The 72,089-nt window shown below is 39.8% G+C and overlaps 3 protein-coding genes across 6 annotated transcripts; 2 read left to right on the plus strand and 1 right to left on the minus strand.

The window, feature by feature from the left end:
• Positions 1-12,067: 12,067 nt before the first annotated feature.
• LOC128115696 (zinc finger protein 878-like) lies at positions 12,068-27,965 on the minus strand. Of its 4 annotated transcripts, none has more exons than XM_052746677.1 (4): positions 27,816-27,965; positions 19,294-19,420; positions 19,054-19,108; positions 12,068-15,517 (listed from the first exon to the last, which is right to left on the minus strand). In XM_052746677.1, the coding sequence occupies exons 1-4, from the start codon at positions 27,834-27,836 to the stop codon at positions 13,870-13,872; spliced, it is 1,851 nt and encodes a 616-aa protein (XP_052602637.1). In that variant the 5' UTR covers positions 27,837-27,965; the 3' UTR covers positions 12,068-13,869. The 4 variants fall into 4 exon arrangements, with proteins under 4 accessions (XP_052602637.1, XP_052602636.1, XP_052602635.1 ...); XM_052746676.1 differs by having other exon boundaries at positions 27,569-27,954; XM_052746675.1 differs by having other exon boundaries at positions 27,524-27,954.
• Positions 27,966-35,518: 7,553 nt separating this feature from the next.
• Positions 35,519-54,398, plus strand: LOC128115698 (zinc finger protein 14-like). Its single transcript, XM_052746680.1, has 7 exons — positions 35,519-35,857; positions 38,261-38,365; positions 47,715-47,901; positions 48,591-48,697; positions 50,378-50,504; positions 50,707-50,764; positions 52,461-54,398. Exons 2-7 carry the CDS (start codon positions 38,363-38,365, stop codon positions 53,926-53,928), a joined length of 1,950 nt encoding a protein of 649 aa, XP_052602640.1. The 5' UTR covers positions 35,519-35,857; positions 38,261-38,362; the 3' UTR covers positions 53,929-54,398.
• A 3,230-nt stretch (positions 54,399-57,628) lies between these two features.
• LOC128116084 (gametocyte-specific factor 1-like) lies at positions 57,629-59,690 on the plus strand. The gene is made up of 2 exons (XM_052747350.1): positions 57,629-57,652; positions 58,361-59,690. The coding sequence occupies exons 1-2, from the start codon at positions 57,629-57,631 to the stop codon at positions 58,799-58,801; spliced, it is 465 nt and encodes a 154-aa protein (XP_052603310.1). The 3' UTR covers positions 58,802-59,690.
• Positions 59,691-72,089: the final 12,399 nt, after the last annotated feature.

Below are 72,089 nucleotides of genomic sequence, written 5' to 3' on the forward strand. Positions count from 1 at the left end.
ATGTGTCTATTTGCAATCTTCTACATGTTGACATCCAGTTATGCCAGCACCATTTGTTGAAGATACTATCTTTTTTCCATTGTACAGTTTTGGCTTCTTGTCAAAAATCTGGTGTTCATAGGTATGTGGATTAATATCAGGATCTTCAATTCAATTCCATTAGTCCACATGTCAGTTTTTGTGCCAATACCAAGCTGTTTTTATTACTATAGCTCTATAATAGAGCTTGAGGTCAGGGATGATGATGCCTCCAGAGGTTGCTTTATTGCTCAGGATTGTTTTAGCTATCTTGAGTTTTTGGTTTTTCCATATGAAGTTGAGTATTATTTTTTGCAGGCTTGTTAAGAATTGTGTTGGGATTTTGATGGGGATTGCACTGAACATGTAGATTGCTTTGGGTAAGATTGTCATTTTTACTGTGTTAATCCTTCCTATCGATGAGCAGCATGGGAGATCTTCTCATTTTCTGATATCTTCTTCAATTTCTTTCTTCAAGGACTTAAAAGTTCTTGTCATATAGCTTTTTCCCTTGTTTGGTTAGAGTTACCCCAAGGTATTTTATGTTATTTGTGGCTATTGTAAAGGGTGATGTTTCTTTGATTTCCTTATTAGCCCATTTATCATTTGTATATAGGAAAGCTACTGATTTTTTTGAGTTAATCTTGTACCATGTCACATTACTGGAGGTGTTGATCAGCTGTAGGAGTTCCCTGGTAGAATTTTTGGGGTCACTTATGTATACTATCATATTGTCTGCAAATAGCAAAAGTTTGACTCCTTCCTTTCCAATTTGTGTCCCCTTGATCTCCTTTTGTTGTCTTATTGCTCTAGCTAGGACTTCAAGTACTATATTGAATAGATGTGGGGAGAGTGGGCAGCCTTGTTTTGTTCCTGATTTTAATGGAATCATTTTAAGTTTCCATTTAATTTGATGATGGCTGTCAGCTTGCTGCAAATTGCCTTTATTATGTTTAGGTTTGTTCCTCGTGTTCCTGATCTCTTTAGGACCTTTATCATGAAGGGGTGTTGGATTTTGCCAAAGGCTTTTTCAGCATCTAATAAGATAATCATGTGATTCTTACATCCATTTGATTGGAAAGTTTTTCTCAGCCTTTTACTCTGAAGTTGTGTCTCTCTTTGAAGTTGAGGTGTGTTTCTTGTATGCAGCAGAAGAATGGATCCTGTTTTCACATCCATTCTGTTAGCCTGTGTCTTCTTATAGGCGATTTGAGTCCATCGATACGAAGGGATATTAATGACCAGTGATTGTTAATTTCTGTTATCTTTTGGTGGTAGTGTGTGTGTACTTCCAATCTTTGGGATTTGCTGCTGTGGGATTATCTATTGCCTGTGTTTTTGTAGGTGCATCTAACTTCCCTATGTTGAAGTTTTCTTTCTAGTGCTTTCTGTAGGGCTGGATTTGTGAATAGGTATTGTTTAAATCTGGTTTTGTCTTGGAATATCTTGTGTACTCTGTCTATGGTGATTGAAAGGTTTTCTGGGTATAATAGTCTGGCATGGCATCCATGGCCTCTTAGTGTCTGCATTATGTCTGTCCAGGACCTTCTTGGCTTTCAAAGTCTCCATTGAGAATTCGGGTGTTATTCTGATGCGTCTGCCTTTATAAGTCAATTGGTCTTTTTCTTTTGCTGCTCTTAATATTCTTTCTTCATTCTGTATGTTTAGTGGTTTAATTATTATGTGGCAAGGGGACCTTTTTGGGGGAGTGTGTCTAGTCTATTTGGTGTTTTATAAGCTTCTTGTATCTTCATAGGTATTTCCTTCTTTAAGTTGGGGAAGTTTTCTTCTATGATTTTGTTGAATATATTTTCTGTGACTTTGAGTTGGTGTTCTTCTCCTTCTTCTATCCTTATTATTTTTAGGTTTGGCCTTTTCATGGTGTCCCAGATTTCCTGGACATTTTGTTATGACTTTTTTGGCTTTGGTATTTTCTTTGACTGATGAATCTATTTCCTCTATTGTATCCTCCATGCCAGAGAGTTTCTCTTCCATCTCTTGTATTCTGTTCGTTATGCCTGCATATGTAGTTCCTGTTCATTTACTCAGGTTTTCTATTTCCAGCATTCCCTCGGTTTGTGTCTTCTTCATTGCTTCTATTTCAAATTTCAGGTCTTGAACTGTTTCCTTTACCTGTTTAATTGCTTTTTCTTTAAGGGATTTATTGATTTTTTCCACTTTTTTGTTTGTCTTTTCCTCAATTTCTTTTAGGGAATTTTTCATTTCCTCTTTAAAGGCCTCTATCATCTTTATAATTTTTTTTTTTTTTTTTTTTTTTTTTTGGTTTTTCGAGACAGGGTTTCTCTGTGTAGCTTTGTGCCTTTCCTGGAACTCACTTGGTAGCCCAGGCTGGCCTCGAACTCACAGAGATCCGCCTGGCTCTGCCTCCCGAGTGCTGGGATTAAAGGTGTGCGCCACCACCGCCCGGCTTTATAATGTTATTTTTACAGTCACTTTCTTCTGCTTCTTCTATGTTGTTATTTTCAGGTCTGGCTGTTGTAAAACTACTAGATTGTGATGGTGCCATATTGCTCTTTATGTTGTTGTATGTATTTTTGCACTGGCATCTTACCCATCTCTTCCTCCAATATGTGCAAGAGAAGTCAGTGTCTGAGCGAGCTGTTCTTGGTCCAATCTGTGCTTGCTGTTACTATGTCTCAGGGGGACCACTTTTGGTCCAATTGCAGTTCTTAGTCTAATTGGGGTGGGGCAATTCTGTGTTTCAGGGAGTTGCTCTTGGTCCAATCTGAGTTGGCAGATTCTGTGCCTCAGGGAGCCTTTGAGGTCACAGGGCAATTGGTGGGTTTGGGGTAGGGAGTGGGTCTTCTAGGTTTCACAGTCTGATGGGGGCTGTTGGTGGGGAAGGCTGCTCACAGAAGTCTTTCCTGCAGGCTGGCTACTGGGGCAGTGATGGGTGTGGGTTCCCAGGCATGGGTTGTGCCCCAGGGTCTAGGTCCTAGGGGCAGGAGTCTCTGGGTGGGAGAAGAGTGACTCATCTCTTGGCCCTATCAGAGCTGGCAGATTCTGTGTCTCAGGAAACTGCGGAGGTCACAGGGGGATGGGTGGGTTTGAGGTAGGGAATGGGTCTTGAAGATTGCAGGGTCTGATGGGGGATTTGGTGGGGAAGCCTACCCACAAGAGTCTTCTTTGCTGGCCGACAACTGGGGCAGCAATGGGTTGGGGTTCCCAGGCAAGGGTTATACCAAGACTGTTCTTTTCTAATGAGAGACAGAAAGGGAGTGCTTCAGGATGGACAGGGAGGTGTCAAGGAACTGGGAGGAATAGAGGAAGGGGAGACTGTAATCAGGATATATTGTATGAGAAAAGAATCAATTTTCAATAAAAGGGGAATAAAAAATACCACCTAAATAAATGTGTAATAGGAGAAATTTTAAAAAATAGGTTGAGACTGGAAAGATGGTTCATCAGTTAAAGGCACTATAGCCAAACCCAATGACCAAAGTGCCATGTCCAGGTGAAAGCACCAAGAAGACACTGTAACAGGCTGCTCAGTCTTCTCTCAGAGATCAAGCCTCAATTTCAGTTTCCTGAGACTTGAGCAAGCAGTTTCTGGGAGGGCCATGAACAAAAGACATAGTCCTTGCAACAGCTCCCTCTCTGCATGTACTCGTACTCTGACCTCTCAATTCATTACCAATTGATTACTGTCTGGGACCCATCACCAACTTAGAGCTACCTTCATGAGTCAAGGACAGAGCCTGGGTCACTGAGTCAGCCTCCACAGTCAGTACATGCTAGGCCAGCTGGCCTCCATGGCAGCTCGAGGACAAAGCATAGGACTTGTCCAGGCCTGCCCCAAAATGGATAACTATAACCCCTAACTAACCCTAGCCAATTAAAAATTACTAACATGTTTGCCACTCGCATAAACCAATCCTGAGTCTGTTCCTATGAAGTCTGTAGACCCCAGGCCCCCTTTGCTTTAAAAACCCTGCCTCATTGCTACTTGGGGTCTCTTCTGCTCTGTTGCTGCATCAGATGGTGAGTCCCAAGTTAACTCATAACAATACAAAGACTCTTTGCTTTTGCATCAGATTCAGTCTCTTGGTGGTCTTTGGGGGACTTATAACACAGGACCCAAATGATGAGAAGCAAATAAAAATATAGTAAGTTGGAGCTGGGTGTGGTGGTGCATGCCTTTAATGCTAGTGCTAGGGAAGCAGAGACAAATGGGTCTCTATGAATTTGAGGACAGCCTGGCCTATATAGTAAGTTCCAGGCTAGCCAGGGCTATGTAGTGAGACCTTTATAAAATAAAACCACAACAAATAAAATATAGATGAGTAAAATAAGAATTAATGTAACACAAGAAAATAATATCAGTTTGATATACATAATAACAATTAATTCTAATTTACAAAGCAATGTTTTACAACTTTAAACTACACTGTTATTGATGTAATATTTTAGGAAAACTGAGTAAATGTAAATACTTTAAAATATATTGGTATAAGTTCTTCATTAATCATTGCCTCAAAATATAAATATTCTTTCATAAACTTTGAGAAATCATCAAAGGAAAGCTGGGTCTAGTGGTGCACACACTTAATGCCAGCACTTGGGAGGCAGGGGGATCTCTTGAGTTCCAGGACAGCCAGGGCTGTTACATAGAGAAACACTGTCTCAGGCAGGGTTAAAAAAATCAGCAAAGGAGGTAAGGAATCCTCATGTAATTCTGCCTGACCACCATTTGGCATTAGATTTAGAGATCACAACAGTACTTCAGCTCTAGCTCCAGTTAGCGATTGAGAGAAAACCAGCCCTTACTTCAGCCCCAGCTACTTTTCACAAGTTGAGTTTAGGAAGAGCAAAAAGACCTCAGCTCTAACCTGAAGTTGACCTAGTAGTTAAAGAATTCAGCTGAATATTCAAGCTCAGAGCCAGTCTTCACTAGGCTATTTTACCTCTCCAAGGAACTTGCTTATTTTTATGGTGAATGCAGCAGTTTGTCCATATGTTTCCCTTTTATCCATGTCCCATTATTTTGATTTTTCTCAAATTTTGTGAGAGATGATACTGTTCTGTATGATTGAATGAATCCTTACACAATTCTTTCCACTCTAACCTAAATTCTCACATCTTTCCCTCAACCTTTTTTCTTTACTCTTACAATTCCTCTTTGTATGTATGTTCTTCTCTTTTACTTTGTACATACCAACAAATATTGATCACTAATCACATTGTGGTTTCTTTATTCTTTTTATTTTCTCCACAATAGCTAGATCACCAATACACACAATACTACTGGGTGGCCCTTCACTAGCCTCAAAATTTGATACTTAAGTAATGACTGTTTTGTGGTCATCTGACACCTCATTATCACAGTGAAATTACTGTTTGGTACAGACTGTAGTTGCAGCCAGGATTCAACTTAGAGTGAAAACTGGGGAATAGAGCTTGCTACCCTGGAGAACAGTCTAAGAGTAAATATCACTTCAGTCCTACAACAAAGTCTTCGCTGAACACTTGTAAGCACCCTCACTAAAAGTAGAAGTGACTGAATAAAAAAGATAACAACACAAAATAGGAATCAACAATTTAACCCAGGATGGGTAGATCCCAATCCCACAACACCAGGAACACAAATACCAAATAAAACTTGTCAACTCCAAAAATTACTAATCCCACAGTAATGGTCTACAACAAAATGACAGAGATGAAATTCAGACACACAAATACAAAGAATAATAAATATGTTCAGACAAGTTAAGGAGAACAGAAATATGTTTCAAGATAACACAACAGCTAGATTAAAAAAGAATTCAACCACCAGGCTGTGGTGGCACACACCTTTAATCCCAGTGCTCGGGAGGCAGAGGCAGGTGATCTTTGTGAGTTCCAGGCCAGCCTGGTCTACAGAGTGAGATCCAGGAAAGGCGCAAAGCTACACAGAGAAACCCTGTCTCGAAAAACCACAACAACAACAACAACAAAAAAGAATTCAACTAAGATATGAAAATAGGATTCAATAAAAAGACAAAAATACCAAAGGAAAAATAAAAATCAAAAGATGATGGAGAAAATACAATAGATCAACTAAGAAGTTCAGCGGACTCACAAATTGAACAGACCTTGTGGACAGTAGAATTTGAGGGCTTGAATACAAGGTAGAGGAACTGGATCATTCAGTTGAGGTGAGGAATTTAAAAGTGAATGTGAACAAAACATACAATATCTTCTTTGGGAGTCCATAAAAAAGCAAAATGTATATTACAGACATAAGATGAAAATAATTTTATTCCAAAGAAATAGGAAATAATTTGAGTAACATCAGAGAAGACAGTTTACAAATCAAGGAAAAGAGATTTCCATCCAGATACAACAACCTCACAGAACACCAAGCAGACAGGACAAGAAAAACCAACCAAACAAACAAAAACCCCATGACATAGCAAAGTTAAACACTAATATACAGAAAAAGAAGGCTATGGAAAGCTCCATGAAAGAAAGTCCAAATTCTATTACCTGCTGACTTCTCAAGGAAAACCTTAAAATCCAGAAGGAAGTATTTTAAAGAGATTAAAACAGAACCAACCCAAATATAACCAGGAAACACTATCATCATAATGAAATGGAAAAGGAAAGCTTTCCTGTAGAAAACCACACTAAAAAATATTGATGACTAAGAAGAAAGCCTAGCAGAACCTACAGCAATTTCACACTGATTTAAAAAAGGACAGCCAACAGGCTCCAAGGAAAAATCAAACGAGGATAAGACCTTTGCAAAGCAAAGAGGACAAAAACCAATAACAAAATGCCCCAAATCAACACACACACACACACACACACACACACACACACACACACACACACACACACACACACATTTGGATAATAAATCTGAATATTAACTATCACCATTTACTTAAGAAAAGAGACACAGACTAGCAAGCTGGATTAGAAAACAGGATTCCCCCTTTTACTGCCTCCTAAAAATACACCTAGCCATCAAGGATAGAGGTTATCTTAAGGTGGAAAAATGGAAAAAGGTCTTCAAAGAAATCAGAGTACAAAGCAAATAAGACTCACTATTATAAAATTTGACAAAATAGGAAGCAAAATATAGTCAGAAGAGATAAAGAAGGTCACTTCATTCTGTCCAAAGAAGAATTCATGAAAAAGTAATTAAAATTCTAAGCACAAATGCAAACAAAAGCTCACCTAAATTTGTAAAACAAATACTACTAGATATAGTCATTTATTAACCCCAATGCAATAGTCCATGAATTTAATATCACAGTTTCATCATTAGAAGAACTACACACACACACCAACAAGAAAAATCTATAATTAAATAACACCATAGATCAAATGGACCTAATAGACAAATACAAAACATCCCACTGAAACACAACAGAATATACTCATTTCTCAGTAGCTCACTGAAATTACTATAAAAGATCCTATATGAGGACACACAGCAAGTACCAACACATACAGAAAAAGCTGAAACAATTCCTTGTATTCTATCTCATCAACCATGGAAAGAGACTGACAATAGACAGTAGCAGACATTATCAGAAACATAAAAACTTTATGGAGATGAAAGCATACATTATTACACACTCTTGTTTGATGAATGCATCACTGAAGACATCAATAAATTACTTAACTGAAAGAAAATTAGTATATAACATGAAAAGCATTGCAGACTTAACAGGGAAATTTATAACCCTAAGTGACATCAAAAATCCAAACAGGGGCAGGAGAAGGCTCAGTGGTTAAGAACTGAAAGAATCTGAGTTTGTTACCTCGCACCCATGTGGAGTGGCTCAGAATTGCACAGAACTCCACCTCCAAGGGTCCAATGTCCTCTTCTGGCCTTCTTAGCCACTCACACACACATGCACTTACTTTCACAAAACACATGCATACATATACATAGGTAAACAATAAGTTTTTCAAAAGAAACAGACAGATATTAAATAAACAATGTAATGGTACAACTTGAGGCATAGGAAGATCTCAAACTAATCACTAAATGGGAAAAAATTATGAAGAACAAGGCAGAAAGAAACAAAACAAGAAATTTAAAAAAAATGAATCAGGGAAATACAGTTGTTTCTTTGAAAGATAAACAAGATGGACAAACCATTAGCCAAATTAATGAAGAAAGAAAACCTAAATTAACACAATTAGAGAAAATGAAGACATTGCAATAGACAGGAGGAAATTCAGAGAATCGTGACAATAGACTTCAAACGTTTATATTCTACTAAACAGGAAATAACAAGAAATAGACAAATTTGTTCACATATAGGTCATACCAGAGTTAAACAAATATAAAATAAACTAACTTCAGAATTTTCGCACACATACAAATAAGAACTAATAACAACGCTTCTTAAACTATTCTGGTACACAGAACAGGGAAGGATTCCAAACGCCTTTCCCCCCATGAAGCCAGTATTATTCTGATTCCAAAACCTAATAAAGACACAGTAAAAAAGAAAATTAAAGTATAATCTCTTTGATAAACATACATTCTAAAGTTTTTAAAACAAAACAAAGACCAAAACAAAATCCTTACTTCCAAACAGAATTCATGAACAAATTATAACAATCCTTCACCTTGTTCAATCTGGTTTCATTCCACACATGCAAAGATGGTGCTGCATACATCAATGAATAAGAGAAAGACCATAAATTGTGCCAGAGACAGAAATTACAAATCATGGCAATAACTATACACACACACACACACACAAAAAAAAAAAAGTGTAAAAACTTCTATTTCACTTCATGACCAAAAACTTAGAAAGACAAGGGATAGAGACAATTTGATAAAGACTATATGACAGGGGCTGAAGATTTAGTTCAGTGGTAGTGTGCTTCCCTAGCAAGTGCAAGGCCCAGGGTTTGGTCCTCAGCTCCAGAAAAGAAAAGAAGCTATGTGACAAAATTATAGCTGATTGATGCTAAACTCAGAGCATTCCCATTAAGATCAGAAACAAAGATAATGAATCTCCTCAGTACAATTTAAAATAGTACATGATGTCTTAGCTTGAGCAGTAAGTGACCATTTTTGGCTTATTTCTTTTTGAGAGACATGCTCTCACTCTAGCCTATAATAGACTCAAATTTGAGGCAGTCATCTTGCCGTGGCTTCTTACATACTGGGATTATAAGTGAATCACCAGGTTGAATGGCTTCATGAGGAGAAAAAGATCTTTGGAACACAACAAAAGGAACACAAAAACAACAATGGTCATAGACTACCAAAGGCCAAAATTGGTGCAGACCAAAAGTAAACTAGACGTTGGATAATAGCAAAAGGAGTAAAGATTCTGAAATCTGTGTGATGTGGAAGACTAATAACACTAAAAACTTTCATGAAAAAAAAATAGAGAATCAAAATGTAAGTCTACACCAATATGATTAAAAAATATATATGCATTGGAGAAAAGAGATCCTCTTCAATATATTGTTATAGAAAAATAGATTATCTTCTGGTAGAAGGAAATAAGCCCTTTATCTCCTACTCTGGGAAAAAAATTAATTCCAACAGAATCAACTCTCTAGGTTGTACTCAAAATTCTGCAACTATTAGATGATATTAGGGAATATGTCTAATGATATAAGCATAGGTAACATATTTCTCAAGGGGATTCTATATTTAATTAAATATAGAATTTTTATTTAAATAAAAAGTCTCACAGGATAAATGGTCAACAGTACACAAGTGTCACCTTATAAAATCAGATGGCTTCTATACTACAAAAGATGGTTAAGTGAATGGGCAACCTACAAAATGGTAGAAACTTTTCCAGCTAAATATATTAGGCAGGGTTCGTGTCTGCAATATACAAGAATTGTATGAACTGAACATCTAGGAATAAAACAATCTATTAAAAATATTCTACGAAACTGAATAGAGTGCTTAGAAATACAAAGATGAATGGCTAATAAAGTACTCAGAAATTGTTCAAAAATTCTAGTCAACAGAGAAATGCAAATTAAATATTCTATGTGATTTCATCTTACTCTAGTCACATGGCTATTTGTGGACAAAAATATTGACAATGTGAAAAAAGGAAAACCCATACAGTTTATACTTCCGCTTATGTTGGTGGTAGGATAGGCTGGAACAGGCACAATATGAGGAAGTTTATCAAAATATTAAATATAGAACCACTGTTCTTTTTTTCTTTGGTTTTTCGAGACAGGGTTTCTCTATGTAGCTTTGCGCCTTTCCTGGAACTCACTTGGTAGTCCAGGCTGGCCTCGAACTCACAGAGATCCGCCTGGCTCTGCCTCCCGAGTGCTGGGATTAAAGGTGTGCGCCACCACCGCCCGGCCCACTGTTCTTTTTATGCAGATCTGAGCAGGGCACTTCCAGGGTCCATCCATTATCATCACAGACATATGTGAAAGTGTCATGGGAACTCTGGATCAAGTGCTATGACATTTTAAACATGACAGAGAATAATGAAAATTTTATAAAATGTTAAATGAGCTCCCAGTTTCTTAAATGGACTATGCAGAACACAATTTAGTATTGATAGTTTTTTCAATGTCTCTGCTTGTAGGATTAATTATGAGACGCAGGGGTTGCATGATAATGTCTTCCAGGACATGGTCATGTGTGTCAGCTTTTCAGTCAAATAATGTAAATCTAATAAAAATTTGGGTAACATTTTTTAAAAAAAGAACTGCTATATGATCCAGCAATACCAATCAATACAGCAAAAGGACTATACACCACACAACAGATATAACCGCATGTTCAACGTGGTTGTATTCATAAAAGCAAAATGGAACTACCAAAGATACCCACCAACAGGTGAATAGATACTGAAAATGTAGCATTTGCACAATGTAATTTTCTTTCAGTGCAAAGAGGAATGAAATTGTAAAATATGTAGACAATGTGTTGAATTTGGAAAATATACTGATTGAGGAAACAGACATAGAAAGACAACATCCTTAATCTCCCTTATTGCAGTGTCTAGCTACAAAGTTTAAGTGTAGCATGCTTAAAAGTATGTGCTCACAAAGACCAGAAAGACAGAAAGGAGACATTAGAGGAGAAGTGGCTAGCAGAACACCTCAGACATATAGGGTGATGTAATACTGAGTAGAAAGGTGTAAGCAGATGCGGGGAAAGAAGGGATACAGAAGAGGAAGAACTGGAATAAATAATACAGGATATTCAGGGAGGAAAACATAGAGAAAGGTACTTTATAACCTTAGTGAAAAATATAGCCTAAACAAAAAAGTTTGAATGGATACATTCTCCATTGATGGACAACACATTTCTCCAAAGTCACAGGTAACTAACTATATGAGAACCCAGTACTAAGTTCAGGATACCTCCCTACCATTTGTTGCTCAAGAAGGACCCAGGGTCTCCCTTAAAATGTAGGTTACTGTCATTGCTCAGGATTTTCAAACAGAAATTGATGGTAAAACTCTATAGCTGAAGACAGTATCCACTTTGGTTATAGTACATTGAGAAATCAAGCCAGAAATGACCTGGAAGCTGTCTCCCTCCAGATAGCTTTCAATTTGTGAGAACTTGCTATTCAACTTGCTGGGAAAGGATTAGCTGTGTATTCAGTGAGATAAAATAATGCACCGGGCAAAGTATATTGTTGTTTGGATTTTTACCAGCTACACAAGCAAAAACTCAATCATATTTTATATGTGTCTGAGTGTATGCTATGTATTTGTGTTGTCTTCAGAGCCCAGAAGAGAGTCTTTAATTCCTGGAAGATATAGGCCATTGTAAGGTACCAAATGTGGGTGCTGGGAAGTGAATTAGAAGCCTTTGAAAGATTAGTTAAGTACTCTTAGATGTATAGTTATTTCTCCATTCTTGATTCTTCAAGTCTTGATTCTCCAGTCTTGATTCATCAAGAGCTTGTGGGTTTGGCAGGTCACCAGTGCTAAGCAGTTACATAATATTATTGTCTTGACAAATGCTCATGTTAAAATGCCTTGCAAATTCTCATGTTCATATTCATAAATTAAGGAGTGTGTCTGTTAAGAATTACTGAAGGAACAGAGGGAAGAGGACAAAGATGGGGACGGGGAATTTAAAAGACTAAAATTTATTATAGAAATATATGAAACTATCAAAAAAAGGAAAACGATCAGTTGAAACTGCCTTTAAAAATATAATCATTGAAGTACACAAGAAACTTTAATAAAACACACAGAATCTATGTAAATATAGAGGCTGGGTACATAGCACAAAGATTAAGGGTACTTGCTGTTTTCACAGAGGACTAGAGTTTGGTTCCTAGCACTCACCTTAGGGCACCAAAACTGAATCTTACTTTAGTTCCAGGAGGTCCTACACCCTCTCCAGATCGCAGACACTTAGATGCATGTGCATATATTCATACAAAAACACTGATATACTCACAAATGATATAATAAATTTAAAAATAATCTATATAAATGTCATTAGGGCTGGGCAGTGATGGCACACACCTTTAATCCCAGCACTTGGGAGGCAGAGGCAGGTGGTCCTCTGTGTATTCAAGGCCAACCTTGTCTATAGAGTGAGTTCCAGGACAACTAGGACTATATAGAGAAACTCTGTCTCGAAAAAAAAAGTCATTTAAGAAAATGATTTTTTATGTAAACGTAATTACCAATGAACTAACAGTTTTTTAATTTGCTATGTAAGAGACACAGAAAATATTACAATAGAACAATAACTTTTATACTTTAATCACAGACACTGAAAAACCTGAAAGAGAAGTCAGTGCTCTTAGCTACTGAGCTATCTCTCTGAAGCAACAATTTCTTTTCTTTTTCTTTTCAGATTTTTTATTTGTTTATGCACATGATTGTACAGGTAGCTGGAGAGGACCAGAAGGTGTTCAGAACTTCTGGAACTGAAGCTAAAGTTAGTTGAAAGCCACCCAATAAACATGCTGGAAACCAAACTAAGGCTCCTTGGACAAGTAACAAATGCTAATCACTGAGCCATTTCTCCAGGTTCCAAATAATTTCTTTAAATGCTAGCCATTGTTAAACACCATTTCTTAGGAGTCTGTCTTTCCAGTGACAGGAATGGCAGACCAGAAAATTATGCCAATATTATTAAGCAAATCTTACCTCCAAGATTAAAAACAAAAAGGCAGTAATAAAAGTCTTGTACAAGAATGGATCAAAGATCAAAATGCTAAAATTTTTATTGTACTTCTTTCAGATTATTTCTAAAATATTCTACACAAACTTAAATTCTCTTTATAAGATTTGACTACGTGAAAATGTTTTACAAGCTTTACTTCAACTGAAAATCACACGGCTTTATTTTTTTTTTCATTAAAATTTTCATTTGGTTGGAACAAGTTCACCTTAAAAGTCTCCAGTGGTATTTAAATGTTCTGTAATGGATACTCGATTTTGCTAGCCTCCTACCCTAGCTGTAATAGACAGACAGGCATTAAAACACGAATCAGAACAGGATTTCATCCTGAATATACTTGTATATTGGGGCTATCTAAGTGTTCTTTTCCACTTCAAAATTTTCCTTTTTTTCTTGCTTTAGCACTATATTTATTCACTTCATTTGTATGTGCGCACACATACATTCAATGGTGTGCATGTGGAACTCAGAAGACAACTTTTGGGAACTGGGTCTCTATTTCCACCACGTGACTTTCATAGTTAAAACTGAGATCATCAGGCTACCCAAAAGACCCTTCACTAACTGAGCCATCTCATGGTCACCCAAACTCTTTTTTCATACCTCACAATAAAAGCAAGTTGATCACAGAGGGCCACACTGTTTATAGTTGAGCAAGCTCTTCACTATGAGACCTTATATGGGTTTGTGATGGTATGTGGGACACAGATGCTTTCACAGATTGCTCACATGGACAAGTTTTCTATACTGTGAATTCTTTCATGCTTGAGGAAATTACCACAATAAGTGAATTCTTTCCCACAGTGTTTACATACATAAAGTTTCTCTTTCATAGAATGAATTTTTTTATGAGTATAATAGGAACTCTGACTATTAAAGGTTTTCTCACAAAGGTTACATGCAAAATGCTTCTCTGCAGTGTGAGTTTTTTCATGACTGTTACGGGTACTGGAAGTGGTGAAAGTTTTTGTGCAGTGCTTACATGTATAAGGCTTCTCTCCAGTGTGAATTCTCTCATGACTGTTACGGGCACTTGAAGTGGTGAAAGCTTTTCCACAATGTTTGCATGCATAAGGCTTCTCTCCAGTGTGAATTCTTTCATGCTTGATTAGATCACCAGAAAGAATGAATACTTTTCCACACTTTTTACATAGAAAGGATCTCTCACCAGTATGAATTCTTTCATGGCTGTTTCTGTCGCTGGAAGTAGCAAAGGCTTTTCCACAATACTTACATGCATAAGGCTTCTCTCCAGTGTGTATCCTTCTATGGTTGATAAGATAATCAGAACGACTGAATGCTTTCCCACATGTTTTACATACAAAGGGTTTCTCTCCAGTGTGTATTCTTTCATGACTGTTACGGTCACTGGAACTGGTGAAGGCTTTTCCACAATGTTTACATGCATAAGGCTTCTCTCCAGTATGAATTCTTTCATGGTTCATAAAATGACCCAAACGTTTGAATGCTTTCCCACATTTTTTACATACAAAGGGATTCTCTCCAGTGTGAATCCTTTCACAGCTATTATAGTCATTGGGACTAGTGAACACTTTTCCGCAATGCTTACATGAATACGGTTTCTCTCCACAGTGAATTTTTTCATGAACATTATCAGCACTGGAAATAGTGAAGATTTCTTCACAATGTTTACATTCATAATAATTCTCTCCAGTGTGCATTCTTTGGTGCATGAGAAGGTATTTCAACTGAATAAATCCTTTCCCACATTGCTCACAGGCATAAGGCCTCTCTCCACTGTGAATTCTTTCATGTTTTTGAAAGCATGACAAATATCTAAATGTTTTTCCACATTGTTTGCAAATGTAACACTTCTCTACAATATGAATTCGTTCATGACTGATAAGGTGACTGGAATTAACAAAGGCTTCTCCACATTGCTTACACACAAATGGTTTTACTTCAGTATGGATTCTTTCGTCTATCTGGCCATATTCGTAGTTTGTAAAGGCATTCTCATTGTGCTTATTTCCAGTATAAGTTCTCTCCTGATCCTGATCACGATGGAGATTCCCACAAGCTGTATTACATTGTTGATTTTCACAGGATTTCTCTCTGGAACTTTCATGTACTTGAAATGACTCAGAATGACCCATATCTTCCCAAGATTTCTCATGTTTAAAAGCCTTCTCCACAGGTTCCTTATCCTCAAATGGTTTCTCTTTAGTTTGATCACTGAGGTGCACATCTGAGGGTAAATTACCAATGAGGTTTCTTACACACAAACTATTTTCATATAATGTTATAACAGGAGGAATGTCCTCATTAACAATATGTTCTGGAATCTCTTGCTGGGTTTTTTCACACTGACTATCATGTTCATATTCACCATCTTTCTCAACCACCTGACTTCTGAAAAAAAATGAGAAAAGCATTATTGGAATTGGAAATAGTGAAGCCTTTTTCATGTTTTCATTAGTAAGATTTCTTGCCAGTGTGAACTCTTTAGTGTGTGAGAAGGTATTTACAATAAATGAATCCTTTGGTGCATGGTATATTTTTGATTAGGCAAAGAAAATGTTGGTGACTGACTCCAGTTGTCCACTATAGTTATAATACTCCAGAAGCAAGAGCAGAAAGACTCCAAATTTAAGGTCAATCTGGGCCACATATAAGGATCCTGTCATGAGTAAATAAATAGACTGTTTACTTTCATAAGAATTATGAAGAATCTGAGAGATAGCTCAGTAGTTAAGAGTACCTCTTCCTCTTCCAGAAGACCAAAGTTCAGCATCCCTATGGGTGGGTTCACAGTGGCATATGACTTCAGCTTCAAGGGACCTATAGCCCTCTTCTGGGTCTATAAATCCTTCTCAGACATGTGTGGCATGCACTCACATGAAACCACACACATACATAAATTGAAATGATTTATGGAACATAAAAGGAGAAAATTTTCAGCCAAGGTCCTGGTATTAGCATAAAAGAATAACAATCACATGACATTAGGAAATATGACTCCACTTAGGCATTTGAAATACATAACATGTGCTGGTTAGATTTTTATCAACATGACACAAGACAGGGTCATCTGAGAAGCTGGAACTTCAATTGAGAAAATGGCTCCATCAGATTTGCCTGTGGGTAATTCTATAGGGGAGCTTTCTTGAATAAGGGCCTACCTTACTGTGATTGGTGCCTCCCCTGGGTAAGTGGGCCTGTGAGTCAAGTGATGTGTGCTGTGTATGGCAGAGAAAGAAAAGTGCACCCTAAATCCTTTGGAGATGAGGCTACCATGAGTGGAGCCCAGATGAGGCACAGTGAGCTACAGAATTTGGTTAACATTGAATTATGGGTGTGCTTTGATCTATGAGTTAATGGTGAGTTATGCGGGAGGGCCTACCTTACTGTGATTGGTGCCTCCCCTGGGTAAGTGGGCCTGCGTTATATAAAAAAGGTAGCAGAGCAAACCAGTAGCAGTGCTACTTCATGGTTTCTGCTTCCAGGTACCTGAGTAGCTTAAGCTCCTGGCCTGGCTTCCCTTGATGATAGATATTGACATGAAGTGTAAGCCAAAATAAGCCCCTCTCTTCCCAAGTTGCATTTGGTTGTGGCATTTATCACAGGACTAGATAGTAAACTGAAAGAGAAATTGATACCAGGTCCATGGGGTATTACTGTTACAGACCTGACCATGTTGTTTTTGGAAGGACTGTGATAGTGCTTAGAACTTTCAACTGGAAAAACCAGAGAATGCTTAAAAAAAAAATCTGTTTTGGCAGATTGGAATGTACGAATGTTAAGAGCAATGTAGACAATGATAGCCTGCCTTGTCAAGTTTCAAAACGATGTCTGAGAGAGACCAGGCTGCAACTTACGTTACCCCCTTGGTCACCAGGGTTGATTTGGCTGATGTGGCTGGGGAGGGAGTGCCCCTTCTACTCTCACAGCTCCAAGTGTACCCCTCCTGAAGCCTTGTGCTTTGTCAAAGAGGATAACCTTCCCAGAGTAGAAGAACAGCAGTCTTAAGTTAATGGTATATGAGTAGCTGTGCTCCCATGCTATAACATCCAAGCAAACCCTCAAAGGGGTGTTTAAGAATACCCCCAAAACTCTATCAGAGTGGTTCAAGAGATAGTTTGTATTACAAATCTATGCTTTCTGGTCAGCTAGGGCTGAAGAATCAGCTATGATAAACAACCAGCATTGAGGTGAAATCTTTAGAGATTTCAGTCAGTACAAATACCACAAGGGGCTAAGGCTGCACTTCAAACTGGGAGGAAAACATGGCAATGGGTCAAATTCTGTCAGGTGGTATTGATTTTGGCAGCCTGAGAACTATAGGAATGAAGGGGTCATGGAGAGAAGCTGAGACAGGGACAGTCAAAGGCCAGGATATTTCACTGCTGAAGATGAACCCCAGGTGCGGTGGCAACATGAAGAATGAAGGGTTTGAGAACAGATGAGATTTTGCACCAAGGGTCAAGGTTGGAGTTCCTGAAGAGTTCACAGTGAATGGTGAAGCTGTAACCGGTATGGACCCTAGCATATGAGAGATGTCAATACCATGGATGACTGCCAAGGACAGCAGCAGTTGTAGACTGGAGCCAGCCTCAGCCTGTGAGTCAAGTGATGTGTGCTGTGTATGGCAGAGACAGAAAAGTGCACCCTAAATCCTTTGGAGATGAGGCTACCATGAGTGGAGCCCAGATGAGGCACAGTGAGCTACAGAATTTGGTTAACATTGAATTATGGGTGTGCTTTGATCTAATTGTAACTGTGCTCTGCTTCCTCCCTTTTGAAATAAAAAGTGCATATCTTATATTTTATTTTACAGGAGCCCACAGAGGAGACATTTTGAATTTAAGAGACACTTAATATTGGTGTATAATTTTTTTAAGACTGTGCGATTCCTAAAGTTATGCTCTGATTTATATTGTGGTATTAACATGAGATCATAAGACAAAGAAGAAAGGAAAACTTATGGTATAATAGTGGTGAATCTGTATGTCAAGATGACAAGGAGTCAATTGTGCTGGTTAGGTTCCAGTTGAGAAAATGGTTCCATTAGATTTGCCTGTAGGCAAGTCTGTGGGGGTATTTTCTTGATTAGTAATTGATGTGAGGGCCTAGCCTACTGTGGGTACCACCCATGAGCATATGGGCCTGAATTCTATAAGAAATGAAGCCGAGTAAGTCTTGAGGAGCAACCCAGTAAACAGTGTTCTTCTATAATCCCGTTTCAGTCCCAGTCTTCAGGTTCCTGACCAGCATGAGCTCTGGCCTTCACTTCCCATGATGAGTGAATGTGATCCTGAAGTCAGGACAGGAACCTGAACAAGTTGTCTTTTGTCCTGGTGTTTATTTCAGCAATAAAAAACGAATTAGAAACAGCTCTTCTGAGGCTAGTGAGGTGACTCAGAAGTTAAGAGGACTGATAGCTCTTCCAGAGGAATCATGTTTGATTCCCAGCTCCGACATGGTGGCTCACAACTATCTGTAACCAGGAGATGGGGATCTTATGCCCTCTTCTGGCCTCCAAAAGCACTACATGGATGTGACACAGACATACATGCAAACAAAGCATACATAAAAAAATGATTAATTCTAAAAACCAAGATAACAACAACAAAACAGCCCTTATATACAATGCCCTGAGAAAACATCATTAAAAAATACATCAAATACTTTTGAGTATGAGGCAAGATTTTATGTAATGAACCACTGAAAAATCTCACATAGCTAAACGTTTTATCACATTTGGTGCCATTCAGAAATTACAGACACAGGATAATCAAATTCTGAATGCTCACATCCAATGCAGTTTTATAAAATCTATGTTAGAATTAATTTATACTTAGATATGATTGGATAATTTACTAGGTTCTCAGTTGTCCTATCATTCCCAAATGTTTGATGTAAATTCCTCTCCTTTGAGTATAAATTACCCCAGATTTCTCCTGAGATTCTGGTAGTCCTCTTCAACATCTTCTTGTGTTTTCTCTAGAAGTAAACCCAAAGAAATTATTGTGACACAGTCAACATTATAAAAATTTATTACATTCTAAATCTTATGATGTAACCAGACTCATTAAATTCACATGTTCCCTTTCAATATTTCAAGCCACAAACCACTATATAGCAGGAAAAAGTTGAATAAGCAAAGGAAGCATAGTGTGTTATTTTACCTATGGAGATCAGGTTCAGAAAGTTTTCCTTCATCACATCTCTGTAGAGCTTTCTTTGACTAGAATCCAATAAAGTCCACTCTCCTGAGGTAAAGTTCACAGCCACATCCTCAAAGGTCACGGGCTCCTAAAACAGTACACATATTAAGATGGTTGGTTTTAACTGATAGGCTGACAGGATACAGAATCATCTAGGGCATATGCTTCTGAAGACATTCCTAAGTGGCTATGCAGATAAAGGTTAACTTGAGAAACTACAGTGATTACATGAATTAATGTGAGAAAACCCACTCACAGTGTATGGGAGCATTCTCTGATTTGTATGCAGAATTCTATCAGAGGAAGAAGGGAGCTGAGGAACATAGTCGCTCATCACTCTATTCCTGATTGTGGTTGTGATTTGGCCATCTGTTTTACACTCTTGCTTTAAGGTTTCTGTCATGATTTATTGAACCCTTCAACCATGAGAAGAAATAAACTTTTTGACCGTGTTTTTTTCTTTTTTCTTTTGTGAGAGGCAGAAGAATTGTTTTTCTTAAGGCAGAGAGAGAGAGAGATCAGCATACTAGAAAAAGCAAATCTGAATAGATCATTTTGTAGATATTGTAAAGACAAAAAATGATGAAAGAAATGCTTACAGAAGAGGCACAGCTCAGGAAGGTTCAGAGAGGAACAAGGACTCAGTCTGTAACTGAGGTGGGAACCATTACTTTGCTATTTTGGTCAAGAACCTAGCTTCATTCTGCCCTGGGCCCAGGAACGTAAAGGAACTTGCGTTAAAAAACAATGAAGTATTTTAGTAAATGAAAAGAGTGTAAGCAAGCTTAAAGTTTTAGACACGAGGTGATGAGAAAGCAGCTATGATTGGTGTGAAATTAATTCTTGGTACTGGGACAATAATGAGACAGGCAAGCACAGAACAAGTTAAGCAATCTGAGACTTTACTTGGGTTTTGCACCCAGTCCTCTCTGAATAATGCACCTAGCACCCTGTGAATATTCGTCTTTGAAAAATCTTCTGTAGGTCTTTGAAAAATCTTCTGAAGGTAACCTTGGACCACATCCGATATCAGGTTTCATGCTTTAAAATTGGCAATATGTTAGTCCCTCTAGAAACACCTTATTAATCCCTTATATATATTCAATTACATTTTGGAACACACCTGGTAACAATGGAAAATGGCCTGAAAGTAATGAACTACTTTGGAGCATATGTACCATAAGGCAAACTGTGTTCTCAAAATTAATATCTAAGGAAAATCTTTTTACCATTTTGCATCTGAATAAGGCATATGATTAATATCAGATGCATGACGGGAAAGGATACATGCAGTGAGCAAGGCTTTCCAAGAGTAACCCTATCAGTCAAAACACTGAACCCTCTGTGTATGCTCTATCCCTTAGCAACCAAATCCTTCCTTTCAAAGCCCCAAGCATTAATTGGTGACCTGACCCTGTTCAAACCTACAGTCTGGATATTTTAGGAAGATTATTGAAGAGGGGGACTGGGATAACCTTGGACTAAAATTACTAAAGTCAGCAGCAGCAAAGTACATCATTTTCGGTGGACTGTGCTCTGATATTGTGAGACGGAACCTGCCAATATATCTGAAGATCCCACACTTGCAACTCATGCACTTTCTGACCCTCTCTAAGGTTCCTTTCTCTTCTCTCATTGTATATACTGACTACGGTTCTATGAGCTTATACTTCTCAATAGGGAGTAAGGCCTTGTGATATATATATATATATATAAAAATGATGAGCATTGCCAGGCAGTTGGCCCACGCCTTTAGTACCAGCACTTGGGAGGCAGAAGCAGGATCTCAGTGAGTTTGAGGCCAGCCTGGTCTACAGAGTGAATTCCAAGACAGCCAGGACTGCTTCACAGAGAAATCCTGTCTCAAAAAAAAAAAAAAAAATAAATGAAAGAAAGAAAGGAAGGAAGGAAGGAAGGAAGAAAGGAAGAAAGAAAGAAAGAAGTAAAAGAAGAAAGAAAAAGAAAAGAAAATTGATATTGATGAGCATGGAAAAAACTCTCAGTCTGCTAGTCTTGTTAAGTTTTGAGCTTTGCTACCAATAACCCTACAATTAGAGGTAGTTAAGCCAAGTATGGCAATGCATACCTGCAATCTTGATAGCCATGAGACTGAAACAGGGGATCATGAGCTTGAGGCCAGCATGGTCGACAAAATTTTGTCTCAAAATGATCAAAAAGGAGAGAGAAAACGAAAGACTGGCTCCAAGAAAAAAAGTCAAGATGTCCTTCCTTTTTTTAAAATTTTTCCACAGACTTTGGGTACATTAATTTATAAATTTGTGATGTATTAAATTTTTTAAATGTAGGTAACCAATACTATAAACTTCCCTTAAAACTGCCTTCATTCTGTCCCATGGACTTGGTTACACTGTGTTTTTTCATTTAATTTTAGGAACCTAAACATTTCCTTCTTGATTTGTTCCTTGATCTAGTTATAATTTAGTAATATGTTGTTCAGTTTCCATGAGTCTGTATACTTTTTGTAGTTCTTTTGCTGATAATAACCACCTTTAGTCCATTTGGTCAAATAGAATGCAATTTCTCTATATTTGTAGAGACTCTCTCTGTGCCCTAATGTTGTGGAGTCTGAAGAAAGTTCCACAGGCTCCTGAGAAGATTGTGTATTCTTTAGTGTTTGGCTGGATTGTTCCAGAACATGTCTACTAGGTCCATTGATTTATTATGTAATGTTTCTTTGGTTAGCTTTTTGACCAGATGAATGAGTCATCTGGTAACAGTAGGTTACTGACATCATCCATTACCTGTAATTTTAGATCTAGTGGTATGTCTTTTAAAAATTGGGTGTACCTGTGTTTGTTGAATATGTTTAGTGTTATAATTTCCTCTTGGTGGATTATTCCTATAATGAATATGAAATTACACTCTTTATCTCTTTTGACTAGTTATGGTTTGAAGTCTATTTTATCAGATAAACAATAACTATGCCTTCTTATTCATTTGCATGGAAGACCAGTTTAAACTCTTTTACCCTAAGATGGTATCTATCCTTGATGTTAAGGTGGGAATTAAGATTTTCTTTTCCCCTGAGACATAGTTTCTCTGTTTAGCCCTGGCTGTCCTGGAACTCATTATGTAGACCAGGCTGGCCTCAAACCCAAAGATCTGCTTGTCTCTGCCTCCAAAGTGCTGGGATTAAAGGTGTGTGCTATCACCACCTGGCAGGGATTAAGACAATAACATTAAGAGCTATTAATAATCAGACATAGTGGTGCACACCTTTAATCCCAGCACTTGGGAGGCAGAGGCAGGTGGATGGAGACTATCCTGATCAACATAATGAGTTCCAGGACAGTCGGAGCTATACAGTGAAACACTGTCTCAAAAAAAAGAGACACTTCCAGACAAAGTGAGCTGCCTAGAAGCCTCGCAGACCAGCTCAGCTGCCTGGAAGAGGCTCAGACCAGCATGTTATGGTGTCTGCTTGGATGCAACATAATTCAAACACGAGTTTGGATGCAGAACAAACTCGGGAGCAGAACTGTGACCCTGAAGCAGAATATTACAGTTTTTAAGCACAAAACCCACAAATATCTGTGCCAAGTTACAGTTATATTTTCCACCAACTGGGATTCAGGGATCAGGAGCTTTCCAAGGGACATTTCTTCTCATTGGGTGTTTTACTCTGGTGGCTGGGCAGTTTGCCCATCATTCATGCCTCAACTTGGCAACCAGGATGTCAGTAATGTCAGTTACCTAGGAAGGTCTTGGAAAGTTAAACTTTATTGGACCTTTCATCAAAATGGAAGTTCTATTCAAATGGCTTCAGTTTAGTTCCTTCTTACAAGCAGAGCAGCCTGGAAAAAGCAGAGACTAGCCAACCAGCTTGAAAGAAGGTCAAACCAGTTGAAGTATCTGCAAAGGACAGTGTCCAACCTGCTGAGCTGCCTACAGGCTATGCAAGGTTCTCTGGGTAACCAGCATTCCTGAGCTATCATCCATCCTACGGTTGGCTTTGGTGATGCAGCTGTCTTTGATTCATTTCTGACCCTGTAAGTAACTCTTCACTTATATTTCTGTAATCATCCCAATAAAACTCATTGGTTCACCAAGCTGGACTTTGGTAGTAGCCACACTTTAGTCTATTTTTGGTTTCCTGTCTGACTTGAAAAGATGATTGGTCATATCTCCAATAGAATGCAATCACAGACCCAACTCACCATTCAACTAATGAACTAGATAAAAAAAAAAAAAAGAAAGAAAGAAAGAAAGAAAATCTGTAATTAAATGACACAATGAGGTCAGATGTGATAGGGTATGCCTTTAATCCCAGCACACACAAGGCAGAGACAGGTAGATCTCCCTGAATTTCAGACCACCCTGGTCTACATAGCAAATTCCAGGCCAGCTGGAGCTATATAATTGAGACTGAGTCACAAACGGCCAATAAACAAACAAACAAACAGAATGAATGACGCCACTAAACAAATGAACCAATTAAACACACAAAGAATATTCCACTCAAACATAAGAGAATACACACACTTCTAAGCAACTAATTGAAAGTCTCTATACGAGGATACAAAGCAACTTTCAACAAATGAAGAAAGCCTAAATGGATGTCTTGTATTCTATCTGATCATAACGCAATAAGACTGAAAGCCAATAGCAACAGAAATTACAGAAAATCTACAAACTAATAGAGATTAAATAACACACTACTGAATGAGGAATGTGTCATTGAAGAATTAAAGGAGATCAAGTGCTTCCTTGAATTAAATGAAAATGAAGGCATAATGTGAGAAAACAGACAAAATACAATGAAGACAGTACTAACAGGGAAATATATAACTCTTCTTCCTATGGTTAAAAAAAAAAATCATACAAGAGAGGCTAGGTGGTGGTGGTGCACACCTTTAATCCCAGCACTTGGGAGGCAGAGGCAGGTAGATCTCTGAGCTTGAGGCCAGCCTGGGCTACAGAGTGAGTTCCAGGGCAGCCAAGTCTACACAGGGAAACTATGTCTTGAAAAAAAAAAAAAAACCAAACCAAACCAAACCAAAAAAGCAAAGACAACAACAACAACAAAATCAGACAAGAGGGATTTCCTCCCTCCCCTCCTAGCTCCTTGTGGTGATATTGTGTTCCCCGAAATATTGTGCATCCTAATAAACTTATCTGGGGTCAGAGAACAGAACTGCCACTAGATACAGAGGCCAGAAAATAGTGGCACACACGCCTTTAATCCTATCACTTGGGAGGCAGAGATCCAATCAGATCTCTGTGAGTTTAAAGCCACACTGGAAACAGCCAGGCATGGTGACTCACGCCTTTAATCCCAGGAAGTGATGGCAGCAGAAAGGTATATAAGGCGTGAGGACCAGGAACTAGAGCTGGTTACGCTTTTAGGCTTTTGAGCAACTGTTCAGCTGAGATCCATGTGGATGAGGACCCAGAGGCTTCCACGCTGAGGAAACAGAATCAGCTGAGGAACTGGCAAGGTGAGGTGGCTGTGGCTTGTTCTGCTTCTCTGATCTTCCAGCATTCACCCCAATAACTGGCCTCAGGTTTTATTTTATTAATAAGACCTGTTAAGATTGATGTTACAGCTCTTCACTCTGGGGGGTCTCAGAGCACAGTCCACTGAAAATGACCTACTTTGATGCTGTTCTTTTCTGTGCTGATCAGGAAAACTATATATCACTAACTGCTCACCCAGGAAGAGTAGTGGGGGCCCCTGATGTTGGAGTTCAGAGGCCTGAGACCCTCCCTCCTACTGCCTCCAGGACCTCCTCATGTTTAGGGGATGTCTCTGGGTCTCAAAGATAAGGAGGAAGACTTAATGAATAGTATCAACCACATTATGGTACTCTGTCTACCCTGGCCCCTCCACGTCCCACCATGTCACAGGACATGTACCAGTGAGGATCAGGGACTCTGATCTCTCACCTTTCACCCTTGATCCCTCAGCTTTCTGCCAGGGATCTAGACCACCCTGACTTTCAGCCAGTGATGAGCTATCACCCATGCATTCTCTGTGATTTCTACCTTAGTGGCTCCACCATGACCTCCAATCTACAATTTCTGACTCAGAGAAACCTGCATAACTGGAAAACTGGAGCTTTCATCTCATGTGGCAGAGAGTTCAGTGTATCTTTCTGCACTACTTCTGACTCAAAGGACTCTTGTCTAAGACTGTGACACACACACACACACACACACACACACACACACACACACACACACACACCACAATGACCATGCCATTTACCTCTCACTCATATCTTAACTCCCCCTAAAGTCCCAAAGAAAACTCTGAACCTCTGACTTGTCCTCAGGCAATAGAGTCCCATAGGCCTTCAAGTTGCAAGTGTGGAATTAGGGGCTCTTTACTGCTCGGACCTGAGCCCTCCAGGCAGCAGAAGCCCACCTGTCCCCTTGCAGGTTTAAGGCAGAACCTCCTCATCTCCTCCCAGTTCCACAGGCAAGAATCTCAGGGTTCATACCCCCCTTATTCTCCTGTACCCCAGTTTCTAATCCCAAAGCACAAAGCCCTGACTTCACACTAGAGGGATGATACTAATGAAACTGTGTCTTGCCACCCCAGGTTTGCGAGAAGAATCTGCTGTTTCCTTGAAGACCATCATGTCATTTTTACCCCTGCACAATAGGATGAGATCTACACATCCCTCTTTGGAGGTCAAGGGGAATGCGTCATCTTGGGATTTGGGGCATTATTATTCTGCAAGCATTTCCTACAAAATACAAGTTTATACTTTGGGGGGAAAAATCAGACAGGAAGCTGGAGAGATGGCTCAGCAGTTAGGATGCTTGTGGCTCTTCCAGAGGACTCAAATTTGGTTCTCAGCTCCCATAATGGGTGGTTTACAACTGAATATACTTCCAGCTCTAGGGGTTCCAACAGCTTCTTCTGCCCTCTGCAGAAACCCAAGTACACACCCACACATGCAAAGGAGAACACACACACACACACACACACCCCAAACAAAATACGTGTTTTTCAAAAAAAATCAGCTCTCAGATGAACAACCTAAAGAAGAACCTTAGGTATTGAGAAAACAAGAACTAAAACTCCAAATCACTAAATGGAAGAAGTAATGAAGACCAAGGCTGAAATTAATAAAACAAAAGTGGGAAGGAAAAAAAAAAAAACACAAAAACCCTCGCCGAAGTGGATGACTCAAAGGAGGATCTGAATTCAGTTCCCAGGACCAACACAGTGGATCAGAGCCACCTATAACTTCATTTTCAGGGGGGAAATCTAATACTTTCTTCTGATCTCTGTGCACCTGCCAAACATTCCGCATATCCTTTCTTGCCAGAAAAACACTAGCTCATATATGAGGGAAAAAAACTAAATATAAAAAATAAATTAAAAAAAAGAATAAAAAAATTAAGAGTTGGTGTTTGAAAAGATAAACATGATTGATAAGCCCTTAGCCAAATTAAACAAGAGAGAAAAGACACCCATTAATAAAATAAGAGATGAGAAAGGAGGCATTACAATAGACACCCCAAAATTCAGAGAATCATGATAACATACTTGAACATTTTATATCTCAAGGCTGGGTATGGTGGCATTTACCTTTAACCCTAGCTCTTGGGAGCCAGAGGCAAGCTAATCTTGGTCAGTCCAAGGCCAGCGTCATCAACATAGCAAGTTCCAGGCCAGCAAAAGCTACATAGCCTCAAAAAATTTTACAATTACCACATTAGTATGCATTCAGTGTTTGCCATAAAAGAGGATTATGCTAAGCAATCAATGTCACACCTGCTGCTTAGGAAACTCAGAAGGCCTTGGGATCTTCTTGCCAGAATCTTAGGGAGAAAAACGACCTACTTTTAAAATTGCACAGCAGGGCTGAGGATGTGGCTCACTTGATAGTGTGTTTGCTTAATATGCAGGAACTCCCTCCCTCTGTTTCCTCCCCAGCACATCAAACCAAGTGTGGTGACTCATGCCTTGCAACCCCAAAACTTGGGAAGTGAACGAAAGTGGACCACAAGTTCAAGGTCATCGACAGCTACATATGGAGCTCCAGGACAGAAAAACCGAAAAATAAAAATAAAATAAAAATAAAATCAAATTACAGACCCCTTCTGTTTGCAGAAGCAGCCTAGAGTAAAACCAATACAACACCAAAGAGATCACAGGAAACAATAAAGCAGATCAAACGCAAGTGTGCAAGGGCAGACGGGCAGCAACGCTCACCACCCACGTCCCTTCACAGCACAGCCCGGACTCCGCGTCACCAACCCGGTAGCGCTGCTTTGTCTGTGGAGGCGCAGGTTCATCGCGGATTTCCATGACAGGCTGGGGACCGGAATGAAGCCTTTTCACAGCGACAGGATAGGAGGGGCCTCCCGACTGCCAGCTGCCGGCTCCCGGGTGCCAGACTCCAGCTCAGACTCTGAAGCAAAGTGCCAGGGGACTGTCTAGTCGGCGGCGCCAGGCTGCACCAAGGCCGCGCGGCCCATGACTCCAGGAGCCACCGCGCACTCACCATTTCCTGCTTCGGACGCATTCAGTGGTCCTCTCTGAGGGGCCTGACGTCAGAATAGGTGACACTGACTGACGCCAGCTGTCACACACCTCACAAAAGCTACACCGGATTCAAAAATGGAGCCAGGGGCGGAAACCCCAGAACATTCTTGTTCGTCATTTGACAGTTCCAGCAAGGAAGTAACAGCGTCCCTGATTGGCAAAAGCTGCTGGACCCGCCTTCTTATTCATGAGTAGCAGGACCAACATCCTTTCCCGTCATGGGAGCAAATAAAAATGATAGATAAAAGCAACACCCAATCGTAACCCAGGCGGTCCCTTTGGAGTAAACCTGAGGGATAATTGCATTTAAGGGGAACACCCTCTGGGATTTTAGTGCACAGACTCGCTTCCTTGTGATCAGTGAGTTCCTACTGTTTATTCCACATAAAATAGAGCCATAGGTTGGCTTTTGGACATGCTGGATTCAGTGCCCTTAAAGAAAACCCATGACCATAACAGGAAGGGTCCCAAGTCAATGAAGACACAGTACAAAGAACTAGGGCCTGGTGTGCCAACTAAAGAATTTGTGATAAATGCACTCACTGAATGAATGTATAAAATAAAAGATTCAGGACGAGGAACAGATCTTAAACTGGAGACAGACCTTACTTTGCCCCAGATCAAAAATATAACCTACATTATCAAGTGTAAACATATCCTCACACCTCAGGATCACACACACCGCTGCACAGGAAACTTCACAGAGGAACATTTCCTGGTGATAAGGGAGAGATGCCAAACAAGTTGACCCCCTCGAACTTCCTATGACTTCCATAGCTCCTTCTACCATGAAATCTCTCCTTCAACACCTTAACATTCACAAGAGGGACAAGGTCTTCCACAGTCATATTAAAGTTTTAGCCAATGTAAACTATTAAATTCACAAATACTTTCTCCAGGGCTCTATCTACTAAAATGTGTCATTAAACCTGATCATCACAGATGTACTTCCTGAGAGAGGAAGAGAAGAAAGGGAAGTGAGGACAAGAGGCAATAAAGAGATGACTATGGAAGGAAGGAAGGAAGCATAGCATTAGTTGATTAAAAGGCTCATCTTTTGACAAGGAGTTGAATTTCAATTGGTTTGGATTGCAATCAGAGTCTGGAAAAAATCTAAACAAAAAGAAACATTGTAGTTAAATAACATCATAAACCAAAAGACATCTTCAGAACAATCCACTCAACAAATATATATATCCTTGTCAGTCACACATGGGACTGTTTTCGAAAATCAACCACGTATTAAAACATAAAGTAAGTCTCACCAAATATAGAGAACTGTAGTAACAATCAGCACTCTCTGACCAAAAAGGGATAAAGCTGGATATCTTCAGAAATAGAAACTACAAGAAGTAAATAAACTCACTGAAGTTAAACAACACACTACTGAATGATAATAATAACAAGAAACAAAAAAACTCTGAAAAACTAAAATTGCATGAAAGTAAAAACACAATATATATTAATTAGTGCAGTCAACTGAACAAAAAACCCACAACACATAAAAACCCATGGAACCTCAAAGCCCATTCCACAGTGACACACTTCCTCGAACAAGGCCACGCCTCCTACTAGTGCCACTCCTTATGGGGGCCATTTTTCATGAAGTCTCTTCACCGCAATAAGAAAGAACTAAGAACCCTGGAACCAAAACAGAGATGATCCTTTAGGCTCTGTTATTCCTTAAACAGAAAGACATAACTTATCCCTATGATTTCAGATTTTCTTAAGTAACTACTTAAGTTGGTAACTAATATGCCTAAAAACAAATCTAAAATGTTAATGTTTCTTCAAAATAATTGCTTATAGTTTCCAATAAATATGTCAGATTTCTAATTAGCATATCAAGGTTTATATCAAGTTTATTTGAAAATCTTTCAGTCAAGCTTTAGTTGTGTTACACAACCGTCAAATTTTATTTTAATTAAAAAGTTTTTTATGTATTTATTTTATTTTATATGTATGAATGTTTGCCTGCATGTATGTGTCCTCACCTTGCTTGGTACTTCTGGAGTTAAAAGAGGGCTGTAGGTTCTTGGAACTGAAGTTATGGATAGTTGTGAGTCACCAAGTGGTTGTTGAAAATTGGATCCCTGACCTTTGAAAGAGGAATAATTCCTCTTAAAAACTGCACCATTTCTGTAGCCCGAACAGCTCAGCGTTAAAGAGGGGTTTCTTTATTCCTGGAACAACTGTCCTTCTAGGTATTCAATACCCATACTTGGAAACCTGTACCAATATGGACTAGAACCAGAAGAGTAATATTTGGACTCTATCTCCAGGTCAAATAAGTCTCATGTGACTACGAGTGACCTTGAAATTTCCTCCAAGTCAAGTAAGTTTCCTGACCTCTAGATTGGAGAGACTCTGAGAAGGAAAAAAAGAGGTTCAATCTAAGCAGTGTACATTCTGCACAAGGGAGAATCAACATAGAGGGGAAATGCCATTGGTGTTCCCAAGAGAAGCCACATGGTCAACAAGGACCCTGACTCATGTCAGCAGTTAAAATAACTGGTAAAAGGCTAAAGGAGCCTCGGTATCCTCCCAAATTCCCAGTAACTAAAGGAATGGAGTCTAAATTAGCCTTAACTGCAGCAGTGGTAATAGCAATAATACCACTAATAGTAGCTCTGTTGACCCATGAGGTCTTATACACCAGCATGAAGGTATAACAGAAAATTACAGTGATTGGTATAAAACAAAACAAAGCTAACCTACACTTTTAAAAGGAGAAATTATAATTCAGGCATAATTTAGACCTTCCCCTTAATTACTATATAAGAGCCACTGATATACCAGTTAGGACAGTCACAGCCACCCCAAGTATAATGCAATAATATGCTATATATAAATTCTTTTAGATAGGTTTATTTAAATCTGCCTGTAGTTGTGTCCTTCTTTTGTGCTCTGGTTTTCTTCTTTATTTTTCTTTCAACACTGTTGGTACTCAACTACCAACACTTCCTTTTCATCTATTCCACAAACAGATACTTTCTTCAAATTGTTTTGTGTTTCTCACATTTTAATATATAATCACAAGATGTTTTTTGTTTTGTTTGCTATGTGCATGTGAACATGAGAGTGTTGGTAGCAATGGAGACCTAAGGAAGGTATTAGATCCATTGGGGTTGGAGTTACAGGCACTTGCAAGCTACAAGACTTAGGTTCTGGGAACAAATTCCACTCCTCTTTAAGGGCCGTAAACACTATTGACTACTGAGCCATCTCTCCAGCCCTAAGATTGTCCTTTATTATCATTTGTTTTCTTAATCTTGGAAATCCTGATTTGTGAAGGTGAATTCTCAAAATACACCAAATTTGCCCTTTCCTGATGGCCTAGTGTGATGAACACTTTACAGTTTTTACTGATTGTTTTTCAGCATTGAGACTACTTTGTATCTTAGGCCTTTTTTGTTTGTCTGGTTGTTTTGTTTTTCTTGAACATGGTTTTTATTTAACCATGAAGTTCCTGCAACATGCTAGTCTTGCCTTGAAATCACAGACATGTACTTGTTTCTGCCTTCTAAGTGCTGGGAGTAAATGCATGCGTTAACATGCTGTTCCACTAATTACACTTGATATTATTGTCTGTGCTTCCCAATAAAGAGAAACTGATTAGCATGTCATAAAAGAACATTTTTTTGCTGTCTTCAAAAAATGCTCCTCACTCTAGTAAGATACCACCTTAGGAGAAAAGAATGGGAAAAGGTATTCAAGTTAAAGAAAATCAACAAACAAGGGGTGCTCAACTTAGTTTTGAGTCAAAATAACATAACTAGTCACTTGGGAAGAGGGACTCTCATTTGAGAAAATTCTCCCATAAGAGCTTCCTGTTGAAAAGCCAATAGTGAATTTCATAGTTTGGTTGGTTTTTTTTGGACAGGATCTCCCCACTAGGTATTTGTGGATGGTCTGGAACTAGCTATGTAGAACACATTGGCCTTGAATAAAAGAGAACCACACCACCCGCTCCTGACTCCATCATAGGATTAATGGCTTTCACTACCATTCCCACTGATCATTTTCTTGACTGATGATTGATGTAGGTGGGCCCAGTCCACTTGGGGACAGTGTCATCACTGGTGAGGTGGTCCTGCATGGTATAAGGAAGTATAAGTTTAGTCACCTATGAAGAACAAGCCGGTAAACAGCATTGCTCCATGACTTCTGTTTCAGTTCCTGCTTCAAATTTCTTGCCTTGATTTTCTGCCCTGACTTCCTTTGATGGTGATGGACTGTAATGTGGAAGTGGAAGAGAGAAAAAAAAGAATCTCTAGTCTCCAAATTGATTGTGGTTGGGGCTGGAGAGATGGCTTGGTGGTTAGGAACACTGGCTGCTCTTTCAGAGGACCCAGGTTCAGTTTCAAGCACCCACATAGTAGCTCATAACTTTCTCAAATAGAATCCCCTCCAAACCAACCAACCAACAACAAAAACCAAATTGATTGTGGTGTTAGTGTGTTATCCCAGAAAAAGGAAACTTTACTAAGACAAGGGAGCACAACTATTATAAGACAAAATAGACTTCAGCCAAAACTAGTCAGAAGATGGTCACTTAGTGCTAATTAGAGGAATAGCCCTCCAAGAATATTACAGTCCTAACAACACCTGCCACACACAATGGTGTGCTCAATTTTGTAAATTACATAGTTCTAGGTCTAAAAATTACAGATTAATCTCAAGACTAGGTGTCTTCCACACCCTCATGACACCAAATGATGTACCATCAGAACCTACACTAAACTACCATTGGAATTAATAACGTCATTAATAGGCCTCATATACATCTATGGACAATTCACCTGAACACTAAAGAATGCAAATTCTTCTCTGAAACTCAGTGGAACTTTCTCCAAAACTGACCATACATTCGGGCCCAAAGAAAGTGTCAACAAATATAGGGAGACTGAAATAACTACGTGCATTCTATTTGAGCACAATGGAAGGATGGTGGGTATCTTCAGCTGTAGAAAGCAGAGGAAGTACACAGACTCAGGGAAACTAAATATCACACTTCCCAGTGATCATTGGAGAGGAAAGAAATCAAGAAGGAACTTTGGAATTCCTCAATAGGCATTACGATGAAAACACAGCAATATACGAAGTTCACACAGCAGAAAGTGAGGTGTCCAGTGGTTGCGGCAAGTCAGGCTTTTAATCCCCACACTGGGTGATCTGCTTCTTTTAAGACACTTCTCAAAGCTGGGAATCAGTCTCTGAAACTTGGTTATATGTGGGAATCACTCTAGGAAGGAGCTTCCCACCAAGGCATTCATTACAGATAGGGTTTCATCATGGAGTTTAAGTTATTCTGGAAGTGGACAGATGGCTTAGGCATTTGTGGAATGCAGTACTTCTGTCTCAGACTTCTGACTTTTGAAACTGTAGGTGTGTGGCTTCATGCCTGGATTCTGAGAGATCTGGATTTTGTAACCTATCAATTTCCACAGAAGATACCTTTTTTTTGTACAATTCTACTTATTGTCAGATTGTTACTCTAAGCACGGTTGTTTCCATGGATCTTGGTCAGGGAAAGATTGGCTTTCTCATTCCAATGAAAGTATCTTAACTTGTTTTCTCTTACTGCAATAGACTACAATATGCTGGGTAACATATCTTGACAACAAGCCAAGTGTTGCTAAAATTCCTTTCCAAGGGCAGATGTCAAGCAATTTCTCCCAAGGTCCAAACAACAAACTGAGGCAGGATTCTGTCACACTTCCCTCTGGGGATTCCAAGTGCTGATTTGATTCCTTAAAGCACATAGGATAGGCATTATTTATAGGAGTTTGGTCACTCTTCCCCAGCAAACTGCACCTGGAAAGCATGACCCAGCAAGAATCAGAGCTTCCCAGGAGCTCTACAAAGAGTCTCTCTCCTGCCCCCTTTATTCATCCTTGCCTCCATATACTCTTTCCTCTACCCAGACCACTTTCAGCTGGATCCCCGGGTGAGGATCTTATGCCTTCCTCCATCCCTCCATGTTGAGTTGTAAATGGTCAACAAGCCCAGCTGTGATTATCCTTTTCAAGTGGGCACTTTGCAACTCCCTGAGGTGGAGGTTGTTCAGCTAACAGGACATGGTCAGTCACATCATGACTAACATTACTCAAAACAATCCCTTTCATATAAAGAACATCTGTAATGATCATGTTTAGAGACTGGATTTGGTGGATTGCTGAAGAAAATATTGGTGATTTTACTGTTTATTTCTGTTAAATGCTTAATGTGAATAAGAGACAGAGAGATGACTCAGGAGTTAATAGCACAGACTTCTCTTCAAGAGAACTATGGCTGATTCCCAGCACTAGTATGGAGGTTCACAACAGTCTGAGACTACTGTTTCAGAGGACACAATATGGTTTTCTGGCCACCCAAGGCACCAAGCACACATGAGGTGCACTGATGTACTCGCAAGAAAAAAAATCCATGCTTATGAAATGAAATAAATAAATCTTAATGTGCATGTGAGTGACACTATTACTTTGGTGAATGTCATGGTGCTGAAAGAATTATTTCATGACCCTGCAAGCAATAGCACGCATGATGAGGTCTCAGTGTTAAATCATTTAGTGTCTGTGCATCATCACTAGGGAATGACCATGGTGGGCCTCCTTGTTAGCAGTCTGTGTGGCCCTGGTATTTGGGAGTATTCACTCTATTGAATGGAGGCTTTCTTCATGACCTTGAACTTTTCTGAAGTTCAAGGGTTTCTTTTTGTAACTCTGGATCTTTAGTAGAGCACTCCTGCCATTATGACTATTTTATCCATCCATAGGCGAACTATATTCCTTTGTTGGCATGTTTTAATTTTAATTTAATTACTGAAAACAATCCTTTTCACATGAAGAACATTTGTAATGAAAGGGGATACATTTGAACATGAGATGTGAAAAAGTCATGGGATTTTTGCCTCATCCCTAATGTTTGGGGATTTCTATCAAGCCCCTACGTGGTACCTGTGCTTGAACCTATGTGGGCCCTGCTGCTTCTCTGAAGTCCCGTGGGTTTTGTTATTGTCCTCATTGTTGTTGTTTTGTTTCCGCTTTGGGAAAAGAGACCAGAATGCACAGAACAAACTTAAAGCGCAATCTTTCTGGAAAAGGCAGGTGGGGAATAGTGAATATGCGAGGAAGGGAGTAAATGCACTCAAAATCTCTGAGTATGTTGCTTTACAATGCCGTGAAATCCCAAAATGGAATATGTTTATTCCAGAGTGCAAGGATGGTATGTTGTTTTTAAAATTTTGGTTTTTATTTTGCTTGTTTGTTACTTTGATTTTTTTCGAGACAAAATTTCTTTGGGTAGTATTGGCTACCCTGGAACTAGTTCTCTGGACTAGGCTAGCCTCCAATTTAAGTGATCTTCCTCCTCCGTCTCAGGACGGAAGGAATTAAAAATGCCTGCCACCACGCGGGGCTTCTGTGATTCGTTTCGAGTCAGGGTCTCATCATGTAGCCCTGAATGGCTTTGAATTTATAGAACTTCGCCTTTTTCAAGCGTAGTCTCTCAAGTGTACTGTAGGCGACTTTCACTCGAACTTTACCAAAATATTTTGATACTGCAAGCTGAGAGGGCGGAGTGAATCAGCTAACCAATCAGAAACAAAACTACTGAAAGGAATGAACTGTCCAATGAGGAGCATGCATGTTCATCCGGGCGTGCATCCCGGAAGCCTTTTTTACGCTTCGCTTAAGATAAGGGGATTCTTGTCAGGATCTGTTTTGGGCGACTGTGTGTATTGCGGAGTGCAGCTCCCAGAGACACATCAAAAGTACGAAATGGTGAGTGTGCCTTGGGCTTCTGGAAACCTGGTTGTCGTGTGTCCTGGTCCTGAAGATTTCCCTGGTGCTGAACTGTCCAGTAGAAGGTGGAGTCTGGCACCGCAATGCCTATGCCCACGTGCACTTGAAGTGTGCACCCCGCAGGCAGCCTTGAGCCCCGCTTCTACCATCGTCTCTCCTGGTGAAACTGCTTCATGGCAATCCCCAGCACTCTTGGGTGAGTCCTTGTGCTGGCGGGTTGGTGATACTGAGTCCAGACTGCTGTGTAGTTGACTTAAGTGTGCCGTACATGTATAATATATTTATTACACTTGTGTGTATAGTTACTTTGATTTTCAATTTATTTTAATTTATATTTAATATTTAATATGAAAAGGATAGTTATGCAGAGTGTATAACTTGATTTCCTCAGCCTGTCATGGTCAACAGATAATGCATGTTTGAAAACATGATATGATTTGGTCTATTATTTACCGTCTAAAGAAATGAGTAACTATTTTCAGAATAACATAGAATAGAGGAATTATAGATACAAACAGATGTGAAGACAGGCTCTATTTCATTTGAAAATAATTTACTTCTACCCCACTCTAACTAGTGCAGCTCTTATGTGCAGTGTGCATGGGGTCATACACAGCATAAGGTGGGCCCACCAGTGACACGCTCCTGAAGAAAAGTGATTCTCACTCAGTGGTGGTGGTGTCTGCGTTTAATCCCAGCACTCAGGAGGCAGAGGCAGGTGGTTTTCTGTGAGTTCAAGGCCAGCCTGGTCTACAAAATGAGTTCCAGGACAGCCAGAGTTGTTACACAGAGAAACCCTGTCTTGAAATAAAAGAGAGAGAGAGAGAGAGAGAGAGAGAGAGAGAGAGAGAGAGAGAGAGAGAGAGAGAGAGAGAGAGAGAGAGAGAGAGAGAGAGAGAGAGAGACTGACTGACTCTCCCCCTAGAAGCCATCAACTCAAACTGGGATTTCAGGAAGGGGTGAGGCCTCAACGTAAACCTCAGTGTATTGCTGCGAGTTTTCACTTCTACGAGCACATGCAGATCTTGGGAGCTTAATCACAGCTGTTGTGAATTCATGAAGCAACATCCATGTCATACACAGAGCACAGCCTTTCACAGTACTCCCCATCCTCCAGCTCTTACACTCTCATTTCAGCCGCCTGTTGCAATGTTTCCTGAGCTTTGAGGGTTAGGTATCTGATAAAAATGTCCCATCTATGGTTCAGTAGTCACAGTTGCTCATTTTCATAATTTAAATAGTAATCTTCTCTGTATAAACTACCACCGCTAAATTAAGAAGCTTATCTGATCCAGGTTGGTAACAATAGAAACTCATGGATAGAAACACAAATATTTAGAAGGCAGTGTGTCAACAGGAGCACTTAGGAACAGAACATTAGTAGGCTCTCCCTGAGGACCTATGAATTTCCTCGCCATAGGTTTTGACTCTGTCAAAGTACTAGGCATGACATGCCTCCTGTGGAGGAGACCTGAAAGACCTGAAAGATAGGTACCTGATTTCCTGGTCAGTTCATAACTGATTTCCATGTCGTGCAATCAAAGTGGTGTGGTGTCTTTAGCAATAGGGTTTTATCATCTAATTTTGTGGGCAACCGACAGCAATAGCAAGCACCTATATTGTTCTGTGTGCCTTGGAACCATCTCCGACCATTTACCTGTGCCTGGTACTGACATTTTATTTATTAACTCATGGATTCTGGAAGCAGCTTCTTCGCTAATGTGTGGTAATATGTGTTTGTTCGAAGCTTTGTGGGTTTATTGCTACACTGGTCTTCATACAGAGTGCAAGGCCTGGTCTACACAGAAAGTGACAGCCTGGACTTCACAGTGATGCTCTTATCCTCCCCTTACAAAGTGTATATATATATATGTATATATATATATATATATATATATGTATATATATATATGTAGCTTACAAACTAGTGGTGTTTCCTAAGGCTTTAAAATACATGTTTAGCTTTCTTTAACCCACTTCCTTACCCTGCTTTCCTCTACACTCTGTCCTCATCCCTGTTTAAACCTTCAGCCTCCTTGTTCATTCAGATCACATATGGACTACTATCCCCACTGACGATATGCATATGTGTTTATGTTGTCGTGCAAGATCATAGGTTCCCAAGTAACTTCTTCATGCACAGTTCATTTCATTTAAGCCTTCTGGCCCCTCCTCTACCCATCTCTGTCACTCTACCACCAGCTTGAAACCTCTGTCTCTAGTATTCCCTTCACTACTTCAATTTTACCATATTCTTCACATAGACCCCATGCATCCTCCCAATCCATAACCTTTCTAGCCCCTCCTTCCACATGTACTTTGTGCTAAAACCACACATAAACAAAAGATTTGAAACTAGGAACCTTGTATGAGAAAGGCCATTCATTATTTCTCTTTTTGGCCATGGGTGGTCCCACTCAAAATTTTTCTAATTCTATGCCTTTTTCCTGAAATTTTCATCGTTTCACTTTTTTTTTTAATACAGGAGAGTAGTACAAAATGGTGTGTGTGTGTATGTGTGTGTGTGGGTGTGTGTATGTATCACATTTTCATTATCTATTCATAAGTTGATGGGTAACTGTTTGATTCTATTTCATAGCTATTCTCTATAAAGCTGCAATGAACATGGATATATAATTATCTCTATAATATGATATAGAGTTCTCTGCATATGTGCCCAGAAGTGGTATAACTAGGTCACATGGTAAGTCTAATTCAAATTGTTAAAAATTTATTTGTTTTTATCTATATAAGTGTTTACCTGAATGTATGCCCATGTACCTCTTATGTGTAGAATTCTTGGAGGCCAAAAGTGGGTGTTATATCCTCTAGAACTGGAGTTACATATAGTTGTGAGATATCATGTAGGTTCTGGGAATAGAACTGGGTCCTCTGCAAGAGTAGTCTTTTCTCTTAACTGCTGAAGCCATCTCTTCAGCTCTATATCTGGTTTCTGTTTTCCAGAAAGGCTAAACTACTTTACATTCCCACCAACAGTATACAAAGGTTGCCTGCGACTCACATCCAGGCCACTATTTGTTGGCATTTGTATTCCTTTTGAAGGCCATGTTGACTGGGAAGACATAGAATCTTAATGTAGTTTCAAAGTGCAGATTAGTGAAGCTAGAATCTTACCTCTCACTTTGAACAAAACTCAACTCCAAATGGTTCAAGGACCTCACCATGCAGACCATTTGACCAGCTGAGCTGGTTGGCTAAGAGCTGATCTTCATATCTACCTTCATTCCTCCAACTCCAATCTCCCATTCTAATGCCCAGCTCTATAGCAGACCTTCTGCTGTGGCTTCTCCTCACTGTCTGCACTGTGTCTGAGGAAACTGAACAGATCCTAGTGGAACACCCTGCTCTCCTCCTTCCTTTGACTCCCTCAGCACTTCCCCTCTTCTATCACACCTCCAGTCATAAGTTCCAACTCCCAATACCTAGAAATACTTTTTTCTGGAAGTCCCAGTGCATGACTTATCCCAGGCATTTCAGTCCAGGGAAAACATAGCCAGCACAGAATGCTAAAAAACGGAGAGGGGAACAGAACCCAAGGAACAACACAGTCACCCAACAAGCACAAGACCAGTATCAGCACCTAGAATTACAATCTTCCAAAACCAAGATGCCTAGACTCCAATGTAAAAAAAAAAAATCCACAACAGCTAGTACAATGTCTTCAATACAGCACAGCTATCCCACCACAATAGGCCCTGACCAGTGCAACATGGCTGAAGCATAAGAAAAAGACCTTAAAATAGCCCTTATGATAATGATACAGATCTTCAAAAAAGAGATAAGTAAAGCCTTTAAAAATCTATGAAAAAAGCCAGCAGAAGAAAATTAATAAAACAGTTTAAGACATGAAAATGGAAATAGAATCAATAAAGAAAACCCAAACAAAAGTAAATATGGAAATGCCAAATTAGAAACTCAAACCTTACCTCAGAGACAAGGCTCACCATGACAGTACAAGATGTAAAAGAAAGAATCTAGTCCATTGAAGACACGATAGAAGAAATGAATACATAGGTCAAAGGAAATGTTAAATCTAAAACTCTTGGCACAAAACATCTATGAAATCTGGGACAGTATGAAAATACCAATCTAAGAATAGTTAGGAATAGAATAGGAAAAGAAACTCAAGGTCAAAAGCACAGAAATATTTTCAAGAAACTGAGAGAAGAAAAATTCCTGCCCTGAAGAACAGATGTATTTTGTGTGAACATCATGAATTAAAACTGGATATCCTCAAAAACAGAAACAACGGAAAGCTTGCAGTCTGGTTACACCTTGCCTTCTACTCATTTAGAGTGAGATATTTTCTTTTTGTCCCAGGTATGTTGCCAAGTTACTAGGCTTGGGATCTAAGTTTTTTATGTAAGCACTTTCTGTTATGAATGTGCCTCACTTTCTGTCATGTCTGTTATATCACCATAAGAGTGTTGGTTCCAATGGCGGCCCAAGGAAGATGTCAGGCCCCTGGACTTGAAGTAACAGGCACTTGGGAGCCACATGACTTGGTATCAAGAGCAGCAGACACTCTTGACCACAGAGCTATCTCTCTAAACCCTAGACAAATTTTACTATCATTTGTTTTCTCATTCTTGGCTATTCTGACTTGTGAAAAAATGAACTCACAAATGGATCTGAGCAATGGGCTGTTGCCTCATCTCTAATCCTTAAGATTTCCTATCCAGCCCTATACCAAGTTCCTGTGCTCAAACCCACCTGGAGCCTTCTCCTACCTTGAAGTCATGTTCTTTACCATTGGGGCATGAGTTTAGAATCTACAGAGCAAACTGAAGGCAGTATATTCGTGGAAAAGGCAGGTGGGGAGTACTGAGTAGCCCTGAATGGCTTTGAATTCTCAGAAGACCAGCTTCCTCAAGTGTGCTGACGGTAAGGCTTTACACCAGAACTTGCCTAAAATGTTTTATTAAATAATGCAGAGGAGGCAGAGTGAGAACAGTTTGCCATTCAGAGACCTTATTACCAAAAGTAATAAACTGTCCAGTGGGATCATTGATAGTCATAGGGTGCTGCCCATGCTGCCACTTTAGACTTGGTGTTGCAGAGGGGAGCAATGTTAAGTCCAGGCTTAGGTGACTGTGTGTTCTAATAGCAGCAGGCTTCTTTATGAGGACAGCTAGAAACATCAGAAGCACAGAACGATGAGTGTACCTTGGGTTTATGGATTCCTGGGTGGCAGCATTGGGACACTAGCTCCTTTGGAGATATGCAGAGCCCCAACTGAAGGTTCTCCTGGGGCTGTGTGGCCCAGTCTGGAACAGCAATGGCCATCTCCGAGTGCACCTGAAGTGTGCACTCCACAGGCAGCCTTGAGCCCCATGTCCCCTATTCTTCTGTGCTGCTGATGAAGCTGCTTCCTTACAATCCTCCACACTTGGGTGAGTCCATGGAACTGCACCTGCACAGATGTTAAAGAGCTGGCGGGTTGGTGATGCTGAGTCCAGACTGTGCTGTGAAGGGTCTTCGTGTGCTATGCGGTTTCCCTTCTCCTCTTCTTCTTCTGTCTGTGCTCATGTGCATTGATTCCCCTCATCACCTGTGATTTCCTTCCTCTCTCCTCTGTTCCCCTCCCTCAGCTGGTTACCCTTCCAGAATTGAGTCTTATGCTTTCTGATGTTAGAGAAGTGATGTAGCTAGGCTGAGAGAGGAAGTAAGATGGCAGGGCGCAGAAAGGTATACAGGCGTGAGTATACAGGAAGTAGCTCTCTTTGGCTGAGGATTTCCTAGAGGTAAGATATGGCTGGTTTGCTCTGATCTTTCAACTTTCACCCCAACACCTGGCTCTGGGTTTTTTATTAATAATGTGGTTTAGAAATTTGTCTTATGCTGGTCTACAGAGCAAGTTCCAGGACAGGCTCCAAAGTTACAAAGAGAAACCGTGTCTTGAAAAACAAAACAAAACAACAAAAAAAAAGGTGGGCAACAATGCCCTTGAGGGGTGGCCTTCTTAAGGACCTTAGGGGGTTCTTAAGGAACAAACTCTTTTTGACTGATGTGATCAAAGTATCAAAATTTACAGAAAAAGCTCAATATTATAGGAGCATTCAATACCCCCAGTGTCACCAAATGGGGTACCATTTGGACATAAACAAAACTGTCATTGGAATTAATATCATATATATATATATATATATATATATATATATATATATATATATATATATATATATGCATACCCTATAGGAATCTATAGACCACTTAAAAGAACACTAAAGAGCACACATTCTTCTCAGAAAGCTAGTTCATCTTTCTTGAAAACTGACAATATGCTAGGACCCAAAGTATGTGTCAACAAATAAGGGAGACTGAAATAACTTGTATCCTACTTAACCACAATGGAGTGAAGGGGATATCTTCAGCAGTAGATGCTAGAGAAAGTACTTAGTCTCAGGGAAACTAAGCATCACACTTCTGAATGACCCTTGGAAAAGAAAGCATTCAAAGGAAATTTAGAAATCCCCCAGTCTGCATTTCAGTAAACAACGTAGCAATATACTGAGTCCATACGGCAGGAAGTGAGATATCCAGCTGTTGTGTGAAGCCAGGTACTTAATCATCTCACTAGGTGATCTGCTCCTTTTTAGACACTTCTCAAATGCTGGGGATCAGTCCCTAAAACTTGTTTACTCGTGGGAATCACTCTAGGAAGAAGCTTCGCACTAAAGTCTCCATTACAGACAGGGTCTCACTATCTTGGAAGTGGAGGAATGGCTTAGGCTGTTCTGGAATGCAGTCCTTCGGCCTCAGACTCCTGACTTCTGAAACTGTAGATGTGTGGTGTCATACCTGCCTTTCTCATGAGAGATATGATTTTTGTGAACTGTCAATCTTCCCAGGAGATGTCTGTTTTTCATAGTTCATAGTCATAGTTCATAGTTACATTGTCACTCTAAGCATGGAAGTTTCCATGCATGTCTATCAGGAAAATATTTGTTGTTACAACCCAATGAAGATGGATGTCTTAACCCATTTGCTGTTGCTATGATAGAATATGACATGCTGGGTAACATGGGTACCCTATGAACAAGCCAAGTGTTGCTAAAGTTCCTTCTGAAGGGGAGATGTCAAGCAATTCCTCCCAAGGTCCCAACAACAAACTGAGGCAGGATTCTGTCACAGTCCCTCTGGGGATCCCAAGTGTTTCTTTGATTCCTTAAAGCACAGAGAACGGGGATTATTTATAGGGATTTGATCACTGTTCCCTGGCATGGACTGCATGACAGTCATTACTGCTTGACAAAGCTCTAGCAATTCTCCAGCACCGTTTTACTTTCATTTTTAGTGATCCTCACTATGTTTTGTGGGAGTCACCTTTTCCTTTTGGAAATTTTGGGTGGGCTTTTGTCCCAGGAAAAATGGCTGTGATAAAGTTGATGGCCACTTTCATCCCAGAGTCATTGGGCTGCTTCCAATCTTGCCTGTGGCTAAACTATTGTACAATTAGAGAGAATAAAAGGTGTAGCATTTTATTCCATAGGTGGCAGCCATCCTGATTCACCCCCAGATCCTGTCAGTCACTTCCTTCCCTTCTTTGCGGCCTGAACCCTTCTGGAGCTGGTTTCCAGCACTTCCCTCAGCTAATTGCACCTGGAAAGCCTTACTCAGCAGGCATGAGAATTTCTCAGGAGCTGCAGAAAGTCTCCCCTATCCCTTTCATTCTTCCCTGCCTCCATATTCTCTGTCCTTTTCCCAGACCTCCTCAGCTGCATCCTCAGGTGAGAATGTGTGCCTTCCTCCATCCCTTCATGAGGGGTTTTACAATGTCAACAAACTCAGCTGTGATACTCTTATGCAATGGGACACTTTGGAACTCCCCAAGATGGAGGTTGTTCAACTAAGAGGACAGTGAAAACAGTCCCTCTGATATAAAGAACATCAGTTATATACATGATGAGAGACCAAATTTAGTAGACTTCTGAAGGAAATATTTGTGAATTTTACTGTTTACTTCTAAATGGTTAATGTGAATAAGGAATGGATAGATGACTCAGCAGTTCATATCACAGCATTCTCTTCCAGAGAGGACCAGGGTAGATTCCCAGTGGTAAATATGAGATACAGGAGGAGAAAAGACCAAGTTGACGATTGTAGAATTGAAGCTGTCTGGGTTCACCCGGGATTGGCCACCCGGCTGCCTCACCCTAAGTCACGATTATTGAGAGCAGCCTCTGCTGGCCTCTTGAAGTCCCTCTTATAGGAGAGCTAAGGTGTTCCAAGGGATGAGAGGGCTGGCCCTTACACACTCCTGGGAGGATGCAATGCGAAGGAAAGGAACAAAGGCAAGGATGTACAGTAATGAATGGGACTGCGGCAGTTTAAGAAACAGGAACTTATTCTTAATTACAAATAGAAAACTTATCAGCAAGGACTAAACATGGACTCATTTTTTAATTAGGATTTAGCAGAGGACAACAGGAACTTCTTTGTAAGTCTCTTAACTGCAAACAAAATGCTTAGCCTGCAAGGTATATATATTTTTTCCTCTTTTGGTCTCTTATTAACTTGTGAGGTATTTTTTCCTGTTTTAGTCTCACACTCAGTACCCCATGTCAAAGCTCACAATAATCGGTGACTCCTTGTCCAGGGGATACAATGCCATCTTTTGGCACCAACCACACAAATGATGTGTTGATGTACATGCAAGAAAACCATCCATACCCAAGAAATGAAATGAATAAATCTTAATGTGTGTGTGAATAACATTATTACTCTAGTGAATATTTTGGTGCTGAAGGAACTATTTCATGACCCTGTAAGCAATAGCAGGCATGATGAGGTCACAGTGTTAAATCATGTAAAGTCTCTGCATCATCACTAGAGAATGACCATGGTGGGGCTCTTTGTTAGCAGTCAGAATGATCCTGAGGTTTGGGAGTTTTTACTTTAGTGAATGGTGGCTTTCTTTATGACCTTGCACAAGAAAAACCTTTTCTGAAGTTCAGAGGTTGCTTTTTATAATTCTGAGTCCTTAGTAGAGTACTCATGGAATGCATGTCTGTTTTATCCATTCATTGAGGAATTGTATTCCCTTGGTGGTGTGTCTTAATTTTCTTGGCAGAAAATGGATACATTGAAACATGAAGTGTGAGAAAGCCATGGTCTTTTGCTGCATCCCTAATCTTTCAGGTTTCCTATCAAGCCCTTTATGTGGTTCCCGTGCTTAAATCTACCTGGGGTCTGCTTCTACTGTTGGTTGTTTTGTTTTGTTTTGTTTTTTGTCCTTTAGGGTGTGAGTTTGGAATGTACAGAGCAAACTTGAGGCACTGCTTTGTGGAGGAGGCATGTGGGGGACACTGTGTATGTGAGGAAGGGAGTGAGTGCAGCCAAAATCCCAGAGCGTGTTGTTTTACAGTGCAATGAAATCCCAAAATGGAATAGATTTATTCCAGAGTGCTGTAATAACATGTTAAGGTGTTTTGGTTTTTAACTCAATTTTTTTGGTTGTTTGTTTGTTTCTTGCTTTGTTAGTTTTGTTTGTTTTTTCCAGACAAGTGTCTTTGGGTAGTATTGTCTGTCCTGTAATTAGTTCTCTGGACCTGGCTAGCCTCCAATTTAGTGATCCTCCTCTGGCTCAGGACTCATGACTCGTGCCACCATGTCCAGCTTGTTTGTTTGGTTTTGAGTCAGGGTCTCACCCTATAGCCCTGGATCATGCGGCTTTGAATTCACAGAAGTCCTTCCTCAAGAGTGGTGGCAATATGGGGTTGCAATTGAACATTCCTAAAATGTTTTGATATTATAGCCTGAGGAGTGGGATGAGTACAGTCAACCAGTCAGGGACAATATTACTAAAAGAAATGAATTGTCTGATGAGGATCATGGATAGTCATAGTGTGCTGACTCAGAAGCCTATTTTAACCTTTGCTTGGCAGAAGGGATCCTTGTGAGGACTTTTTTTGTATGTGACTGTGTGTTGTACTGCCTGTAGTCCTCTTCCAGAGGACATCTAGATTCATCTAGATGCAAAAAATGATGAGTGAGCCTTGGGCTCCTGGAATCCTGGGTGGCGGTTCAGGAGTCTAGCTGCTTTGGAGCTGTGTGGGGCCACCATGTGAAATTTACCCTGTGCTCTACAGTCCAGTGCAACCTGGAGTCTGGCAGCAATGCCTATGCCCACGTGCACTTGAAGTGTGCACCCCACAGGCAGCCTTGAGCCCCGAGTCCCCCACCCTTTTGTCCTGGTGAAGCTGCTTCCCTGCAACCCCCAGCACTCTGGGGTGAGTCCTTGCCATGAACTCATGCTTACATGTGTTCGCAGTTCTGGCACATTGATGATGCTGTGTCCAGACTGCTGTGTGGGGGTGTGGGTGGTCTATGCAGTTGCCCTTCTCCTCTTGGACTTCTGTTTGTGCTGATTTGGGTTTTTTTTTGTTTGGTTTTTTGAGACCCTTGACCTCATCATGCATAATTGCTATGGCCCGCTGTGGCAGCATGGGCCGCAGACATCAACACAGACCCCAGCTGCAGCAGGACCACAGGCCCAGACATGGCCCTCAGCAGCAGCTCAGGCCTGGATGACACCATGGCTCCAGGTGGCAACACAGACCCCCCTGATCAGGATGGCTCTCTATGCAGCACGGCTACTCCCCAGCAAGCCCACAGGTTGTTGTCCAGACCCCAGGCTTCAACATGGCCGCTGGTGGCAACACAAGCTCCACAACTCAACACGCACCCTGGCTGTGGTAGGACCACAGACCCAGACAAGGTCCTCCATGTAGTCAGGTCTGGATGTCACCATTGCCTCAGGTGGCAGTGCAGTCTACCCAGATTGGCATGGCCCTATCAGCAGCATGGCCCTTTGTAATGCAAATTCTAAATGGTCTTATTAATAATTAACCCAGAGCTAGATGTTGGTATAAATGCTGAATGATCGAACAAGATCCTGCCACATCTCACCTCACCAGCTTCTCAGCCGATGGGCCTCTAGTTGAATGAGCTTCCTTAGCTGAAAAGGCTTCAGCCAAAAGCACCTCTAGTTCCTGTATCCTCACGCCTTATATACCTTTCTCCACCCAGCCATCACTTCCTGGGATTAAAGGCGTGTGCCACCACTGTCTGGCTCTGTTTCCTTCCTAGACAGAGTCAATCTCATGTAATCTAGGGTGGCTTTGAACTCACAGATATCAAAATGGATCTCTGCCTCCTGAGTGCTAGGATTAAAGGTGTGTGCCACCACTGTCTAGCCTCTATGTTTAATCTAGTGGTTTGTTCTGTTCTCTGATCTTCAGGCATATTTTATTAGGGTACACAATATATCACCACAGCCCTTGTGCACAAACATGGCCTCAGTGGCAGTGTGGCCCTCAAACACCAACATAGTCCAGACCCCAGGAATCCACATGGCCTTTGATGACAGCGGGAGCCATGGACATCAGCACAGACCCTGGCTGCAGTAGTGTCCTAGACCCGGACATGGCTGTCAGTTGCAGCACTGACAGGGCCTCCCCATGGCACCAGGTAGAAGTACAGGCCACTCAGATCTGCATGGCCCTGGCTGCAGCATGGCCCTTGAACACCAACATGGTCCCAGGTGGCTGACCAGACCCTGGGCAACCACACAGCCCTTGGTTGCAATAGAACCACAGATGTCAGTTCAAGTCCCTGGATGCTGTAGAGCCACGGACCCAGACGTGGTCCCCTCAGCAGCAGCTCGGACCTGGATGACACCATGGCCCTGACTGGGCAATTGGAATTGTATTTGTTACTCCTTGTTTCACACTGTAGAAAGGATTGGGATACAGGAAGGATTGGGAGTGTGAATTCTATAGCAAATAATTTCCAGGATTTCAGTCCTTGGAAAAAATATTAATACTTTATCTCTTTTCTTTAGCCTTCAGAGAGTTGGTTTCCTCATCAGTGTAATTTCTGATCATTGGGAAAGATTTGAAAGTTCATATGAGAGAAAGACAAGTGTGCTTTCCACCTGCTGGAGAAAATGTGTTTTATTTGAATGCTAACTTGGGGGTACAGTACATTCATAATATATTTATTACCCTGTAACTTGCTGTGTTGACCAGGTTAGCCTTGAACTTAAAGAACACTTGCATCTGCATCATTTTTTTCTGGGATTAAAGGCTTGCCACCTGAACATCCCAGACTTCTTGGGTATATGGGTGCTGGTTCATGTCTGGCTACTTCCTGGGGGAATGGGACGACATGCAGAGGGGAATTTGGAGGAGTCAGTGGTCTCATGCTCAGCAAAAGGTATGAGGAAACTTGGAGAAGAGATCAAAAAGCCACATGACCGTTTTCTAGGGGGCAGTTTAAATACCCTGTTGGTGTGGTCTTGAGCATCTCTGGGGGAGGAGCTGCCATTTTGTGGGTTCTCTGAGACAGGGCAGGATTGAGAGAGAGAGATGGGGGAAGGGGGCTGAGGTGGAGCTTCCACCTGAACAGAAACCTTTTAAATATGTTTATTTATGGGACTTGTCTATATACAGTATATATATATTTTAATCATATATAGCCCTGCAGTCCAAGCACACCCAGCTCTTAATTTTGTGTATCTTTTGTTTTTGTTTTTTTATTGCCAACTGAGTTCAGGTAGTGCTGTCCCAATGTGTGTGATCATCCGTACTGCATGGGCAACATACTTACTGGTGGGCACATTCCTGAAGAAAAATGGGCGTCCATCCTCCCAAAGCCTTCGGTTGCCAATACCTTCTTACCGAGGTATGGCCTGCAGGGCCAATCCCATTCTGCCCATGTTTTGACTGATATGATTCCAAGTGTTTGGGGAATTTTAGAATTTGATACCTGCATTGTAGAGTAGTTTTGATGACATTGAGTTTGTTTCAGTAAGAGTACTCTTTTTACCTTGTGTCTTTGTCCATTGATTTTCTTTGAAACTACAATGTTCATATTTAATATAGACAATTATTATTGTGTAACAGATGTAGGATTAACTCAACAAAAAAATCAGTTGTTTCCAACGGATACTGTTCTGATTGACACAGGAAGGAAAAGAAAGCAAAAGCAGAAAGAACAGCAATCACTTCCCGTAAGTTTCAAGTGACTGGAGATGCATGGCAGAAATTTACATTTTGTAAGCCTTTCTAACTGTACGTGACATTCCCTATTGTTGACTGATTTAAAAATATCCAGGCCCAATTACTTAAAAGGCAAAATTGTAACAATAGACAAAGAAATAAATATTATTGTAGAACATTCCTTTTGACAACAGCTTGGCTTATTGCACATGCACTTCAAACTACTTCATATGGTATTTGAAGACAATAAAGAGTTCCTGTGGAATTACTAAAAGAGGTAACTTGTTGCTATTTTTAAAGCAGAGATAGATACAGCCCACTAAAGATGATAGTTGCTACATGGATAACCACATGTTGCTAGGTTCATTGTTCGAAGAAGACTGTGTGCGGGGCCAATGTCAAGCAGAATTCCAGATTGCTCTGTTATCCCCATGTTACCTGCTTCACTGTTGTTCCAGGACACAGTATTGAACTTATCAATTCCAACTGCTCCCTCCATAAGAGCTAAAAATTTAGCTCTTTACAGTCATTTCCTCTACCAAAGTACTCCACAATCTTTACATTCAGGTTCACTTCTAGTTCTCTGAAGTAAGGCAGAATGAATCATATTCTTGACTATAATAGCCCTTACTCTAGTTCGTGACTCAGCCCTTGTTCCCACTGAACGTTTCTGAAGCAAACATTTCTTTCAGCATTTTTGTCTTTGAATCATCTATCAGAATGATTCATTAAGGTTTTTGTTCATTGTTTTGTTTTTTTTCCCTGAAGAAAATTTTCTGGCCATTTCCTTCACATTCCTTCCAAGTATGTTCTAAATGCCCACAGAGAACCTGGTTAGATTTACCCTGGTCCCACTTTTATTTGTGTGTTGTTTGTTTGTTTGTTTGTTTGTTATTTCTTATATTAGGCTTTCCATCTGGCTAGCATAAATGATTCTGAGAAAAGTGACTTCAGGCAAAAAGAGTTTATTTCATGTCACAATTTAAAGGGTACACTCCTTAAACTGCGAGCCCATGAAGCGTCTGGTCAGATCCCACACAATCAGGAACAGAGTGATGCGTAGTTGTCTGTGTCTCTAGTTGTCTGTGTCTCCACTCTCTCCTTCCACTAATGTAGTTCCTATACAGTTCACAAAATGCTGCCTCTAAAATTGGTGTGTGCATTGTTTTGAAAATGACTAAACTCCAGAGACACATATATTTGAAAGCTTGGTCATTAGTTAGTGGAACTTTTTGGAAAATATTAGATGTGACCGTATTGTTGGAGGTTTGTCAGTGAGGATAGTCTTTGAGGTTTTAAAAGCACATGCCAGGCACAGTGTCTATCTTTTTGCCTCCTGTCTTTGGATATGAAGTAAAACGTTCAGCTACCATTCCACCTCCCTGCCTGTCTGCTTCGCTCTACGATAATCACTGACTAACTCTCTAAATGTGTAAGCAAGCCACTGATACATGCTTTCTTCTCTAATAGTTGCTTGGTCATGATGTCTCTCATGGCAATCAAATAGTAACTGAGATAGTGGGTCTTTCTATATTATATCAAGAATCAAGATAGCATCCCACAGATATTCTTCAGTTAACCGTATGTACAGAATCACTTAGAGGTTGTCTTCAGAAACATCTATGCTAGATGATTCTGTATCCTGTCAGTCTGTCAGTTAAAACTAACCATCCTAATATATGCACTCTTAGGAGCCAGTGACCTTTGAGGATGTGGCTGTGAACTTCACCTCAGGAGAGTGGGCTTTGTTGGATTCTAGTCAAAAGAAGCTCTACAGAGATGTGATGAAGGAAACATTTTTGAACTTGATCTCCATAGGTAAAAAAAAAAAAAATGCTCCAATTGCTTATTCAGCCAGAGAAAAATTGTGTCCTGCTTATGTGTGTAGTGTGGTTTGGATTCTTGAAGGGAATGTGTGGTGAAGTTAGTGTGAATATCCATGTCATTAAAACTAGATTGTAATCATTTTTTACATTAAACATGAGTATGTCGTAATGAATTCTCTTAATTTTCCTTCTAGAGAAAGCACTAGAAGAAAACATTGAAGAGGACTATAAAAATTTCAGCAGAAATCTGGGGTAATTTATATTCAATAGAAAATAATTTATGTCAAATATTTGGGAATCATGGGACAATTGAGAACCTACCAAATAGTCCAAATATATCTAATGGAAAAATGATTCTGCACAAACTCCTGTAATGGAGCATTGAATTGTGTCATTCAGTATTTGAGTATCTCATCTCTGTAATCTAATAATACCACAAATATGTCATGTAACATTAAGCTCTGAAAGAGCTTTTCCAGTGGTTTATTTCACACACAAAAAAACTTCCCTTCTTATCTAAAAGTATTTACTATCATTCTGTATATTCTTTTGAGGCTTTGAGCATGGGCTATGTTTTGTTTGCATTCTTTTGCTGTGACAAAAAACAACTCTGAGGTGCAGTTCCATACTTCCTTGTCACAGTCCCTTCATAAAGGGAAAGCAGGGCAGGAACTCAAGCATGACAGGAATCTGGAGGCAGGAACTGAAGGAGAGGTGATGGAGAAATGCTGTTTACTGGAGTGCCCCTCATTCCTGAGTCAGCTACCAACCTTATTCAACCCTGACCCATGCCTCTAGTGGGTCACCACTCACAGTGGGCTGGGCCACTCCAGCTCAATCATTGATCAAGAAAATGCGCCCACAGGCATGCCTTAATATCAATTTGATAAAACTGTTGTCTCCTTTTTGGTTTCTTCTTCTCAAATGTGTGTCTGAGTTTGTGTCAAGTTAACTGAAACTAACCAGCAGATCCCTTTCCTACACAGCCCATGCACTCCTATGTATGCGCACGCCACCCAACATGGCGAAAGCCCTCATTAATCACGAGTGTGAAAATGCTTCCACTGATGTCTTTCCAGGTTAATCTGATTGAGTCATTTTCTCAATTGAGGGTCTCTAGTCTCCAATGACCTTAGCTGTGGGAGAGTTGATAACCAACCAACACAGGCTGAGAATTTAGAATGCTACAATGTCTTACAAATTTATGTGATGTTATTATTGTCTACTAACACCAGGACTTCTGCCTTCATGTGCACTCCTTTTATGTCTCTTAATTATTTTTATTTTTATATATATATACATATATGTGTATGTGTGTGTGTGTGTGTGTGTGTGTGTGTGTGTGTGTGTGTGTGAGAGAGAGAGCTGGTGAACACCATCTCTGCAAAAAACATGTGAGCTGGTGAACACTATCTCTGCAAAAAACATTTGTGGAAGGCAGAAGAGGGCAACAGATCCTTCAGATAAAGAGTAACAGGAATGTGTGAGCCCTTCTCATGAATACTAGTCATCAATCTCTAGTCTGCTGGAAGAACAAGACTTGTTGTTAAAACCTCCAAGCCTGTGATATAGCTCCTTCATAATTCTTACAGACGTAAAGTCAACACTATACCCTTTTTCATATGAAAGGATCTTTTTTTTCTTTTCTTTTCTTTTTTTTGAGACAGGGTTTCTCTGTGTAGCTTTGGAGCCTGTCCTGGAACTCACTCAGTAGCCCAGGCTGGCCTCGAACTCACAGAGATCCACCTGCCTCTGCCTCCCGAGTGCTGGGATTAAAGGCGTGCGCCACCACCGCCTGGCATGAAAGGGTCTTTACATGTGGTCCGTGTTGACCTTAACATTGCAGCATTCTCTTGTGGCCTTTGAGATAGCATAGTTGTAGTGATCAACACAAGCCAAACTCCAACATTTCCCTTGACTATAGTAATGCTCTTCTCATTTTTTGCAGAACCCAGATGGTTGAGAAAGACTGTGGCTATGAATTTGACAGTCAGCACGATGAAAACAATGAGCCTATTCGAGAGAACATGGTCAATAAAGATATGCCTCTTTCAATAAGAGTTCATGAAAGCCCATTGTACGTAAGAAATGTCATTGGTCATTTATCCTCAGATAGGTATCTCCATTACCAAACTAGAGGGAAATGGTCTGAATATATGGAAGCTGTGGCAAAAGCTTTTACACATCAGAAACACTGGAAATATATAACCCATTCTGAATCACTTCAGGCACTTGAAAGTTCTCCAAAAGAGAAACTCTGTAAAAATCAGCATTGTAATGAAGCCTGTAGGAATCTCCCTTTTGGTCAGCCTCAGGAGAGAATTCACCCTGGAGAAAAACTCAATGAAAACATCTTAAGGAGATACACATATGATCGGAATTATGAAGGAATCCATAAAGAAATGAAAGCATTTGTATGTAAGCTCTGTAAAGAATCCTTCATTGATTCCAGTGACCTTATCAACCATGAAAAAAGTTGTATTGGAGAGAAAAGGTACATTTGTAAGCAATGCGGGAAAACATTTAAAGATGCAAAATGCTTTGAAAAACATAGAGTAACTCACAAAGGAAAGAAGCCGTACACTTGTAAGTATTGTGGGAAAGTCTTCACCAGTTCTGCTTATTGTAACATTCATGAAAGGATTCACACTGGAGAGAAGCCTTATGCATGTATGCATTGTGGAACAGCATTTAGCCGCTCCAGTCATTTGAACCTTCATGAAAGGAGTCACACTGGAGTGAAGCCTTATGCATGTAAGCATTGTGGAAAAACCTTCAGCAGCTCCGGTAGCCGTAACAGACATGAAAGGAGTCACACTGGAGAGAAGCCTTACGCATGTAAGCATTGTGGAAAAGCTTTTTCATGCTCCTCTCATCTGCACATTCATGAAAGGAGTCACACTGGAGAGAAGCCTTATGCATGTAAGCATTGTTCGAAAGCCTTCACCCAATCTGGTCATCTGAATCTTCATGAAAGGACTCATACTGGAGAGAAGCCTTATGCATGTAAGCATTGTGGAAAAGGCTTTTCCTCCTCCAGTCATCTGAACATTCATGAAAAGACTCACACTGGAGAAAAGCTGTATGCATGTAAGCACTGTGGAAAAGCCTTTATCCAATCTAGGCATATGATTCTTCATGAAAGGAGTCACACTGGAGAAAAGCCTTATGCATGTAAGCATTGTGCAAAAACCTTCACCCAATCCAGTCATCTGAATCTTCATGAAAAGACTCATACTGGAGAGAAGCCTTATGCATGTAAGCATTGTGGAAAAGCCTTTATCCAATCTAGGCATATGATTCTTCATGAACGGAGTCACACTGGAGAGAAGCCTTATGCATGTAAGCTGTGTGGAAAGGCCTTCAGTGACTCCAGTAGTCGTAACAGACATGAAAGGAGTCACACTAGTCAGTAGTCTAAAGCTTGTAAGCATTGTGGAAAAGTCTTCACTAGTTCCAGTTGGCACAAGAGTCATAAAAACATTCACACTGGAGAAAAACCCTTCATTTGTGAACATTTAGGAAACTGTTTCTTTGCTCTTTTTACTTTATCAAGCATCAAAAAATCTCACATCGGAAAGGAACTTTAATCAATTTTAGCATTGTGAGAACATTTTCACCACTTCCAGTTTCTGTAACCTTCATGCAAGCATTTACACTGGAAAGAAGTCAGCATTGTGTAAAGTAATCACCAGGTCCTGTTGCCATAATGTTCTCTAGAATTCACCCTGAAGACAAGCATTACATATGTAACCATGTGGAAAAGGCTTTAACATTTATAGTCCTATTATACTAAAAAAAATGTTTCCACTGGTGAAAGCTTTTATGTTTGTAATAAACGTGGGAAATAATTTATAGTTTTTATAAACCTTGTCCTTTTAAGGAATATGATCCTGTATTTCTGTGTTTTATATCTCTACGTAAACTCATAATGATCTCACATTGAAAAGATGTGTAGTGTGTAGAACTTGTATGAGTACTAACTGTGTGCCACTGCATTGGTCAAATTGCCTGTATTGTGAGGTATGAAAGAAGAATGTCATTGGACCATGAGATTCATCAGCTAGTAATGATACTTGATAGGAAAGATGATTATCTCCATTACCTCTCTGGATCTTACATGGTGGAAACAGAGAACCAAACGTCTCTTGACAATCACATGCATGCTTCTTAATGAACACACACAGACATACAAATGAGTTTAAAAAAAAAAACATGTTAAAAGAGTGAAGACATAACAATTTTTTTAATGTGGAAAGAATCAGATTGTGAGACCTGCTAAAGTGCAATTTTAACTTCCAATGTTTGCTCTTTTTTTTTTAGGATGAAAACCATATGCATTATGTATAATATACCTGTCTCCTGTTTTAACTCTTGGTAGGACAGTAGGTCTGAAAACTACAGTAGTAGTGGTCTGAGAGAGTGGTCCAATAGGCTTGTAAGTTTGAAACTTCGTTCCCAGAGCTCGACCTTCACAGACTCTAACCCTCTGTAACTGCCAGCCTAATATTACACTTCAGTTTAAAAGTGGCTTTACACTCTGGGTGTGTTGGAGCACACCTTTATTCATGGCACATGTGAGGCAGACACCAGTATATCTCCATGTTCAAGGCCAGCCTGGTCTACAGAGAGTACCAGGACAGGCAGGACTATACAGAGAAACACTCTCAAAAAACAAAACAACAAAAACAAAAAACCTCAAACAACAAAAAAATAAAACACACATAAAGAAGCCTACATTGTGGCACCTGCCTTTAATTGCAGTACTCCAAAAGCAGAGGTATACAGATCTTTGTGAGTTCAAGGCCATCCTAGTCTATAAATTGAATTCTAGAACAGCCAGGGCTATTACACAGAGAAACCCTGTCTTAAAAAGAAAAAAAAAGTTGCTTTATTATTTGTGATTTATCACAGCTATATAATAGAAACTCAGCCAGCCGTTTTGGGAAATCAGATCCAGTCAAAAGAAATTTTCATTGCAAAACTATGAAAAAGCTGGCTATCATTTTAAATGAAATAAATATTGTGAAACTTTTTCATAAACTTTAATATTCAAAATAAATAGTTGTGGAAGTTAGCCCCAAAATTTTAGGGATGAATAGCCAGAAGTACAGTCAAATTTTGTGTATTTTTATTATTGGCTCATTCCTATGCAGAAACTTTACTTTGACTTATGTTTTTATTAATAATACAAGATACAGTTTCTGTGTTTACTCCAGGTTATCTTTCAGCTGAAGATTTGAAGCTAGCAGCTGGAAATGAGAAGAGAAATTTATCTTTCTTTTTCTTTTTTCTTTTTTTTTTTTTTGTTTGTTTTTTGAGACAGGGTTTCTCCGTGTAGCTTTGTGCCTTTCCTGGAACTCACTCCATAGCCCAGGCTGGCCTTGAACTCACAGAGATCTGCCTGGCTCTGCCTCCTGAGTGCTGGGATTAAGGTATGCGCCACCACCGCTTGGCGAAATTTATCTTTCTTAGTGTGGGTTTGCACCCTTGTTTTTTAGTTTTTTCCATCTATCAAACCATTTTCTGTTTTAATATTTCTTTCTAAATAGTATTCTATTGGTAATTTGGGAAGAGGCTAGAGATGGGACTTGCTGGATATGAGAACTTTTAGGGGGGAAATGGAAACTGAGGAAGAGATTTCTAATTTAGTATGAAATGTGGACAGTCGATTCAGGAGAAGGACGAGCAAATACCAGTTTTGTTCAGTAATGCTCAACAAGTGGTTATTTTGCACATAAAATTATATATAATGCATAGTTTAAATAATATATAACATCTATTATTTTACATATAATTAACATAACAATTATATAATGTATAATTCAAGTGTAAAGGTTATGTATACACTCAAGGATATATACGTGTGTGTGTGTGTGTGTATGTGTATGTTAAATGAAGTTATGCCACATGGCTTGACCATACCTTTCCCTAAAAACCCTACCCCACCAGTACCCTACCAGTACCACACATGATAAATCTCCATTTGAGTTGTTCATGACAGTCTAAGTAATTCCTCAAATAATTTAGGCTATTACTATTTCCTTTGATTATCTCTGCAAGGTTTAAGGTAAGTCGTACTTGCTGGAACCCTCGCACACTTTGGATGCAGGATTTGGAAGAGCTGAGCTTAATCTAATGCCAAAAACCACTTTCATTTAGCCTATCTTTTATAGGAAGAGATACAGTGCAAGCTGCCAAGTTACAGAAGCAATTAGTCACTAGCTGTCCCCAACTATGACTTATGTTGTGGTTTGAATAAGAATGGTCCCCATAGGCACCTATATTTGAATGCTTGGTTAATAGTGGATAGAATTCTTGGGAAGGATTAGAAGATGTGGCCTAGATGGACAGAGTGTTGCTGGGGTGGCTTTGAGATTTCAATGTTCACTTTGTTCCAAGTTAGATCTTTCTCTTCCTCCAACATTTAAATCATGATGTAAACTCTTAGATTCTGTATAACATTGCTATTCTACTACCATGTTGCATTCCATGATAATTATGGACTCTAACCTGTGGAACCATGAGTGTCCAGAAACGATTTTTTTCCTAAGTTGTTTTGGTCATGAACTCTCTTCACAGCAATGAGAAAGTAATGAAGAACTTAATGAACCCAAACAGTGATCACCCTGGCAAGAGATCAGTAAAGGTGCAATAGTATAGTCCATATCTTGTTGGTAAACAGCTACTGTATAGTTAGATTTAAGGCCTACCCAATGGGGGAAGTCATACGTGGTACTAGAAACCTAACTAATAAACCAGGATAGTGAGATCATGGATTTTAGGGAATCTACTTCCACACTTTACTAAGCAGCATAATTCCTGAATTTTAAAATCCATCTTTATATTCACAGAAGCATAACCCATACCTTCCATTAAACAAACTCTTTAGAGAAAACAGACAATTCCAGGGAACCACAACTGGTTATAATGTAACACAACTGATGGTCAGCATCCCAGGCCCACTTAATACATCTGTAGAAGAAAGCCGGGACCTGAATCTCAGGGAACATCCTCAAAGATTGGCATGATTATAAGAACCAGACTGCCAGGATGTTTTGGGTAAGGTTGCTTTTAAAAATAACAGAGAAGCAATATGTATGATACCTCGGCAATATGGCTGCAGAAACAAGAACACTGGTAGTACAGATAGGGAAGGAAGAGGTCTCATGGGATACCACCCCTAGACAAAGAACTACAGGCAACTAATGAGAGAAGGAGAAGTATCTCCCAGGTATGAGTCTTCTAATTGCTTACAGAGTTATCAAATCTAAAATCATACACACCCAAACAACAAAAACAGTGTCGGGGGTAATCATATATTTGGGAAGTTATAAATATATAAATATATATATGTAACAACAATAAAAGCATGCCATCAATTTCAGGAGGTATTATTGGGACACTGGAAGGGTTGGAGGGAGAAAATGGAAGGTGCAGTGCAATTGTTATTTAATTAAACTTTTAGAAAGGGGTTGGAAGGTTGGCTCAACAGTAGTTAGTGCTTAGTGTTTTTACAGAGAACTCAGGTTCAGTTATAGGCACACTCATGGTGACATTCAAAGCTTCCTCTGGACTTCAGGAAACAAAATGTATTTGGTGTCATGGTGTACTAATTAATTTTTATTGCCAGCTTGACATAAACTAGCATCACCTTGGGGGAGGAAACTTCAGTTTAGGAACTAGATTGATCAGATGGGCCTGCAGTGATGTCTGTGAGGGATACTTTTGATGATTTGGGAGGCTCTAATCCAGAATGGGCAGCACCATTCCTTAGCAGATATTCTTAGTCTATATAAGAATGCTAGACAGCCCAGCCACAGCCTTCACAGGGACTAATTGACTTAGAAGCCTTATGACCCAATCCACAGGATACCAGCCAGCAGGTTACAATACCATCTGGCATCATGCAAAAAGAAAAATCCAAAGATAGCTAAAAAGATGGCTAACTGCAAATATAGTGTTTGTCACGTGGTCCCAATCAAAAGGCTCAAGGAACATGAGGCCAACTGTGTCAAGAGAACTGCAGTTGATGACGAGCCACTTAATCTTCTAAAGATTACTTGCCCAAGTTTTGAAGGAAATGAAAACTTCTCTAATGCTGGCAATCAGATTACTGACCCTGATGTCTGGAATGTGGATCATATGCATCATTCTCCTTCATTTGTTCTTGAGACTTTTGCTCCAAAAATGCTGGTTTGTGAAAGTGACTCAGGAGACCTACAAGAGGCTATGGCTGATAAACATCCTAACAGCTACAAGTCCTGGGGAAGAGGTCAGAGAAACTGATGGAAACATTGCAAATTGAAGTGCCAGCAAACAAACAGAACTCGTTTTTAAACCTTAGGAAAATCTCAGCTTTTAAGTAACAACCATTGTGTTTGCCATCTTAACATGTTTTTATTTAAATAAAGAATATTTTCCTTAAAGAAAAAAAAAAGAATGCTAACTCATCATGAGTGAGTAATCAGATTTTTCCATAGTTCCTGCCATGGCTTCCCTCAATGATAGATTGTGACCTGAAAGTGTAAGCCAAATTAACCCTTTCTATGCCTCATTTGCTTTTGGTCATGGTACTTATCACAACAGAAAACAGTTGAAAATATATTGCAATGTCAGAAAACTATACCACATGGCATAATCTTCAAAGATATTGTGGGGTTATTTAAAAAGTGATCAGATTCCAACTATTTGAAGTTGATACAATCCAAAAATGGCAGGTTTGGTATAAGAAGGTAGGTTGCACAGCCTTCTTTCATTCCCCTTTCCTCTTGTATACTGAGGAGAGGAGGATGTACATTTGGATACTTTCTATCTTTACAGTGATATAATCACTGAGTAAAGGTTGTAGATGCTTCTCCTCAGTCTTAGTTACCTTCCAATTCTTCCTTCATGTTCTCTCTAAATTGCTGAGATGACCTTTTAGTCTTGTTTGTAGATGTAACCAACCATCTTATTAAATAAGAAACACAGAACCAATGCAAAGAAGAAAGCCAAGAGATCAGAGCTAAGAGCCTTACCCGCCTGCTGCAGCTAGCCTCTTCAGCCAAGAGACCTCTCTGAAAGAGACCTACTTCCTGTCTGTTTGTCTTTATATAGACTTTCTGTTCTGCCTTCTCATTGATTGTAAACCCAACCACATGACTGCCTCATCACTGCCTGTCTGTACAGACCTCCAGGTCTTCACATCTTAAAGGCATGTGTCTCCAATGCTGACTGTATCCTTGAACACACAGAGATCTACCTAGCTCTGTCTACCAAGTGCTGGGATTAAAGGTGTGCGCCACCACTGCCCAGCTTTTGCTATGGCTCTAATAGCTCTGACCCCCGGGCAACTTTATTTATTAACATACAATTAAAATCACATTTCAGTACAAATAAAACATCACCATACTTGTTTGTTGAGGAAATGTGTTACATGAGTGTAATACCAAGCACAGAGACAAGGAAAACATGCAGATTAATCCCTCTGCTGATGGTCAGCAGTTCATTTCTCTGACATAAACCATGACCAAAATGTGATCATGTGAGTGTAGAAAATTGTAACCACATAGAAGTAAGGTCTAAGAGGACATCCCTAAGTGGTTGCACCGGCTATGGCATCTCTGTCTTGAATACAAATTGTAAATTCCTCATTGAATAACAACTGATTATATCTATATCTATATCTATATATAGATATAGATCTCTCTCTCTCTCTCTCTCTCTCTCTCTATATATATATATATATATATATATGTATATATGTATTATCCAGCACAACTAACTCTTAATCATAATTCTTCTAAATTATTTTTTCAATCATTTAATGATAATGTCCCCATTCAATAGATCTAAAGAAGGGAATACTAGACATACAGAGTTTTTTCTTTTTTTTTTTTTTTTGCTTTAGAGACATTTCATATAACACAGGTATTAGGTTTTAAACAGAACTTAGTTTATCCCCTCTTTCTCAAATACTGTAGTCATGTATTCACATTTTTCCTCAGTCATTCCAGATTCATAAAAAAATTAATGACCCATCTGCTAGAGCAAACTACATTTCTCTTGGAAACAAATGTCAAGTTTAACCATGCCAGTGAAGGCTTCTTGTGGATCCCAACTCTCTGACTAGGAAGTTTAGTCCTGAATGACAAAGGTAAATCTGGATTTCAATGAAAATAATGTTATCCCAGTTCTCAATAAGCCTTTATGCCTTAATCCTAGCCAAATTAAATGGAATTGAGCAGTGTAATAACTACAGTATAAGTGGTTAATTTCCAATACTCAAACTAGGTCATATCAACTCAAGTTTACTAGGTCTCAAATATGCAGGAAATATTCTGCCCTGAGCTTAGCAATTATTGAAACATCTCAGTATTATATTTAGGGTTCTATTAAATCTTTTATAATATCTTAACATGTAACTCATTTTTATAAAACAGTATTTACTTTGACCATGAAAAATAATTTTTCAGTCAGGCATAAGAGTTGCCACCAAGGGTAGTGAGGTGGTGGCTCAGCTGTTAAGAGCACTGGCTATTCTTCCAGGGGTTCTGATTTCAATTTATAGCAACTACATAGTGGTTCACAAACATCTGTAGTGGAATCTGGTGTCCTCTTCTGGTATAAAAGCATACATGCAGATAGAACACTCGTTAAATAAATAAATAAATCTTTTTAAAAAATTAACATTGACACAGAAATTTTAATAATAATTTATGTCCAGAATTTTTTTATTTGTGATTCTCATGGGTAATAAAATAAGCTATGTTGTAGAATATTATTTTAAGATGTGTTACTCTTGTTTATGTTGCATTTGTTTAACTCTGTGATGTTGTGTTACTTTGCCTGTCTAAAACACCTGATGATCTCATAAAGAACTGAATAGTCAATAACAAGGCAGGAGAAAGGATAGGCAGGGCTGGCAGGCAGAGAGAATACATAGAAGGAAAAATCTAGGAGGAAAGAACAAGTAGCCAGAGAAGGAGGACTCAGGGGCCAGTCACCCAGCTACATAGCAAGCCATGGAGTAAGAGACAAAGAAAGGTGTACAGAAATAAAAAGGAAAAGCCCAGAGGCAAAAGATACACAGGATAATTTAGGTTAAGGAAAGCTGGCAAGAAACAAGCCAAGCTAAGGTCAGGTATTTATAATTAAGAATAAGCCTCCATGTGTGATTTATTTGGGAGCTGAGCAGTGGGCCCCCAAAAGAGCAAAAATAACCAACAACAAAGTTATAAATTTGTTTTGTGATATTTGTAATGCCTCTGGAAAGATTGTTATGGATTATTCAGAAATATTTTGCTAAAATTTTTAATTGTATTTTTCATGTATATAGGTGTTTTTCTGCATGTCTGTTTACCCCATATGCATACCTAGTGCCCATAGAGGGCAACTTGGCTATTTCTCTGTGAAATTTCATTTTCATGGCGAGGGTGACAGGATATCAATACCAACTGAGTCACATTCAAAATCTAAGTATGCTTATTCCATACAAATAAAATTGGATATGCTTTTAAGTATTAAAGTAATAATAAGCAATATCTAAAATAAATTTTAACTTACAACATGAATGTGGTTTGAAAGAAAGTGGCTCCCAAAGGGAGCAGCACTACTAGGAGGTATGGCCTTGTTGGAGGAAGTATGTCACTGTGGGAATGGGCTTTGAGGTCTCTTTTGCTCAAGCTTCCCTCAGTGTGATGGCAGTTGACTTCTTGTTGCCTGAAAGACATAGCACTCCAGCACCACATCTGCCTGCATGCTGCCATTCTCCGCATCATGATGATAGTAGACCGAACCTCTGAAAGCATAAGTGAGCCACCCCCAACTTATTTTCTTTATAAGAGTTGCCATGGTCATGGAGTCTTTCCACAGCAATACAAAACCCTAAGTAAGACAATAAGTAAGACAGATATCTTGTCTATCTGTTTTCCTCTTTAATGGCAAGATTTTCCAAGTTTTGATCTTGTCCAATTTAAACTAAAGGAAAAAAAGTAATTTAAATACTGAGCTGGTGTGTCCACTTAGCCTGCTTAAAGTCTGCCCAAGAATCAGGTTAGGCTCTATGTCTTTTACATCCAAGATTTTCTACTTACGTTACAATCATGTTTTCAAAAGGACAGGCTTCAGGTTCAGGATTGCTAATGCTAGTAGAATATCTAATCTGATCAACAGCCTAATCTAAAATGGAAAACTGATACATTATCTTTGTCTTTAAAATAATCTTCATTTTATCTATGCAAATATGTATTGTTTACATGTGCTTCTGGTTTCTTACTGGTTCCATCGTACTTTTTGTCTTATCATTAAGTGATCTTTTAATTAAAACTGCCAGGTTGGCTTAAATTTCTTTTAGTTCATAGTGCAATTAAAGCTTCCTTTTATACAGTTAGATAAAATATTAGCCAATATATTATTTGGTTAATCATTATCTCAGCTCTGAGTCTACAAGAAGTCTAAAATGTTCTTGTTGCTTTCAGGACACAGCATCTTCTATACCAGGGTACACTTTCAATATCATGGACAACACCATCATCTTGATGATGATAGTTTAGGCTCTGCCATTCCTAAAATGTAAAGACTGAGAAAATATCTTAGCCCTTTGATTTTAGAGTCCTTTAAGAAATTAATATGCTTAAACGATACTCTCAAGTATTATGGTTCATCAAAATAATTACTTAGAGTTTCCACTAAATTTGTCAGCTTTATAATTAACAAATCATATATTAATTCAAGTTTATTTAAAAATTGTTAACTGTCAAGCAGCAGCCAAGTATTATAAACATCCAAATAATGTTTTATTAAAAAAAATTTTAAGGCCGGGCGGTGGTGGCACACGCCTTTAATCCCAGCACTCGGGAGGCAGAGCCAGGCGGATCTCTGTGAGTTCGAGGCCAGCCTGGGCTACCAAGTGAGTTCCAGGAAAGGCGCAAAGCTACACAGAGAAACCTTGTCTCGAAAAACCAAAAAAAAAAAAAAATTTAGATGAATGTATTTTCTTTTATGTGTAGGAATGTTTCACCACCAGGTGGTGGTGGTGGACACCTTTAATCCCAGCACTTGGGAGGTAGAAGCAAGTGGATCTTTGTGAATTCAAGGCCAGTTGTGTGTCTATAAAGCAAAGCAAGTTCTAGGATAGCCAGAGCTGTTACACCTAGAAACCTTGTCTCGAAAAAGCCAAAAAAAAATTTTGCCTGAATTTATGTATGCTCACCAAGCTTGGATCCTGCCGAAGTCAGAAGAAGGTGCCAGATCTCTTGGAACTCAATTATGGATGGCTGTAAGCCACCAAGTGGCTGCTGTAAATTGAACCAATGTCTTCTGCCTGAGCAATAAGTTTTCTTAACTCTGAACCACCACTGTAACTCCAACAGCTCAATTTTCTTTTTCTTTCTTTCTTTCTTTCTTTCTTTCTTTCTTTCTTTCTTTCTTTCTTTCTTTCTTTCTTTTTCTTTCTTTCTTTCTTTCTTTTTCTTTCTTTTCTTTCTTTCTCTTTCTCTTTCCTTCCTTCCTTCCTTTCTTTCTTTCTCTTTTTTTTTTTAATAAAGAAAACATTTAATTGGCGTGGCTTACAGCTTCAGAGGTTCAGTCCATTATCATCAAGGTGCGACATGGTGGCATGCAGGCAGACAAGGTGCTGGAGAAGTAGCTGAGAGTCTTACATCTTGTTTAGGCAACAGAAGTGGCCCTCTTTTTTGTTTGTTTGTTTGTTTGTTTGTTTTTTCGAGACAGGGTTTCTCTGTGTAACATTCTTGGCTGTCCTGGGACTCAATTTGTAGACCAAGCTGGTCTCAAACTCACTTGAGATCTACCTTCCTCTGCCTCCCAAGTGCTGGGATTAAAGGCATGCTCCACCGCTGACCAGCTAATAACTCAATTTTCAAGCAGTATTTTTTTCAATATTGGATCAGCTGTCCTTCTGGTTGTTCAGTACTCATACTGGGAAACCTAGCAATATGGACAAAGACCAGAAAAATAATATTTTAGATGTTATCTCTGGGTCAACTAAGCCCCATGGGACTATAGGACTTTTTCTCCACTCTGGTAAGTCCCCTGAACCCTAGATTAGAAAGGCTGTGAGAAGCAACAATTAAAGGTTGGATCTAAGCAGTGCACATTCCACACAGTAGAGAATCAAGATGGAGACAAATGCAGGCAGTGTTTCCAAGAGGAACCACGTGGCTGACAGGGAACTTGACTCATCTCAGTACGCAAAACCAGTAGTAAGAGGTTAAATGCAATGGGCCCTCCTGCCAAATACCTACTAGCTCAAGGATTGGGGTCAAAATTGACCTTAATAAAACCTGGTATAACCACAATGACATTTATAATAAAGGGAAGAATAACAAAACCAACAAAACAATAATAATAATGATACCTAATTTTGGCCATCCCCAGCAGAAAAGTATAACCAAAGATTAAAATGATTGGCATAAGACAAAACAAATCTAACAGGCTTTGAAGCAGACAAATGATAATTCAGGTCTTAAACTGGCCTTTATTCCAGTGAAGTCCTGCATAACATGCTAGATAGGACAATCACAGCCACCCCAGGAATAATGCAAAGATATGCTCTATATAAATCCCTTTAATCCCAGCACTCAGGAGGCAGAGCCAGGTGGATCTCTGTGAGTTCGAGGCCAGCCAGGTCTACAGAGCGATATCCAGGACAGGCACCAAAACTACACAGAGAAACTCTGTCTCGAAAAAAAAAAAATTAAATATAAATAAATAAATAAATAAATCCCTTTATATAGGTTTACCTAAATTTGTCTGTGGTTGCATCCTTATTTTATGCTCTGGTTTTCTTCCTATTTGGAATGAGGCAAACATGTTTGAGGCTTCTTCACACCTTAAACTTCAATCTATCTATTTTCTTTTTTGATTTGTTTGTTTTGTCCTTTGAATCAGCTTCTCTCTATTATGTAGCACTGACTGTCCAGGAACACACTAAGCTGGCATGGAGCCCACATCACCTGCCTGTGTCTCCAGCGTGCAAGTGTTAAAGGCACAGTGCACAATTTCCTGCTACTCAACCTATCCATTTTCTATCGGGAAAATTCAGATACTGACCTGGGAATATAACTGCTGAATGCAGAGAAAAATGAAATTACAGAAAACCAATATTCAACAAAGGATTCAAGACTTATAAAAAGCAAGCCTTAAGTTCAAACAAAAAAGTTTCCTAGCCCAAAGTCAGGAGGGACATCTACATTCACATGTGGAAACACATTCAGAAGCCTCAAGAGGAAACTGAAACAAGGTCCTTCCCTAGTGATGAAGCAGAGACAGCCAAGACTAACTCTGGTAGCTCACCATGCCTTCCATTGCTTCTTCTGCAAATAAAGATATTTCAACACCTTAGTAAGCACAAGAGGGACAATATTATCTATACTTGCATTTTGATATTTTTATAAGTGAAGTGATTTGATTCTGGAGGATGGGAGCTGTTTTCCAGGCTCTTGTGCCTCATTACAATGAACTGCACAGAGACACAGATAGGGGGATATGGAGTAGCCTGAATGTGTGCCTAACTCAACTGTGGCTTGGCTCCTAAGTGGTGAAAAGGGGGGAGAAGGGAGGTGCAAAGTGAGGGCTTTTATGGTTCATTGACTTAGTAGCCATCTTTAGGATCTCAAAATGGGGTTTTCCAAGAATGCTCCCTTGGGTGACTGAAGCTCAGGTAGATTAAAGGCCTCCAGTCTCTCAGCTGCCACTGCCTTTCATATGTTCATCCCTAGAAACTCCTGTAGTTTCTAACTTCTCTGACTCAATTCCTCTGTGAGTGGTGTGGTTTCCACAAGCTTTTGGGGCTGAAGGATGATGATCAATCATCTTGTATAACTATTTCTTTACCGATGATGTGCATAGTCACTGCCTATGAGGGAGCACAAGATTCCCTGGTTAACCAGTTTCAAAAGGAGGCTTTGGATTTTCAGTCCTTGTAGTTGGCTTGAATACCTGCATTTAGGGAGTTTAGTGCTACATATCCTAAACACACAAATTTTGTAATTTTAAAATACAAGGTTTAAGTAAGAGTGGAATTATTATGCCAATCCATGATCTCAGAAAGGGCAAAAGCCACCAGGAAAGTCATGGTCCATGTTTGTTTACTGACACAAAGTTTTTGAGAGGCATTTGTGATGATCTGTTGGATTATGAAAACAAAATGAAAGGAACAACTGGTGAGAATGTGATGAGAAACAAAGAACAATGTGAAGAAAATATCTGTTGGTGGACTAGATGAAAAGGAAGTGTTGGGTTGTAACTGTTGAGTACCAACAGTGTTGAAAGAAAATTCCAAATCCGTGTGTTTGCTTAGCAAGCACTCATTCATGTCCTGTGTCTGGTCAAACCCAGAGATTCCTTCTACTCTAACTGTACTGATTTTGGTCTTGGGTTCTTGAATCAGAAATATCCAGGCCTTATGTCTCTTTGTCAATCAGGGATGCTATTACTTCCCTTCATCCAGTGCCCACTGAGGTGCATGGATATCAGAAAACCACATAGTTGCCACTGTTCTTAAATCCTGTGTTGATGATGAGGATGTACAAAATTCTCTTCTGCTGATTTTTAAGCCCACAGGGAGGACACATAGATGCATCAGAAGCAGGAAAGGGTGAGTATGCCTAGGGCTCCTGGAATCATGGGTAGTAGTGCATTTGTGACATTGCAGAGACTATGGTGCAGATCGTTGTGCCCTGGAGTCCAGCATCGGCTTCAACCTTCCCAAAGCACTGGAATTGTGTGCAAAAGAGGTAGCTGTGCACAAGGCTTCCCACCCTGTTTAGGGAAACCAACTACATTGTCCCATGCCACTTTCTTCTTGGAGTGAAAAGGTGTCTGCAACCTGTACCTCTGCAGAACTTGTAGTACTGCCAGGTCGGTGACACTGAGTCCAGACTGTGGTATGGAGGGATGTGGATGGTGGTGAACTCTGTCACTGGTGGCCCTTAGAAGTATGTTTGTGCTGCTTTAGATTTTTCCTACCATCGCCTTTGTAGTTTTATATTTTTCTTAGCACTGAGCCTCAAGCCAAGTCTGCCATGGGTTAAACACACTTTGGAACTAGACTACATCCCCCAAGCCCCAACTCCAAATCATATATGTGCTCTATCCTTTTAAAAATGAGGATGTGATTCCCACCAACAGTGAAGGAGTGTTCCCTTTGCTCTGCATCCTCTCCAACATTGACTGTCATTAGTGTTTTTGATCCTAGCCATTCTGACAGATGTAAGGTGGTATCTCAGAGTCATTTTGATTTGCATTTCTCTTATGATTAGGGATGTTGAGCATTTCTTTAAATGTCTTTCAGCCATTTGTGATTCTTCTTTTGTGAATTCTCTGTTTAGTTCTTTAGCCCATTTTTAAATTGGATTGCTCAATATTTTGATGTCTAGTTTCTTGTGTGTGACTCTGTTCATGCCTTTTCAGAACACTGGAGTAGATAAATGTTTTTCCACAATGCTTACATGCAAATGGCTTTGCTCCAGTGTGAATCATTTCATGACTCTTCAGATTACTGGAGTGGGTAAATGCTTTTCCACAATGCTTACATGCATAAGGCTTCTCTCCACTGTGAAGACTTTCATGTCTTTTTCAAGTACTAGGGTCAGTGTAGGCTTTTCCACAATGCTTACATACATAAGGCTTCTTTCCAGTGTGATTCCTTTTATGTGTTCTCAGATTACTGGAGCAGTTAAAGGCTTTTCCACAATGCTTACATGCATAAGCCTTCTCTCCAGTGTGAATTATTTCTTGAATGTTCAGATGACTGGGGCGGGTAAATGCTTTTCCACAATGCTTACAAGTATAATGCTTCTCTCCTGTGTAAGTTACTTTATGTTTCTCAAAACATTTTGCATATCTAAATGTTTCACCACATTGCCTACAATTGTACCTTTTCTTTCCAATATGACTATTTTTATTGTTGATAAGGTCACTGGAATTAATAAAGGCTTCTTCACAGAGTTTACCTACAAATTGTTTCACTTCTTTATGGATTACTTTATCATTTTGAACATATGTGTATCTTGTTAAGTCATTCTCATTGAGATTATCTGTAGTTTGAATACTCTCCTGAGGCTGATCAAAACAGAGGCTTGTACAGGCTTCATTAAATTGTTGACTTTTACAGGGCTTCTCCTTAGGAGAAATTTCAAGTACCTGAAGTGACTGAGAAAGACTGATATCGTTCCAATGCTTCTGATGTATAAAAGCTGTTGCCATAGCTTTCTTTCATACAGATGGTAGCCCTGTAGTTTGGATTCTGATACCCATGTGAGGATGAATGACCAATGATGTTTCTTACATACAAAGGACTCTCATGAACTCTTACTGCTGGAAGCATCTCTATATTAATGATATTCTCTGTAATATGATCCTGGTTTTTATCACACTCACTATCACATTTGTATCCACATTCTTTCTCAATCACCTGAGTTCTGCAAAAGATGAGAAGAGCATTACTGTAAATTAGGGAAATATTGGAGGAGGCTGGCTTGTGTGGACCACTACAAATATACTATCTCAGAGGTAACAGAAGAATCCAGTCAATGTTAAGGACAGTATGGACCACATGTAAAGACCCTGCTATGTGTAAAGAAGTCTACTTAAGTATATTTCACTTTAGGTATATTTTGGTAGGTTGTCCGTTGTCCCATGATTCCCAAATATTTGAGATTAATTCCTTCCTAGTGAAAGTAAATTACCCCATTTTTCTGAGATCTTTGCAGTCCTCTCCAAATTTTTCTTCTACTGCTTTATCTAGAAGAAAATCCAGAGAATACATGACATATTCATATTTAACATAAAAGGTATTACAACCTATCTCTTACAACATGGGTATTTATACTATATTCACAACATATTCCATTCAAGAATTCAAATACCAACAATACACACCTAAGCAGGACACAATTGTTCTCTGACTGAATAAATAATGGGAGCATGTTGGTTTTTTTTTTTAAACGTATGGAGATCAAGTTCAAAATGTTTCCTTCATCACAATACTGTAGAGCTTCTTTTGACTAGAATCCAACAAAGCCCACTCTTCTAAGGTGAAGTTCACAGCCACATCCTCAAAGGTCACTGGCTCCTAAGAGTGCATATATTAGGATGATTAATTTTAACTGACAGACTGACAGGATACAGAATCATCTAGCATAGATGTTTCTGAAAATACCTCTAAATAATCCTGTACATAGAATTAACTGAAGCATATCTGCAGAATGTTATCTTTATTACTTGGTGTAATATAGGAAGACCCACTGCCTCATTAGTAATCCACTGCCCTTAGGAAACATCATGATATAGCAACTAATATAAAACAAAGTCTTTAATTGGGGCTTGCCTACACTTTTAAAGAGTTACTCAGTGATTATTATTGCGGAAGCAGACAGGCATGGAGCTGGAACACATTCAAAACAACACCCATAGCCATTTGAGTGGTATTTTGTGAACTCTATGGGGATTACATTAGTGGGAGGAGGGAACTGAGACATAGACAAATACACTTTACTCTCTTCCTGATTGTATGCACTGTGACTAGCAGCTTCATTGTTCTGAATTTTATGAACTGTACCCTTCAATTGTGATATGAAATACAATCCTTCTACCTAAAGTCACTTTTTTCAGAGCCATTTATGAAAGCTGGATGAAAAGCCTACTATATGGAAGACATATAAGGGCTGAGGAGATGACTCAGTGGTTAATAGCATTGGCTTCTCTTTCAGAGGTCCTGAGTCCAATTCCCAACAACCCTCATTATAGAGACCTGCCCCACCGGGAACTTAGGTCACCTGTGAAGAGGTGGCCTGGAACTCCAGGTAAGTGCCACCCTCTTACCTGGAGACAATCAGACGCAGCGGGGAGTCAAGTCAAGCAAGAACTCGTTTATTGATAGGCAGTAAGCCTCTTTTATACCAGAAAACCTCAGAACCCTAGGAGGGGGTGAAGGAACCAACCAGTCATTTTAAAGGTCACCTTATTTACAAGTTGTTTACAACCTGACATCATCTCCTGTTTTCAGTATCTTATCTTAGCATAAATAACTTGAGCTAACTTTCTTTTTCACTATTCCTCTTTAATCTCCATACAAACAACCCACGCTAACTTCCTCTTAGTCATCCTTTGTATCTATTCTTTGCACAAACAGCTTTAACTTCCTCTGGTACCATTTGTATCCACTCTGCATAAACAGCTTAAAGCTTAAGCTCTGTTTATCTACATTTCTCTCAGCACCCTCTTTGCAGCCCATGTATGCCCCACAGATTCCCCCTTTTTGTTTTTTAAATAAGGTGGGCTGTTTATCTGTTTGGCATTCCCCCCTCCTTTTTTTTTTAAAGTCAAACCCAACATTTACTGAGAACACAGAAAATCAGCTGACAGATCAGTCCTACTGTCCCCCAGTGATTTAGTTATGAAGCAAACACAGTATAGGTTTTTAGTCCTAACACTAGTTAAAAATTTTAGGGGATTTCTCTAAAAAGTCTGTTTTTACCAATGTTATGGGCAAGAGAAAAAGCTTTTACTATCTAAAGTATTTACATGAACATTCACAGAGAGAAGAGTTAAGAAACCAGTTAAAGGTACAAAGAGAGAGTTATCCTTCCCGACCCCTACCCCCAAAGACGGCTGATGATTTCCAAAACGAGGCTGTTTTAGTCACAATTAGGAATTATTAGGATCAGTCCATCTTTGAGTCCAGTCTCATGGAGAATTGTCAGCCCCACACCTCCGGAGAAGGTTGGTGCTGAGTTGTCCTCCTCATACACGGTCACCAGTGTCCATTCTGCACTTGGCCTCCAGCACATACTTCTGAAACTCTCAGTCCAAGGCCCAGTGAGTACTCACCTCCAAGCTGTCTGGGTTGCAACAGAAAGGCAGACTCTCCCGCTCTTAGAGCCCAGAGGTCCTGGGATTTGAGGGAGCTACACGCTGGGAAGGAGTCTTTGATGAAGGAGAAGTACACACAGGCACAGCCTGGCCAATGACATCCGTCCTCCCGCTGGGTTGCGGACCCCACGAAGACCTGGAGGAAGATGGTGAGCAAGGGGAAGCCACCATTGTGAATGTTGAGCTGTTCCCAGGAACTGTGGTCCAGGCTTTTGGTTGAAGTAGAGAAGGTTAGTGTCCTCTTGGATGTAGATCCAATCATCTTCATGCAGCCATGTGCAGAAAGATGCTGGCCCAAGTGAAAGCTGGGGACTTCTTCAGGAGCATAGAGCAGAGATATGCCATACGCTGTTCCACATACAGCCTCTCTCAGTAAGCATCCCTTGAGAAGCAGAGGTCCAGCAGGCCTTCACTCAGCAACAGCAACAGAAAAGACAGTTTTAACCTCAGCCCTGGGGTGCCGGATGTCACTTTCACCATTGGTTGTGCGTCCAAGGGCTGCAGCGGAAGACCAGGTTGGTCTGTGGCAGTGGGGTGCGGCCACACTAAAGGCCATCTCGGTATAGTCGCCATTGTCCCCAGGCTCCGAGGACGTTGAGGAGCCAGTAGTGGGGCCCTGGGAAGTGGTAGCCGATACTGGAAGCAGGTGGTAGAGTTATCCTGGGGTGGGTGTCAGAGGCTGCTGCAGGGATGATGGGGA

This window comes from Peromyscus californicus, unplaced genomic scaffold, assembly GCF_007827085.1.
Source record: "Peromyscus californicus insignis strain IS unplaced genomic scaffold, ASM782708v3 Scaffold_1__1_contigs__length_55948999, whole genome shotgun sequence".
In the NCBI taxonomy this organism is placed as follows: Eukaryota; Metazoa; Chordata; class Mammalia; order Rodentia; family Cricetidae; genus Peromyscus; species Peromyscus californicus.

What these genes read in the sequence shown, in the direction of transcription:
- LOC128115696 (XM_052746674.1), bottom strand. Translation starts at nt 19,735, where the DNA reads ATGACAGAAACCTTAAAGCAAGAGTGTAAAACAGATGGCCAAATCACA. An exon ending in AGAGAATGCTCCCATACACT is followed by an intron (nt 19,421 to 19,588) that starts GTGAGTGGGTTT and finishes GTACTGTTTTAG; the next exon opens with GAGCCCGTGACCTTTGAGGA. An exon ending in AATCTCAGGAGAAATCTGGG is followed by an intron (nt 15,518 to 19,053) that starts GTAATTTATACT and finishes ATTTTTTTTCAG; the next exon opens with AAGTCAGGTGGTTGAGAAAG.
- LOC128115698 (XM_052746680.1), top strand. An exon ending in GGTCTCATGCTCAGCAAAAG is followed by an intron (nt 47,902 to 48,590) that starts GTATGAGGAAAC and finishes ATTGTGTAACAG; the next exon opens with ATGTAGGATTAACTCAACAA. An exon ending in AATTTCAGCAGAAATCTGGG is followed by an intron (nt 50,765 to 52,460) that starts GTAATTTATATT and finishes CATTTTTTGCAG; the next exon opens with AACCCAGATGGTTGAGAAAG.
- LOC128116084 (XM_052747350.1), top strand. Translation starts at nt 57,629, where the DNA reads ATGGCTGCAGAAACAAGAACACTG. An exon ending in CTGCAGAAACAAGAACACTG is followed by an intron (nt 57,653 to 58,360) that starts GTAGTACAGATA and finishes TAATTGACTTAG; the next exon opens with AAGCCTTATGACCCAATCCA.